At 41.8% G+C, this 71618-nt stretch overlaps 3 protein-coding genes across 8 annotated transcripts; 2 read left to right on the forward strand and 1 right to left on the reverse strand.

Moving 5' to 3' along the window:
- Positions 1-4443: 4443 nt before the first annotated feature.
- LOC115058909 (ras-related protein Rab-1B) lies at positions 4444-12494 on the forward strand. Of its 3 annotated transcripts, XM_029526463.1 has the most exons (6): positions 4444-4717; positions 7401-7473; positions 7573-7668; positions 9287-9382; positions 9803-9934; positions 10442-12493. In XM_029526463.1, exons 1-6 carry the CDS (start codon positions 4704-4706, stop codon positions 10634-10636), a joined length of 606 nt encoding a protein of 201 aa, XP_029382323.1. In that variant the 5' UTR covers positions 4444-4703; the 3' UTR covers positions 10637-12493. The 3 variants fall into 3 exon arrangements, with proteins under 3 accessions (XP_029382323.1, XP_029382324.1, XP_029382322.1); XM_029526462.1 differs by lacking the exon at positions 4444-4717 and having other exon boundaries at positions 7366-7473; positions 10442-12494; XM_029526464.1 differs by lacking the exons at positions 9287-9382; positions 9803-9934 and having other exon boundaries at positions 10442-12494.
- Positions 12495-15472: 2978 nt separating this feature from the next.
- On the reverse strand, positions 15473-34762 carry LOC115058606 (E3 ubiquitin-protein ligase pellino homolog 1-like). 3 transcript variants are annotated; one of them, XM_029526017.1, is made up of 7 exons: positions 34570-34762; positions 23545-23742; positions 22547-22676; positions 21729-21830; positions 20626-20853; positions 16929-17117; positions 15473-16284 (listed from the first exon to the last, which is right to left on the reverse strand). In XM_029526017.1, exons 2-7 carry the CDS (start codon positions 23715-23717, stop codon positions 15685-15687), a joined length of 1422 nt encoding a protein of 473 aa, XP_029381877.1. In that variant the 5' UTR covers positions 23718-23742; positions 34570-34762; the 3' UTR covers positions 15473-15684. The 3 variants fall into 3 exon arrangements, with proteins under 3 accessions (XP_029381877.1, XP_029381878.1, XP_029381879.1); XM_029526018.1 differs by having other exon boundaries at positions 23545-23745; XM_029526019.1 differs by lacking the exon at positions 34570-34762 and adding an exon at positions 34397-34548 and having other exon boundaries at positions 23545-23745.
- A 2679-nt stretch (positions 34763-37441) lies between these two features.
- LOC115059113 (CAAX prenyl protease 2-like) lies at positions 37442-52518 on the forward strand. 2 transcript variants are annotated; one of them, XM_029526707.1, is made up of 8 exons: positions 37442-37766; positions 42156-42258; positions 42387-42470; positions 43456-43534; positions 43713-43880; positions 47299-47370; positions 47464-47526; positions 48191-52518. In XM_029526707.1, exons 1-8 carry the CDS (start codon positions 37597-37599, stop codon positions 48418-48420), a joined length of 969 nt encoding a protein of 322 aa, XP_029382567.1. In that variant the 5' UTR covers positions 37442-37596; the 3' UTR covers positions 48421-52518. The 2 variants fall into 2 exon arrangements, with proteins under 2 accessions (XP_029382567.1, XP_029382568.1); XM_029526708.1 differs by having other exon boundaries at positions 47485-47526.
- Positions 52519-71618: the final 19100 nt, after the last annotated feature.

The following is a 71618-nucleotide window of genomic DNA, read 5'->3' on the forward strand; positions in this document are numbered from 1 at the left end:
ATGTCATAGTGTTGAAGAAATCATGCAGCCCTCACTTGGAGTCCCTTTTCATAAATCATAAACCGTTTTACTCTGTGGGACTTCTCCTTGTTTATCCTGGTCAGTGTGCACATTCCACCTCAGGCCTGTATCACAGAGACATTACAACACCTGGCTGATCATGTAACAAATGTGGAAAAAAAACATCCAAAGTCCCTGCTCATCATCCTATGGGATTGGATGGGAGGAAACCTAAGTCAAGAACTCCCCAAGTACAGGCGGCACATTAAGGGCGAATCCCAATGTTCACCCCACTCACTACCACTAGCCCTCACCCACTACCCCTTCAGCCTTGAAAGGAAACCACAAGGGGTAGGACTTTGTAATTTTCCCTAGGAAGATCTAACAAGCTATGTTAACACGGTAATGTTACCTAGCCGACTCTCATCATGAACAGCCATTGTTGTGGTCACATATTTCTTTATCATACGTTAAACTGTTCTCTATACAAAAACGTGATTACTAAACATTTTTACAACTTTTCCATGCAAAATCATGTGTACATTTGTAGTTTTTTTTTCTCCGACTTCTCCACATCCTCTTGCTCTCTGGAGGTCGCCATTGCTGTTTGATTCAGTATGCAAATGATGATGTACAGCATTCTGGGAAATTTTCCCTTATGGCCCTCCCTCAGCGAGTCAGCATATGAAATCCCTTCATAACCCCTACCCCTTGTTATACCCACTACCCCTATATGAAAAAAGTTATTTACTCCTATCACTCTGTCCCATGCGCTGCATTGGAACTCTCCAATCATTGCATGGCAGGCAGAACTTAAAATCTACAAAGCCTGTAGTGAGGACAGTGAAGAGATAGACTGCTGAGTCAAAGCTGGAGTTACAGGCCTGCTTTGACTGGAATGATCTGAGTGTCGTTGAAGCCATAGCAAGGGGCTTCATCGAAATGACATTGACTGAGGACTTGTGTGTGCAGACCAAAACCCTCTGCACATACAACAACAACAAACCATAGCTTAACACCAAACTGCGGAAATTGCGCAAGCAGGCCAGGAACACACTGATGAGGGAAATCGGAGTAGCTAAGAGGAGCTACTCATCACCCACCGCATTCACAACTCCCAACGGCTGTACTGTACCTGAGCACCCTGCCCCTCCACGGCCTGCACTGAGGATTTGTGAAGAGGATGTGTTTCAACCCTTTCAGAGGAAGAAGATCAGGAAAGCCCCAGGATGTGTCCCCTTCCTGTCTGAGATCCTGCGTTGACCAGTTGGCCCCTCCTACCTAACTGCCAACTCCTACCAACTCCTAGCTGGTCCCCCCCTGAGCCTGGTTCTGCTCGAGGTTTCTGCCTCTTAAAGGAAGTTTTTCCTTGCCACTGTTGCCAAGTGCTTGCTCATCGGGGGATCTGTTGGGTCTCTTTAAATAAATTTATAAAGAGTTTGGTCTAGACCTGCTCTATATGTAAAGTGCCTTGATGTAACTTTGTTATGATTTGGCGCTATACAAATAAATCTGATTTGATTTGATTTAAAACGCTCCACCATCATTCCAGGAACCCTCAAGGACAAACTCACCCAGCTCACCGTGCCGGTCTCCACTTGTCAGTGGATTTACAACTTCCTCACCGACAGGAGACAGCAGGTGAGGCTGGGTAACATTCTGTCCAACACCCGTAGTATCGGCACTGGTGCCCCCTAGGGATGTGTTCTTTCCTACACCAAAGACTATGCCTTGGATAAGCTGTCTGTAGAACTTCTAAAGTTTGCAGACAACACAACGGTCATCGGCCTCATCCAGGACGGCAATGAGTGTGCCTAAAGGCACTAGATGGACTGACTGGTCGTCTGGTGTTGTCACAACCACCTGGAGCTAAATCCACGGAAGACTGTGGACATGACAGTGGATTTCTGGAAGAACCTGCCCACCCTAATCCCTCTCACAACCCTCAACAGTACAGTGTGTAGTGTGGACTAATTCAAGTTCCTGGAGTGGACCTCTCACATAGACTCTGCAAGGAAGAAGGCCCAGCAGAGGTTGTACTCTCTGCGTCAGGTGAGAAAGTTCAACCTGCCTAAGGAGCTGCTTGTCATCTTCTATACCACCATCATCCAGTCTGTTCTCTGCACTTCCATCACTGTCTGATTTGGTTCGGCCACCAAGCAGGACAGGAACAGACTACAACAGACTCTAAGGTCTGCAGAGAAGGGCCCAGTCCCAATACACCCCCTACCCCTAAATTTTGTGCGTTCCCATGAGGGTAGTGGTGTTGCAATTGCTTTTTCCATGTAGGGGTAGTGGGTGTAATGAGTATGACTATGAATCTAGCCCTTCAGATTGAGGGTTTTCTGATGCTGACTTCCCGAGGAAGGGCCAGATTACAGAGCCCTACCCCTTGTAGCTTCCTTTCGAAGGGTAAGGGGTATTGGGTGAGGGCTAGTGGTAGTAAGTAGAACATTAGGATTGGGCCAAGATCATTGAGGCCAACCTGCCTTGCATCCAGGACCTTTGCAGGTCCAGAGTGAGAAACCTGGCAGGTACTATCACTGCAGACCCCTCACACCCTGGACACAATCTGTTCACACTGCTTCCCTCTGGTCAGCACTACAGAGCTCTGTTTGCCAAAACTACCAGACTTAAAAACTGTTTCTTACCCCAGGCTGTCTCCCAAATCTCTCCAAAGGCTGACTGTCAATGTCATTAAACATTTGCACATTGGTGCACTATTGTAAATATTCCACAGCAAATATTTCAAATGTTCTAATTTCTAATTTCAACGTATATATTTATATATTATTTTTTTCTGTCTTTCCCTTGTCCAAGTTTATAACACAAGAGTGAAATTCCTAACATGTTTATACATACTTGGCAATAAAACAATTTCTGATTCTGACTACCTCTTTTATGGTGACACATCGAAATGCCATTGCCATAGCCACCGAGTGTGGTGGATGAATAAGAATTTGATAACTTTTCATCTTAATTGATTCTCAGTGCATGTGAAGTGGTGTTGCAGGAGGAGTTCTTTTATTTATGAGTGGTGCTGGCTTCCTATGTCCAGTAGATGGCGCTCTGCGTAATTAGGGTTGGGTCCTGATGCGTAGTGAATTTGGGGCAGCTTGGATGGTGTATGTCCGTGTTATGAGAACTACAGAAGTAGAGATGTAGGTCTATGTTATTCCCTTGTCACCAGTGGTAGTGAGTGTGTCGCTGCCGGTGAGTGGGTGGCTAATTATCGCCTGCTATGGAGAAATAGTAGGGCAGGGTGCCTATACTTCTGTTGACCACTTTTAGTTTGATAGCATCTAAAGCCAGTCGTCAATGCATGAGTATCTTAATGTTTTTATTCTATAGCCGAATATATAATATAATTTGGGGTCGGTAGGGGTAGGTCACACTAGCCCACCTTGTGGGCTACATTTATACATTCACTTCACTTTACTACAATCGTCAAGGTTTTGAGATGATAATCAGTGAATGTAAAGTAATTTGGATAAAAATTTTAGGAGGAGCACGTCAACCTACGAGGAATGCTCCTTGAGAATGACTTCCTGTGTCCAGTAGGTGACACTCTAAGTCTGATTTAGTATTAATCCATGGACGTGTTCAAGGCAGGACTCTGATCGAATGAACAGCCAATTTGGACCTGATTGGACGATGTATGCTGGAGTTATGAAAAGCTAATTTTTATGACGAAACCTGGCAAAACTTCAAAAACTTGCAATCATGCCAAGCCAAGCAGGTACCCCTTCTGTTTTGATTTAGATCATTTTCATCTTTCTGGTCTTAACGAAAATGTAGCCATTTGGATGAAAACTGTAGGAAGAGTTTGTTAAACTACAGGGCTAGAAATCTCCAAAATCCTTCTTCTTGTACACACACAGGCATGGGGAGAACATGCAAACACCGCACAGAAAAGCCCCTGCTTAATGTGGGTTATCAGCACTAACTACTATGCCACCCTGCTGCCCATCATGATGCATTTGGGTACCAATTTTCATCCATCTCTGTCAATCCTGAACCAAGGGCTCCTGGAGAAATTTGATGATTTCTGCAACCAATGAAATATCGAAATTTCACGTATGACATGCTGTCCGAATTTAATGAGCTTTAGGGCATGTTTAGTTCCCCAAAGGGCCGTCCAAGATGGAGAACCCCCAAATTCCTCGCGTGCTGTGAGTGCTTGGGCCCTAAATACACGGTGTATATACACACATACAGTACCAGTCAAAGGTTTGACTTTCCTATTCATTTGTGAAAGTTTGTCTAAAGTTTTGACTGATAGAGTACGTGATTAGTCGAATGTTGTAACCCAGAACTAATAGTTTCCTGAATAGAAAGTTTTAACTTTATATGTATGGATAAGTATGTACACAATGAACTACAAGACCCAGCACTCTGTTTTGTAAGACACGTCACTTTACGTCACTACCGCGCTTGCGCGACCATCTTGAACCTCTCGCTATCGACGCGCAATAAAGAAGAGAGAAAAGGGAGTTCATTATATTTTAGTTTGACCACAGTGACTTGGCCGCTAGCTCTGAGGCTGTGTGAGACGAGCTGAACACATCAGAACGACCAGGGGACGATAACAGAGACGGCGCTACAGCAGCCATCCAAGTGCCTCGGATACCCGACTTTCAAATTATCTTTCTGCCGGAGCAGGAAGGAAGAGTCGCCGACAGAAAAACATCCAGAGTGACACCATGAATCCTGAATAGTGAGTTTTACATGAAATCGGTCCACCTTAATCCGGTCTACGCTGTGCCCAGGGAGAAACTACTCCTGTGTAACTCTGCTGAAATCTTGTGGGAACGATGCTGGCGGTTGTCTCATTGGGAAACAGCTAACTGACACTCCTGAACAGGGCGCGGGTAGCTCCTTTACTGTGTCGATCTGGTGGACATGTTTTTCACTCGGCATCAGCTGACAGCTAGCTTGTGCTTAGTCGTGTCAACTGGGCAAATAAAACGGTGGATCGGGGCGAAACACTGGTGTAGATTACTTGGCCTGAAAACAGCTGTTTTCGCACAGGGAGGACGTGTGTGACCTGTGGCCTCCACAAACAACCTCACCCTGCTATTGTCAAGCTGCTTCCTTATGGACACAGTTCCATAGGAGATTCAGTGTAGGGTTGGTGCCGAATTAAAACATGGTGCCAGCCGATCATGTACTCTGTTTTAGCAGGTACGGACTTTCTTTTGTCATGCAGCCTGTCAGGGCCAGCGTCAGGTAACACGACAATTACCTGGTGTTTGCCGGCCATGACAGAAGTGGACACTTTTTTTTAAAGTCCCTCTGTCTGCTGTCATTCAGGAACCTGGTCTAACTGGCTCAGCTAACTTCCCACACCCTTCCAACATTCAACTCTCTTGTGTGTTTACAGACACTGAAGGATCTTGTCTCTGGGTAAATAGGCCTTAGTGTACCTTAACATTACACACCATGTCTTGGTGGACATTGTTCATGTGCTGACTGGGGCTTGTTGTCCAATCAAGATGTTTTGTCACGAAAATCGTGTAACTCATCAGATTTTAACGTTCATACACTACTGTTAAAGTGTAGTTGTTGAGACGACCCCCCCTCCTTTAAAAAAACAAAACAAAACAAAAAAAACAGCAACAACTGATCACTTACTTTGACCATGTGCTAATTTGCTCCAAGCATCTTTAATTTGACTAATTTAGCCTTGTTGTTTTAACATTTTCTGACTTAATGTGTTGTGACAACAGTTTTTATTCATCTTACCCAGGTAAGCTGAAGGATTAGATCAATTCTGTGTATGGAAGGGTTCTTTTCTGCTCAGTAATTGGGTGAAAGCTGAAATGAGCAAGGCAGCGCAACACAAAAACACAATTATCTTCCTCAAGTGTGGTGGCTCTAATTCCCTTATGGTCATTTATTTAAACACAAAATAAGCATGAAGCTACAACCAATAATAGCATAAATTTATAATCATTGAAGTCTTTTCCTGAGCTTTTTCTGGAGCTTTCCACAACAAGTGAGTTCATCACAGCTGATAATGAGGACAGTGGGTGCACAGGAAATTCCCAGAAGAAATTCTTACACTCACCGAGTCTGGTGCAGTCTGTGTTAAGTATTTTTCTCAGTCAGCATTGAGCATTTTCTAATGCCTTTATTGTCATTGCTTGAGTAAAAGCACATACAATGAAATTTTGGTGCCTTAAAAAAACAACTGCATGTACACTCTCATGCACGTATTCACAGACACACTGGGCTTAACAGTTAAAACAAATATATCAAATAACTCAAATTGATATATTAAATAAATATATCAAATGTAATAAAAGAAACAAAAGCAAATTTAAAGGGCCTTATGCAATATAACCACATATGTGTATCTATATTATATTAATTTCTTACATATTGCTTATAATCCAGGGGCTGAGGAGCATAGAATGGGGGTTGAGTTCAGTAGTGGATGATCGAATTCATTTAAATAGCACCAAATCATAACAGAGTTACATCAAGGCACTTTGGTCTGGATCCAACAATTTATTTTATTATTTAAAGGGAGATCCAGAAAATCCCTGAGTATTGCCCTCCACTGAATTATAGGCCCTGCTGTAGCAGGGGGAGAGCAAAGAATGTTTCTGTTACAGCAAGAAGAAATGTCTTATCTTTCTCTAAACCTCTGGCAACACCATTAAAGCTCGTCAGTCAACACTTAATGTGTTTTTTTTTTTTTTTTTTTAAATCCTAGTCCAACACACACTATTTTGCTGCTCCATGTACTCACTACTACATGTGAATTCATCTACTACTGAAACAACAATTTTTGCTATTTTGAGTGATTAAAACTGAACAGTTGCTCTAAATAACTCAGGCTTTTCTATTTGAGAGGGGTTTTTTACAGATTTGTTTCTGGAGTAGGATTCAATGAACTCGAGGCCTGTTGCCACAGAAAGGATAGGAAATTGAGTACAGAGAGATGAGTTAACACATTGGTAGGATAATGGGATTAACAGCAGTAACGTGACAAACATGAGAGAAAATATTTATTGTATCAAATGGGAAAAATTGGATATATAGTCAAGTGGGGTGTGAAGTGTCTTTGTTCAAACATTCAACTCTGTATGTTTACAAATGCTGAAGGATCTTGTCTCTGGGTAAATAGGCCTAATGTAGCTTAACATTACACACTGTGTTGAACATGTGCTGACTGTGGCTGGTTATCCTATTGAGATCTTTTGTCATGAAAATCCTTTAACTCCTGAGTAACTCATTAGATTTTAACCCCCCCATACACCACTGTTAATAGCAGGTGTTCTGTTCTAGTCTGATCTATGAGAAAGGTTTGTGTCAGACAAAGTCACATTTTGTTACCTATCGGTTACCTATCAGCTTGTGACATGATTTAAAATGCATTGTTTCTGTTTCAGTGACTATTTGTTCAAGCTTTTGCTCATTGGAGACTCTGGAGTTGGAAAATCCTGTCTTCTTCTGCGCTTTGCAGTAAGTAATCTGTACCAACTGAAATCTTTGGCTGTTCCTCTCACATCTGTCCTAACCCCTTTACTGTCCTTCCCCAATTTTTCTGTCATCCATCATCAGGATGACACCTACACAGAGAGTTACATCAGCACCATTGGAGTGGACTTCAAGATCCGCACCGTTGAGCTTGACGGCAAGACCATCAAACTGCAGATTGTGAGAGCACACACTCACACACTCTGAAATGCTCACCTGAGCCAGGGCTTCCAACCATTGTTTTCAAACCAGATGAGCGTGTGTGCATTATGCATTCAGACTAAGCTGTAATTGGATCCTGTTTTCAGTGAGGGAAGAGACTGTGCCACCTCAAAGTCAGATAGCGCGGAGCATATCAAGATCTGCGTTTAGCACAGTGTACACCTCCTCTTTAGCTGTTTTACACATCAGTCCTCCAGTCCACACACCTGGTGGTAAATGGAGTTACTGCCACAGAAGGTAATTGTATATTTTGTGCTGTCATTTAGCACTGTAAAGAAATACAACAAGTAATCATACAACCATTGAGATCTGTTGGATAGAGATGGGATCTATTGCTGTTTAAATGGAGCTGGATCTTGTGTATTTGTTGCTTTCAAAGAGCCACTGAAAAGACTGGCTCTTTGAAGACAGGTCGCATGTCCACCAATATACTGGTGGGATATCTGAGTTAGAGTTATTATGAAATATTGATTATAATTTCATTTGGCATGTGCTGACTAGATTTTAAAGTCTGGGCTGTCTTCACATGAAGGCAGTGTGGACAACTCAGATGACATCATGTGCTATATTCATATGAAATAAGCACTTCATGTTCTCTGCTTCACTCCCCTCCATTGTGGCTTCTCTCCATCTCACTCAATGGAGTAGCAAGGGAGGTGTTTGTGTATGCATTTGTTTGTTTGTAAAACCCAGCTGTCCCCCAAAAAAGAACAACAGCTGCTCGTAACTGCCACTCAGTTCTGATTGTTCGTGTTAAAGATCCACTCAATATATCCGGTTTGTTTTATGAACATCACACCTCTACTGTTGGACCTGGACTGTTGGTTTAAAGGTAAAGCCAATGTTTGATATCCTTTAACCTTCATTCTATAGGTGGGGGAATCACTGTTTAGCCTCCTGGAGGTGTTGTGGGACTAACTAGACGAAACACATGTGAAAGGAGGTTCCCACCTGATGACCCCAAAGACATCTTAGCTATCACTGCTCACTGGGCTAGTTAGATATTATCTTCAGGGCACAGAGAAAGTTTGTTGTTAGGAAATTAGACACTGAGTCTGCTCTTTATATATATATATATATATATATATATATATATATATTTATTTTTATTTTTATTTTTTTTAAATTATTATTATTTTTTTTTTTTTTTGTGGGTGTCGCACAAGTTTTTTGTGTTTACTCTAAAAAGCACCATATTTCCCTTTAATGCTCTGGTGACACCTGGTCTCCCCAAACGAGCAATAAGTCTACAGGAGGAATTTTTCTGTGTGTGCAGACTCAAACCTGCATGTTTACAAAGTGTTTTTTGTTTTTAGTTATGAGCATAGGTTCTCAGAATATATTTCAGTCTTGTTGAAGCGTATGTGTTAGTGCACGCTCTGTAGAGTTCAGACTGAGCATAGAACTGGGGCCCACTACCTTACACAGGCTCAGAAATGGAGGAACAATAATTTGGATAGAATTTAGCACACATTTGAGACCTCACAGTCAACTCCCAACCTCATCAAAGTTTTTGCTTTTCAATAAAAACCTTAAATGATAAAGTGATAAAACTTTGTGCGTGTGTGTTTCTCAGTGGGACACTGCAGGACAGGAAAGGTTTCGCACCATCACCTCCAGTTACTACAGAGGAGCCCATGGCATCATCGTAGTGTATGATGTGACAGATCAGGTGAGTCAGAGGCTGATCTCAGCAGGGCATTGTTTCCTACATAATCAACCCTTAACACTTGTGTGGTATAGCCCGTGTATTTCACTTTATAGATGCAACATACACCCAACTCCTGATGAACCATAGTGATTTCAACTGTATTCACATCAAACCCTCTAACTTTAAATTATTGCTGACTAGAGATAGACTGATATGGTTTTCTCAGAGCCAATACCGATATTGATTATTAGTAGTCAAAGAGTCCGAGAGCCAATATTAATTTGTAGTAAAAGGGAAGATATTGGCGTCAAAATTTTGAATGTTCATCCATGTTGGAAACACATCTCTGCTTTCCGGACCTTCTCCATTTTCTCCAAGCACATTGTATGCTTGGTCCCAGAGGTGTGTCACCTGTACTGATTTTGGTGTTGTTTCCTGCAGGAGTCCTACAACAACGTGAAGCAGTGGCTTCAAGAAATTGACCGCTATGCCAGTGAGAATGTCAACAAGCTGCTGGTGGGCAACAAGTGCGACTTGACCACCAAAAAAGTTGTGGACTACACAACAGCCAAGGTATATGTGCAGAATGTGGAGGTTTATTGGTGTAAATACTGATCCTAAAAATTAAACTGACTAATTTGATGATAAAGTATAGTTGGCAGTGCAATGAGGGAACCGGAAATATAAACTGAAGTTGTTCATTGTGAGTCTAAAAATATGTGCTCCAGGAGTGTGCACAAAATTGTGCAGACCTTTGTAACACACTCAAATCATAACTTTTAACAGTAAACATTTCATGAGCCTTCAGACTGTACTGATCAGGCTCAATATTGCATAAAGATTTAATCTGATCTTTATAATTTCTACATTTCAATATCCATCATTGAAAAATGCTGAGGACATAGTTTTCCAAGGTCCATGTTTTATATTAAAAATCAGACTGGAAGGAACATTAAATTGGTGGGGAGTGTGGCTAAGACTGATTACAGTCTGCCTTAATAATGTTTAAATATCAGGTCGTCCAGTGGCTCATATGTCGGACCAGAAACTGTTGTGTGATGCTCCTTTCTTCTCTGTCAGGAGTTTGCCGACTCTTTGGCCATCCCCTTCCTGGAAACGAGCGCCAAGAATGCTACCAATGTTGAGCAGGCTTTCATGACCATGGCTGCAGAGATTAAGAAGCGCATGGGTCCTGGGGCCACAGCTGGCAGCGACAAACCCAACTTAAAAATTGATAGCACCCCTGTTAGGCAGTCTGGAGGGGGCTGCTGTTAAAGGGACCCAGGCCTCTACCACCCTGACCATTACCTCTACCAGCTTCACTCTGACATCTCTTTCTTCTCCTTCTGCTACCACCACCACCACCATCATCATCATCATCATCATCACCACCACCACCAACACCACAACTACTCTGGCATTACATCCTGTAACTGAACCCTCTGACCAGTCAGTTGTCTTGGCAAAGAGAGGATCAAACTGTCTCACTGTATCATTGAGGTTAGTGCACAACTAGAGAGGAAGAAGAGGGGATATTCATGGGGATCTGTGTTTATTTTGAGTGTAAGATGAAACTTATTCTTACAAACACACGGATGCTGCATGTTGAGGTGTGCACTGTAATGCTGCATTTATAGTTGGAGATGTCCATGCTTCTCACTCTGACTCATCTCTGCCATTTCTTGATCAAGATTCAGGAGAAGCCTTTTGGGTGAGCCTCCTCTTCTTCAGTTCCCATTCATACTTACAGGTGTTTTCCAACAGAGCAGCAGCAAATGTGATGGATAGGCTCCAAAGAGCTGTACAGATAGCTCTGTAGGTTCTGTTAGTGTCTTGCCTCTGTATATTCATGATGGGCTCTCTGCTCAGTTTCCTGGCTGTCTCCAGTCTTTCACTTGTTTTTGTCTGCATGTACTGTCTTAGCACACCTTTAAATTCTGCTTCAAAGGAAGCAGGTGTGTCCTTGATGAGTCTCAGAAGTGGAGATGTCAGACAGCACCCTAAAAATGAGGACTTCGGTTCTTGAGAAGAAGGTGGATCAGTGAATCTCATGAAGAACTGGACTTTCTTAGCTTATGCTGGACATCAGGTGGTCTGAAGAGGAGTGTCAAGTTAGAGCGGGGGACAGAAGAGAGGCAGAAAAACTGTATCATGTGAATTCATTTGTTTATTTTTCTTGAGGAAAAACAAATGTGACAAGATGCTGCAACATCTAGCAGCATGACCTTTAGAATGACACTAAATATCACAGGGCAAGTGATAACAGTGGTGGGTGTGATGAGTTAAACCCTCTGACAAAGCAGCAATTAGGAATAGTCTGCGTTGATGTTACAATGACTGTTTTATTACTGTTACAGTTTGCCTGTTTTTTGTTGTCCACCAACGCCTCACAGGTATGCTCAGTTGTGCTGAAGGACAGGTCACTGTTTTTGATTGTTTACTTGAGTGAAGTGAAAGTTGATTTGTGATGTCCGATTAAGGGTGGAAGCATTTCAACCTGTTGATGGAAACAGCTGTGGACAAGCACTTGCAATGTTTGCTCTGAAAACTGTCTGGCACCCAAGATATACTTTGGCTTGGTCTGTCTGAATGGATCGCACAGTGGGATTTTTTTTCCAAGACTGGCAGTGGTTGAGGAAAACTGGGGCCTTATCTACCTGAGAAACAGCTTCTTTCTGTATGTTAGAGAGTTACAGGCATAGCTGTTGTGGTGGAGTGTAACCTGTGCTGTCTATGCTGGAGCTTGTTCGCAACTGGGAATGGCTTTGATTGTGTATGCTGATTTGGTGGCGTCTGGAAGTTCAGGGACTGACTGGTGCTGGTTTGCTGACCGGATATGACCTCCCTGCTCTCCCTTACAGCCAGCTGTCTAATAAGGACCTCTGCCCAGGGCCAGGGTTGCTATCCTTCTCTTTTCAAGAAAAACTGGTCAGTATTTCACACCACGCTTTCAAATATATTTGCAGTTTCTGCACGTTGCTCATTTAAGTGTGGTCAGAAGCATCTGATCAGAGCAGAAGCAAAGCTGTGATGCCACTGATCTCTGATTGTGTCAGAGCCGTGTCAGTCTACAGATATTTTGTGTGTGTGTGTGTGTGCGTGCGCGCGTGTGTGTGTGTGTGCGCGTGCACACGGGTGGGTGGGTGTGTGGGGTGTGGGGGGGGGGGCGTGGGTGGGTGCGTGGCATATTGGTGTGTGTTATATCTTCCACCTTTTCAGACAAATGTTGGCCTTCCAACTTCACTAGATGCAAATAAATTCACGCATACACACTGGAATGACTGCCTGTCCTTTTTTTTCTTTTTTTCCTTTAATTCAAGTCTTGATGTTCTGCTGATTTTACTGTGCTCATTACAAACCATTGCGTTCTTGGGTATGGGGGAGTGTTAGGGGACACCTGGCGGGTGGGGTGGGATAGGATGGGATGTGGTTGGGCTTGACTTTTGTCTTCAGTATTTTTTTTTTTTTCTGTGTGTGCGTTAATGTCATTTGCACCTATTCATCACTGATGATGGCTTCATAAAGACACTTACCAACTGTTAATAAAGAGCACTGGGTGAGAACTTCCTGTTGTTCACCCTCTGTCTTCTTCCTTTTTGGCTTGTTCTACTTGGTGCTGTCAAAGTTTGATCATGTTTTTTGTAAATATATATATATATATATATATATATATATATATATATATATATATATATATATATATATATATATATATATATATATATATATATATATATATATATATAAAAAAAAAATCTATAATAAAATGATAAAAAACATCAACATCAACATGAGAGCTGATGTGATATTTTTACTGAATGAAATCTGCACATCTTACCTGTTGTTATGCGAATATCGTAGACTGGAGGTAGATGTAAAGTATAAAGAATTTAAAAGCTTCTTCTTATCCTTGTCTGGGTCGTGAAGGGTGCTGGAGCCAATCACAGCTCACATTGGGCGAGGTGCATCCTGGACAGGACCCCATTCCATCACAGGGCCAACATACAGAGGCAGACAGAGATGACCACTCGCACGCAGACCTACGGACAATTTGGTGTCACCAATCACCAATCATTAAACCAATAATGCATGTTTTTGGACTGTGAGAGGAAACCTACACGAGCACAGGGCGAACATACAAACACAGCAGCGAAAGGCCCCAGGCCTGGGAATCGAACCCGTAACTTTCTTGTTACATATTATTTCAGTAGTAATCTTCATTTGACTGGTTAGAATATGAAAAAAAAGTTCCCTGTCTAGTTATAGAATTATTTCAGAAAAATCTGAGATCAGCTGTGACCCTGCTATGGTCTCCTCAGTTTGACTTATCAAATCAAATCAGATTTATTTGTATAGCGCCAAATCATAACAAAGTTACATCAAGGCACTTTACATATAGAGCAAGTGTAGACCAAACTCTTTGTAAAATCACCTACAATTCCTACTGAAGAACTTTTACAAACAAGTGTTCAGTCAAGCATCATTCTGGAAATGAAATATGAACCAACAAAGGAGCCAAACTCTGCAGTTCCTCTGCACACCACTACAATCTGGATTCAGCAGTGAGTCTCACATGTGAAAATGGCCAGCTCTACAGCAGAAATAAATGTTTGCACCTTGATCATTGATTTTATTGATGACCACCCTTCATATTATTTTGTGCCATTTGTTATGTGTGTGTGTGTGTGTGTGTGTGTGTGTATATATTGGTTTATTTTTGGCCCTTATTTTTGTCACGTCATGGATCAGCAGTATGTCAGACGTGAAAAAGGACAGGGTTATGACCAGAAGAACACCATCCCCAGGGGCAAGTATTGGTGAGTAACTGATGAGCTAAGGTTTAAGGTCTCAAACTTAGTCAAATAATTATCAATAACTCTTTTAGCATGTGTAAAATCCCAGTGCACCACTGAAAAAGCCTGAAATTTAAACTGGAAGTGAAAAATTGAGCAAATAGACAATAGATACATTGAATTTAATTTCATTCTGGCCAGTAATTGTTTAGATGCCCTGATGGATTTGTCCTTCCCTTTTTACTCATTATCTCAGGAATGGTGGCTGAAAATCTGTCCTTTTCTTAACAAGGAAACATAGTGGTGTTCTCTTTTAGGGCCAACATGGATCCTCCTCATTGTCCTCTTTGTCCCCAGCACCACCTACCTACCGATGTTTACCATGTACCTACACATACATGGTAAACATCCTTGATTTGTCCCTCCACCTCTCCCTTTCACCGTTTTCGTAACCACATACAAGGACATAATCTGTAAGTGCTTCAGTACTTCACTGTGCCAGGTGGAAATCTTATGTGCGTATGTGTGTATCTGCCCTCTGCAGTCAGATATTACAGGATGAGATACAAGTGTTCTGCTCAAAGCCACTAAAAATACAATGTTTTTTCTTGATCTGGCTGCTCCAAATATATTTCAAAGTGAGTCCAAAGAAAGTGAAAGCTAAATCTGTGTTTGTGTAAAATTCTCAGATGTTAAATAGAAAATGTGCAGCCTTTCTGATTCTCTATCTCTGCATACTCTCTCCTGGTGGGAGGCATGGGGCTTCTGGTGACCTTGAGTTATTTTTAGTACAATGGGGGCACTGCATACCTGGAGTAGTGCCAAAAGAGACACACTGTGGAGTGTGTAGCTTACTATTACATGTTGTATACGCTGCACAGAGGAATACTGTCTCACAGGGAAAAACCTTAATGCTGGGCCAGCAAAATTCAAACCTGCAGTTTATGGAGACACATGCAGAAGCACTTCTGTAGTGCTGGGGCTCAGGCTGGTATTGAATCAGGCAGTTGGTCTATAAGTGCTGGTCGTTTCAACGAATGGTGAAACAATTGTGTGGTTAGCTTAGATGATCCTCAGGTTTCCAGTCTACATGGCCATGTGGTTTCTTGCCCCTTGATTTTTGGTGATACTGTCACATTCCCACTCCCAACAATGTTAACATCAGATCTATGAAACTGAAAAAAGCAAGAGTCAAAATTATCCTTTGATGATCATCCAAATATAAACCTACAATAGAAGTGAACATATGAAAAGTAGCCCAGACACTGAAAGAGGACAAGACAAGACCTGAACACATGTTCATTTCAACACAGTTTATTTACATCTTCTCCATACACCTCATAGTCCGTGTGAAGCCTTGGCATCTGCTATTGCATGTTGCTTTAAGATCATAACGTCAACAATCCTCTCTCTGTACTTGGAGTCAGTTCTTTCTGTTTCAACTAACACTCAAGCCTTCAGACTTCTACTGAGCAGGTCCTCTGTCCAACCCACCATGACTTTGCTCCAAGTGCCTCCCAGATCTGGGCTTCAGTCGAGAGGGCCCTGGAAGATTAGTTTGATATGGCCCTGCTCCCCTGTTAACCAGGTACCACAGAAGGGGCAGGCAGCATGGAAGGCATGGGTGCCATGGGGTAATGGGATCTGGCTCCACCCCACCACTGTCTTTTCTGAACATACATGGCCACAGGGGCAGAAAGCATGAGTGGGCGGCCCGGCATCCAGGTACAATCCTCCCTCACAGCCCAGCCACAGTGGCACATAAGGGCCCACTCGCCGACACATGGGGCACTCTCTCTCCCCAGTGCTGGCTGGCACTGTACCCCCTGGGCCAGCAGGACCTTTCTCTTTGCGGTAGCCCCAGTTGTGGTAGCCATGCACATGCCCACAGTTGACATAGACCCAGGGTTGCTTCTTATCAACAATCTCACGCTGGGCCAGGCTGGGGAAAGCCAGAGTATTGAAGCCCACGGGACACTGTGGTCGGGCAGCATTCAGCTCCTGGCGAAGTGATTCCAGTTGTTTGAGAGTTGGGGTGTGACGTAGTCCGGCAGGGGTTCTCCACAGCAGAGTAGCCCCACACAAATCAATCAGGGAACCATCCTGTAGAGTATTGGACTCATTTTCAACCTTTAGAAAAGTATAAAAAAGGTGAAAATATCAGGGGAAGGATAAAAAGGGAAGGAACATCAGTTTCATTTTTTTTAGAGGAATGCATTGACCCAACCTTTTCTCTCCAGAAACCCATCTAGCCCATATTGCATATCTGAGGGCAAGTTTATTTATATACCACAACACTGACAATGCACTGTTTTCTGACCCCTCTGATGAAGTAGATTGAATAGCAGTACACATATGTCTTGTACCTGTTTCCAGTTCTGTTTACCTGTTCCTTTGACAGGGAAAAATTCTCTACTTCTGTGGCCATTGTCTATCCAGTCTTTGGATGACATACATTGGAAATCAGATTTAATTCTGTTGTGAAACATCTCTTATGTTTGTGTTGAAGGCATCAGACAGACGCATCAGGCATCAGGTCAAGACAGAACAGAGTAGTGCATAATACATAATGCTGCCAGGTTCTGTAGAAGTACTTATGGTGAGGTCTTATTTTCTTCTATTTTACATGCCCTTACACTGATGTATTACAGCTTTTTGTCTGTATTCTTTATCTTCATTTTACTGAGATGAACCAGTTTCTAAGAGACTGAGATTACTGTAGGGAGCCTTATTGATACAAACATGGGAAGACCATCAACCCTACTTTAACTCACCAGTTTTCCTCTCTGTTGAGCTGAGCGGGTCTCCCTCAGGGCAAAGACGTTTCCACAAACTGAGATTTCCCTCCAGACTCCAGGAGCTGGCTCAGACACAAACTCCCCTGCTGGATGCATCACCAGCACCCCATTGGTGGTCAGACCATCCATTAAGCCATCGGATGTCCTCCATTTGGCAGCCCGCTCCTAAGAGACCACCCCCCACACAAAGGTACAGACACACAGGTGCAGTAGTTAGGGGGATGATGGGGAGGTATGAAGGGACAGAGGTGACTGGCAAGAAAAACAGCCAATTATGCATTTGCTCTGCTGCTATATTTAGCTCGGTACAGACTCACAAATGTACTGGCTAATGCACAGAGATGCACCCATGCATAAGAATAAAGCTGCTGCTGAGAGAGAAAAATGAGGCATTATAGCTCCAATGGAATGAAACAGCAGATTTCTGGCATGTTAAGCTTTAATTTTTTACAAAAATTTTTTCAAGGCCTGGATACTGTAAAATGCAGCCCAGAGAGTGGAGGAAAGAATAAATGTTATGTAGTCCAGTTTCAAGTTAGCCAACTGGCAGTTCAGGCTGTATTAACTAGTATGCTTACATGACTATTTATAATTTGGCTCACTCTTTCCCACAAATCCAGAGAGCCATAGCGACTTTTACAAAGCTTTGCTTTTATAGCATCTTTCAGGTCACTGTTTTGGTCCATCAATCTTGTTAGAAACAGTGACTGTTGTGAGGTCTGAAGAAAGGAGGGGGGGGACCCCACACCCCTCAAACTTCAAAATAGACTGTTGCCTCCAACAGAGATTTTCCAGATCTCTGGTAAGTGCCATCATGGACCCTTAACTGAACCTGGCATCCGAAAACCCTGCTTTCCCAAAAACAATAGATTGCGGTCAGTGCCACAAATCAGCATGAACCTGCCTAACACCACAGAGAGGTACCACTTCTCTGCCCTCCACTTGGGTTGACCTTGATAACATTATCAGGCAACGGACATAAATTGCCGCTCTGGAATACATCCAAATCTACAAGGACATAAAGGTTGATATAATAAGAAATAGGATATTCTGATCAAGTAAGAGACTACAAAAACGCCGAACTGACTTCCCTGCAAGAAGAGGACTTCATAGCTGTTTGCACCGTTTTTCTACGAGCTATTTGGCAAAGATAGAACTTACACCGGACAATGAACTATTCCAATCATGCAGCCACAGCACCACCTGATGGCGAACCATCGGAAGCAATGGCGTGTTGCCATAACACCGTAACCTACGTACTTGGATTCCACTCATAAATGTCTGAGAAAGAGAAAGGAAAGACACTGCACTTCAACACAAAGGTTTGTTTGTTTGTTTTTTTTTTTTACTCAGATTCGGGTGTTAAGTAGATTAACAGCAAGCCGCACTTGAGACAACATTGCCACTGAAGAGGGACGAGGCAGACCGACTCTCAGAGCTCTCCTCCCTCAGACAGACTCTCCCTAAATGATCTGCCATTCATTCGCCCAAATCCTCAAGAATCATCAGTCGCTTGATTAGCATTGCCCTATTATGTCATTCCATTTATATATTCGAGCTCCCCTGTTCCATGTAGTTCTGCTTTGATCTGCACCTCAATATAATGCACGTTTTTGACGTATCCCTTGCTAGTTAATAAAAAACCAAAAAGAAAATTTAAGCCTTTGTTACACTCTTACAGTAATTCTTACAGTAATTTCTTTTTAGTCAATCCACAGTAGATAAAATCCCTCCCAGACTGAGACTGACGAGAGGCAATAACATACACAATTATAGGCACAACAGTGACTGTTGATAAATGGCAGACATATTGGTTGATGCAGGTGCATCAAGGTTGCAGGTGCGTGGGAAACATCAAGGAACAGAAACAGCAAAAATAACCAAAGAAACTGTGTGTAAGTGGGCAGGAAACCCTAGGGCCTAGGCAATATCTGGTGAACATGCAGACCATTGAAAATGTCTGAGGACATCTTGTGGCCAAAAGGAGATGGCGAAGGATGACCAAAGGTTGACAGCAGGAGCCAAAGAGGAAGTTGTTTTCAGTGTAAAAGATTAGAAACTACCTGGATTAACCTTTGCTACCCTATTTTCAATTCTCAGCTGAAGTGGTAAAAAAAACATAGCACTAAACATTTAAAATGGGCAATCTGGAGATTTAAACATTAACATATGTGTACAACATGCTCTGACTGCATATTAACTAGTAACACAAATGATTTGTTTTTCTTCACATTGACACCTTATCAAACATTAAGAGTACAAGTGCGTGAATCAGAAGCCTTTTGAATGTTAACTCAAAGATTTGAGTCAGACGAACTGAGATAATTTATTCCTTTGTTTAATCTCCATAGCAGATAACTTCCTGCCAAGATGGCTCCAAAGACACAGTGCAGAGTCTTCACTGAGGTGAAGAAGAACTGTACAAATCTGAGGGAATCGTTTAACTGCAATTTCCCAGTCTGGGATAAATAAAGTATCTATCTATCTATCTAACTGAACAACATCTCTATCAATGAGTCTAGTTTCTTTCTCCAGTTTTACAAAGAGCACTTTTGTCAGAAGAGCTGGATTCAGGTTATTGCAAAGGAATTTAAAGCATTTATTAAGTAGAATTAGAGATGATGAACCTATCAGATCTGTGTGTATGTGCATGAGTTGTCATGGGTCCCCATGAATCTTGCATTAGATAAAGTCATGATGTCATAGTAGTTTCTCTTGCCCCACCCTGGCAGCTTTAGCAGTGGTTGCAAAACAGTCACATCCAAAGGAGAGATGGCTAACTGAGGAGTGAAAAATATAGGTTATTTACCATTATTAAGCTCACAATAAATCTTTTATATTTCTCATTAAAATTTTGATTTGACTTTTGTAGCTGCTTCTAAAAACTCTTTAATTTATTGTGTAGTTTTAAAGATTTTGTGCCGTGTGACATATTTAAAAATAGGACAGAAGAACCAACGATAAATCATGAGCCATTCCCAACTGACAATGGGCAAGGACATTGCCCAACCTGGACAGGCCTTTAGTCTGACGTATAGACACAAACAACCACACAGACTCACCTTCTCACCAACAGTCAATTTAGCGTCACCAATAAACTTTTGGACTGTCGTAAGAACCCACACACCCTGGAGGGAACCCACACAGGCAATGGGAAAACCTGGAAGTAAGACTTCTTCGTTCGATCCTATTCCTCCACAGCAGTGCCAACAGCAACAGCTGTTTCCTACCAACTGTGTTGCTGCTGTGTGTATTTGTGACATAAATACAGCATGCATCGCATCATTATCATGGCAAATTACACAGATGAACACAACAATACAACTCAACACATATATCTGAATGAATTTTGGTCAGTCGGATGTTATCGGGATTGGCTTAACCTATGACTATATTTGGTCAAAGCAGCTCTTCCAAGGTATTTAGAGGTAAACAGATAAAATTGGTCATGTTTACAAATGATTACGACTACTCACAAATCCTTCCTCTCCTATGAATGTGTGTGACCTAAGGCCAGGTCACATGCACCAACACATCCTTGCAGCTATGGTGTCACCTGTGGGCGGCACAGTCATGTCCCTGCTGTTGCCCTCACTACGGATGCTATTGTTGCTATGGTGACCTTGTGAATTTAGCAGAGGGAAGCCTGGCATCCAGGGGGCAGAATACTCACCCCGAGGAAGATGTTCTTGGAAGAGTCAAAACCAGCGGCGTAGATGCGAGCTGTGTAGGGAGCGCTGCGCTCACACATGATGCGGCAGGCATAGCGGGAGATGGTGCTCTGAGCTGACTGTCCTCCACCACCAACCCCCTCCCCTGCTGCACCACCACCCTGACTGTTGCCACTGCCCACTGTATCCGTCACCACAAAGTCGATCATGCTCTCTGTGGACCGGCCAATCTACAAGAACCGGGAAGAGCAATTTAGTGCTGGTTGCACTTCTTGTATGGAGAAGACCCTCATGAAAACTGTGTGTTTTGTGGACCAAATATGTCAAACTAGAGGCTTATAATTCCAGAGCAAGTATTTAATAGGTGAACCACAGCTGAGGCAGACATACAGACCTGTCCAAGCTCTAGACAGAGATGTCTGACAAATCTGCTCACAGATTAGATTTTCTACCTCAGAGTGTCAGCTCAGGGCTGATGGGTTCAGTTAATGCTCAAAATGCAGGAAGTAGAATATGACTGCTGGCCAAATTTTAAAGGTCCATACTTGAACTTGAACGAAACGGCTAGCTCTAGTGATGATAGCCTAGTCAGCCATCAGATCTGAGCCAAGGAGCTTTGGAGCCTCTATTTATGAAGTGATATATTTACATTGTGACAACTATCAAGACATTAAGTTCTTGGGAAGACAACTTATGAGTACAATTTAAGTTTTTTCATGGTCAACAAAATAAAATAATCATTGAATTGAAATGCATATATACTTGGCAGCATCACTGTGTTGAGTCAGGATTTTAGCATATCATTCTAGGCCTACTGGGCAGTTCTTTTGTCCCACCTCATGCTCTTGCATTCCAATAATATTCAAAATATTGGATCTCATTAAAAGAGATCTCAGAAATTTAAATCTGTTCTTACAGAAAGATGATTTATCAATTAACAGGCACAAACAGTCATGTAGATGACAGATGTAATAGATGTTATAGAGGTAACAGATATTCCAGACATAACAGATATTATAGATATCAGAAATTATAGACAATGGATGGTTGTGTGTGTGTGTGAGAGAAAGAGAAAGAGAGAGAGAGACAGCCTGCAGACACTGACCTGAAACATATCTGTGTTGGTGTCATGACTATACTCCACGATGACAGAGTGGCTTCGTGACAGTGTATAGGAGATGCTGTGCTGGCTTTTGTTGCTGAGTGCCTGCCAAGGGATCAAAAACATTATCCGGGTCATATGACAAGGATAGCTGGGGCTGTCCCCCAAGGAAGAACAGCACAGAGGACACTTCCTGTCCTAGTTGTCAATGATGCTAGATACAACCCTAGCGTCATTGACACACATCATTTATAAAACATATTGTTATGATGGAGAAAGCTCATCTAATGTCAACATATCATACATTTTTAAGAATATTTAATTTTAAATAAATGTTAAATTCTAAGCATTGATGCTTTGTTGAGCAGTGATAAAACAATCAGAGTTAAGATTCATAATCAATGTTGAAAGACTGATTTGGTATTTGAACATTTTGGTATTAAATCCATCAATAGCTAATATTTACTGTTCATTTGAATTGATTTGTATGTTTCTTTTCTTCAGTTTCATAAAGTTGGGCTAAGTTAACTGACTGACATTTAACTGACAAATGTCTGATTAAAATATGACAAATGTCATGAACACATTTTGTCTCAAAATATATGAAAAATATTTTCCATCACTTAATATGGGTTTGGAGAAATTTCATCCTAAATTTTGAAGCCACATCTACTTTAGTTTAACTTTCCCAAATTACTGTGATTTAATTTTTTAAGAAAAAACTTTATAAGAATTAAGTTGCAAGACAGATATACTTCATTGTCAATTTTTCTCGTATTGTGGACGTTCTGTGCTATAAAACCAGGACTATGACTGCTCACCTTTGACACCAAAGGTGTTGAGACATTATGGATAACATCCGGTTTGACCCCATTGGCTTTGGGTCTCTTGTAAAGTGCCAGACGACTTCTTCTGCGACCCTTGTCCCCATTTGCCAGTGACCCATTGTGCCTGTAAAAGACCAAAATCTTTTCGTATGTCATTGTACATATACATTCCTCCTCGATATTGATATTTTAGTGATGTTGTTTTAACACCTGTATAAAACCTGACAAGGTCTTTTTCCTGAGATAAAAGTGTAAATAAGCCTTTGGTTTGCTAGGCCAAGAAAACCATAACAGCCCATCTACTTGGCTAATCACTAGCATTTCAAGACTTTTTTCAAGCTATAAAGCTTACGTAAAGAAATTTAGTAATCAGACTGCTTAAATTAGCATGTGGACATGGGTTGTCCCATGCCCACATGCTAATTTAACCAGGACATGAGTTGGGTTGGAAGTAAATGAGTTCTTCAAATCTTTTGTATGTTTTGAGGTAGGTGACCAGACTCCAGCTTGGTGCACAGGCAGACAATTGGCTTTCTGAGACGTTTTGGGGGCTCTTAAGTTAAAATAGTGTCCAAAAATTACAAAATATTGTATTGTGCATCTGTTCAGTTGTGTATTTCAGGTGACTGGGAATGGTCCCTTTCCAGAAACTAAATGAACACATGAGGACTTTTGTAATCATGCAACATGAGACTATCAGCTTGCATGAATCTAACGCTTCACTCACATTCAGATCTAAAATTGTGCTGTGAAAACCTACAGATTTAATTCCCAAAGAAAGAGATGAAAGGTAAAAGGAAAAGACACACACATATACCCGAGAGCCAGAGAAATACAACAGGAGTCTAAATTTTTCATTCAGACTTCATGTGTTTGCCACAGATACCAACTACTAGATACTAATACTACCGGATAAATGGGGTCCTGTAACACACACGTCATGCATGCATGCATACAGTACAAAGACAATGTACAATAGCAGATACACTCACCCCAAGACGATAAGCTCGCCATACTTGATGGGCTCCTTGTCCTCAGTGAAAACCCCGTTGTGGGGTTGTGAGCTTGTGCTCAGTGGAGGTGAGGACTGGTTCTTGTTACAGGTTGGGCGCAGCTCCAGAGATGGGGGGGGACACAGCGCCTCTGAGCTTCCCTCCAAAACCATGCCCACCGGCCACAACTGGGGCTTGCTGCTGGGGAGGGGAGAGTGGAAGAGAAACAGAAAATCTTTGTTAATAAATAAAGAATTCATAAATGTTACTTTAATGCAATGAAATGACATGAAACAAAACAGTTTTGGGATGTGCAGCAGGATTGACATGACCTATGTGCTAACATTTAGCAAACCTTATACCTTATATGTTAATGAGGTGTGAATTGTCTTCATGTTTTCCATAAAGGTCTATCTGGGTCAAATACACAGATTAAAAAGTGGCTAAGAAGTCTCATTCATGTGACTAGGAGCAATGTCTGGAAAGCCATAGTTGTGAGGTCCTAGTTTTTTCCCCCATTTTATTTTGTAGTTTTGTGATGTCATGTCGTTGTTTATTTTGCTTCCTGTTTCCTCCCTCCTGTGATTGCTGGCTCCGCCCTAATGTAATTTACCCCGTGTCCCATTCCTCCCTGTGCATTTATACCCGGTGTCTTTCCAATGTCTTCGTCAGATTGTCTGCAGCTTTCTGGTGTTAGTGGCCCTGTGTGTTTATTTGCAGTGTTCATCCTCTTTGTACCTCTGCCTGTATTTACAATCTCCTGGTTTTGACCCTCGCCTGTTTTTTGACTCCTGATCCTGCCTTGTGTCTTCGTACTGCTGCCTGAGCTGATTGCCTGCTTGTGTATCGAACCTGGACTGTCAATAAACCACCTCTCGCTACTCATTGCCTCTGATCTGCTTTGTGGGTCCCAGTTTGTCTGTCTGGTCCTCACAATAGTGTTTCCTCTAGTTGTCTGGTCTCTGCTGTCTCATTCCTGCTTTACAGCTACATTCTAATTCATCAGCTGAATAAAACCCAAGATCAAACATCCTCATTTGTTATATTTGACTCAGATCAAAGTTTTTCACTTGTGTTTTGGGGTTTAGTGCCCCGGCCCGTAGTTTATTATCGAGTTTCTTTTTTGAGCCTCTTTACTCCTGACCAAGCTTAAAATATCCTGATTGAGCCGTGGAAAGTCTCTTCCACCCATAACTTGATATCCAAAGTAGAGTTGAAAGGGCATTGATTGGCCCAGGCATTAAATCAAATCAAATCAGATTTATTTGCATAGCCCCAAATCATAACAAAGTTATATCAAGGCACTTTACATATAGAGCAGGTCTAGACCAAACTCTTTATAAAATTATTTAAAGAGACCCAACAGATCCCCCGATGAGCTAGCACTTGGCTACAGTGGCAAAATGACACTTCCTTTAAGAGGCAGAAACCTCAGGCAGAACCAGGCTCGGGGGGGGGGGCAGCCATCTGCCTCGACCGGTTGGGTTGAGAATGGGAGAGAGAGAGCGAGAGAGAGAGAGATGGAGAAAGAGAGAAAGAATGAGAGAGGCGTGGGTGGGAGGGGGGTGTAGGCAGCATGAAGTTCATGGAGATGAGCTGTAGTATGGAGGTGACACAGTATTATTATCATAAAATGATTTATTATTATAAAGCTGTCTGTCACCAGCATCGGCAGAACTATGGAAATTCATACTGTGCTTCCTGGTGACAGGTCTAAGTGGAAACATAAAGATTAAAAAGCATCTGATCTAAACACCACAACTCATAAAATTGAAAGAGCAGCAGTTCCATCTGTGTTAAGCTATGTCTTTTATGATAGACAGCTGTGTGTTTAAAGACAAAACCCAGAAGAATTGACTGATACCTCAGTTTTGTGATGGGTTCCTGGGATGACAAGCAATTTCTGACTCAAAGATATAAAATAATTGATATCAGTCAAGCTAATAATAAATGTGTCTAAAAAACATATGAATACCCATTCCTGCAAAAAGGTATTTGCGATGCATGTGGCGACTGCTCGCACCCATAAGGCCTCTATTCGGACAATGGACTGTTCAAAGTTTAGTGTACATACACAATCAAATGTATATGTGCTGTTATATAAATTCTGATGTGTGCCATTATTACGTTCAACCAGTGGTAATTGTGATTAATTGATGTAGTTGTATGAAGGCTAATGGGTGTGTAAATATTTTGTTGTGCTTATGTACAATGACAATAAAGGCACTCAACTCAACTCAACAAATGTGTGTTTGTGTGGCATGTGAACTTTGCATATTCTTCCACAAGGTTGTGATATGTTCTGGATAAAAATACTAACCTTGAGTCAAGTTTTTATTTTTAAATATGGAAGGTCACAATTTTGAGGGTCATCAATTCAAAGACGAAATATGGTTCAAACCAAACAAACATGATAATTTACAGCCCTTCGTCATCATCACCATTTATGGCCCTTCAGCTTTACAATTACATTTACATTAGTATCCAATAGTTATAAAATAAAATTCAGGACTATCTGGCTGAATGTGTGTTGCTGCAGCAGCAGAGAAAGCCTATCTTCGGCCCTTGTGACGTTGGCTCTTCTGATAATTGTCATCCTTGGCTGAAGTGCTTTCTAGTTGCTGACATTGGGCCTTTATGGAGGAGCGAGACCATCCTAACAGGACTGGATGGACATAAGTGATCAGGCCTCAGCCACAAAGACAAACTGATACCTGCATCTCTGAATACTTGCAATTCAATCAACCCAGGTTGATGAGTTACATTTCACGATTGAGTGATTTGGAGCCCAGAAAGAAGGAGCAGTGGAAATGAGGAGGCCTTTCCTCTTCACAGGCTCACACAGCGAAGTATATAACCATCAATTGATAAACCGCCACAGCCAAGGTTCTTAACGGAGCCCAGAAAGTGTGTGGCTTTCACCTTAACAGCAGCCACCCAACCAAAGAGAGGGGTGAAACAGCCTCATAGTCACTGCCTAGAAATTTTTTATGAGCAACTCTGACAAATGAAACAAAGGGCCTTGCATTAAAACACCCTGGCCTCAACATACAGCTGTAGAAATCCATAAAACACCAATAAAATGTCCAGACAAGCTTTCTATCCTTTTTAGCACTAAATGAACATTGCGCTAAAAAGAGTGGGATGATTTCTACCACTGACTCATTGTGTGGATATTTTGACATTCATTTTACACAAGTCAAACAAAGCTCAACCCTGTCTCTGCACTCAGGTTTGAAGCCAGCTCTTAATACTCAGGCCTATTATTAATCAAAAGTAGGCGAGACCACCCACACTGTGGAAAGCTATTGGTGCAAAAGCATGACAAAGACCTACAAGCTTTGTTCTCCCTTTAAGCAGATTAGATAATCATTCTGGGAGTGTAAATGTAACAATAATCAAAACACTGTCCAATGTTTAGACTTGCTGTACTTCCTTCCTGTTTGATTTTTCTGTCAGTGTTAAGATGAGAAGAAAACCTCACCATAATCAGATGATGGATGGCAGGAAGCAGATCCTGGCAGCCAGTAGCCATTTCATTACCCTGGCTCTATGCTGCCCTGGCTGGATATTGAGTAGTGAAAGTAATTCAGAAGAAGAGGCAGAGAGGACTCAGGGGAGGCTACATGGAGAGAGGTAAATGGTTGAGAAAAGGAGGGTCAGAACCAGGAGAAAAAGAAGATAGGGAAAGGGATAACACTGATGTTTCTGGGAAACTTCCTGCATCATGTTGGTCCTAACAGTGGCTCTGTAGACTAGGGTCTATATTCTTAAGTGGCATTTATACCATCTTGACCTTGTTCTTAATCGTTCTCAAAAGTAATTTCACCTCAAGGTTCATCACAAAGCTAAACAAACTTGATTACAGAGCAACTGATTGTTAAGAAAGAGACCATGTGCGGTGGTCAAGATTAGAGGTTTTTCCTCAGAGATAAAATAGAAAATCGTCATCATTTATTAGAGTCTAAAAGAAATCCTGTGCATCTCACATATTGGATCCTTATTGTCAAATCCAAACCATACTGGAGGGATAAAAAAAAAGAATGAAAAACAATGAATGCTATACACAAGTTCTGTAAAAGTGTATTTTACACCATGAATGAAAGAGGAATCAGGGGAATCATCATCCCTCCTACGGAATAGACAATAGCTTCATAGATTTTTCATTATAATTGTGGACTCACTCCTCTTTCCTCAGTCTCCATACTGCAATTAATGGAACTGAGAAAATAATCACTAGTACAACGCATAAAAACTAAAGAAACAGGCCTGCCAAGGATGATGAAGATGGGAGGAGGAGGAAAAGGAAATGGGAGTCAGATTTAGAGGATGTATCTGTGAGGATGATGAAGGGAGGAGGGAAACGAAGAAGAGGAGAACATGGTGGAATGTGTGTATGTGTTTTTGGGAGATTGTGTCTGCAGGCGCATGTGCAGAAGTGGCAGGCTTGGCAGGGTGATAGATTGCCTGTTTTGTGCCACGCATTTTCTAATCAAGATGAGAGAAAGAGAGCGAGAGAGAGAGAGCAAAGGAGGGAGGAGTGAAACAAAGAAAAGCTGTTGGTCTGTCTTACAATGCAAGACAAAGGAAGCAGATGATAATAAAACAGAAGAAAAGAATTGAGTTCAGAGTGAAATGGCTGCAGGAGCTTCTTGGAATGTCTGAGCATACTGACCTTGTCCATTACAGTATAATATAAGGAAATTTATTTTAAAATTTTTTAAAAAACAATTAAATTCTGAAATATTACAAAGTGGTCTTACTGTTTTACCTATCATTGTGTATTAAACCTTGTTGTCATTCATTTACTAAATTCAGTTTCTCGTGTTTGAAGATCTGTGACTAAAGTTATTATGATACCTCCTGTTCTGCTGTTAGCCCAACCTCATTTCATTGCTTTGTTTACACTGGAGTAAGTGACAAACCGCTGTTGGCAGCAGCATCACTGAAAGCTGCACATCGAATCAAAGAATCTGATTAGAATGGCTAAGAATTGATCCCAAGCATAACTATAGGTGCAAAAAAAAAAAATAAAAAAAAAAAAATCACTCCATCTATTATTCTTGTGATCTCTAACCATGATGCCAAAAACCAGTGTTATAGCCAAAATCAAACCAGACAAAGCTGTAGATCTCTGTGCACTGCTGAGATAAAGTCTGAGAACAGGACCACAACAATTAGGACAATTAAAAGGACCATAAATAAAAAGTTGAGAAGAACCAAAAGAAGAACCTGAAGCAGTTTCTCTACCTCTTTACACACTACATTACAGCATCTGACCACCTGTAGCTGGGATACTAAACAATATCATGCTAGAAGTCGCTCATGCTAAAGCTTACTTGCTAAGCTTGCTTTGGGCCAGTCAGAAGCTCTGTTAGCCTGGTTTGTTGCAAACCAGATAAGGTGAGACATAAAGCAAGCAAGCAGCTGTATGCCTGCTGAACAAAATTCAATAAAAGTGTTTGATGAAACTGTTGATGAGACTTTGTTTGGTATTAATTAATCATACAGTGTTTCTTAGCATTAACTTCAGGGAGTCAAATGCACTGTCTGTAAAACTGTACATAGTATTGATGATTTGGACAATGCAGTGTCCCATTTTCCTACTGCATCCTGTTGTTCTTCATCCTCTCACTGCCCACTCCAGGGGAAGGGCAAGTGAGTGTGGAGTGTGTGGGAGACAGAGGGTGAGAAAGGAAGGGGAGAAGGAGTCAAGTTTGTCTCTTCAAGAATAAATGAACAGAGCTACATATATTACGGTTAACAAATGTAGCTAATAATGGTTTCACTGTGTGTTCAGAGTCACTGGATGTGTAATTTTAATCAGATTGTAACTGTAGGTTGGTTGTGTATGTTCCCATCTTTGAAAACATCGGAGAGCCTGAGAGCATGTCTGCTCCATGTTACGTAACATTTCATATTGTACAAATCCGAAAGGGCCAGTGTTAACAACTTCCATCTTACCCTCCCCCTGCCAAAACCAGCCTCCACTCTTTTATTTTCCTCCTCACAACTGGTTTCATTCATGTTTTTGCTTTAAGTCACATTTGCTGTTTTTTTTAAGGCTTTCACTTAAACCAGTCACATCTAATGAATTAACATTAGTTCAAATTCAATGTTATTCTTGTTATTTTATAGTCATTTTTGAGCCACTTGATGCATGGTATTTCTGAATCACTTAGTGCTGTATTTCTTATTAATTTGAAGAGAGGCATCTATGGTTGCCTAGTTACAGTGTATCAATGAAAATTGGAGACACACAAATGCATGGAATAAACATGCCAGTTTGTTGTGATATAACTGTTGTAGTAGTATCTCTGTATTACACTTCCAAACACAAAGGCAGATACCTCCTATAGTTCCGCCTTACCCTCCCAAATAAATACATATCTTTCAAGCTGCAAAGTCACAGTTTCATAAACTGACTGAACCCATGGACATCACTAAAGGCTGGGTTTCCTCCTTTGCGTTCCTCCTTTCCTCCAGGCCTTTACTGCAGCTGTCTTCAGTTCTTGCTTTCTACCTTACGTTTTGTCCTAAGCAAGTGCTTGATTGGGGTTGAGATCTGGTGATCGACTTGGGCATTGTAGAATATTCCACTTCTTTGTCTTAAAAACCTCCTGGGTCACTTTGGCAGTATGCTTTGGGTCATTATCCATCTGTACCGTGAAATGCCATTCAATCAACTGTGCTGCATTTGGCGGAATCTGAGCATAAAGTATATCCCTACACTTCTTGCCTTTCTATTTTTGAGGCTGATTAATGGTTTGCACCTTGTGGTGATCCCTCTGTATTTGCTCTCACGAAGTCTTCTCTTTATGGTAGACTTAGATATTGATACAACTTCCTGGAGAGTGTTCTTCACTTGGGTGGTTGACTGTTGTCTTGGATATCCAGGCCTTTTTGAGTTCCTGAGCTCACCAGTGCGCTCCGTTTTTTCAGAATGTTCCAAACTGTTGATTTGGCCACTCCTCTCTCTATCTATCTATCTATCTATCTATCTATCTATCTCTTTTTTCAGCCTGAGAGTGGTCTGCTTCACTTCCATTGAGAGCTCCTTTGACTGCATGTTGTGGGTTCACAGCAACAGCTTCCAAATGCAAATGCTACACCTGGAATCAACTCCTGCTTCATTGATGATTACATAGCAAAATAATTACTCACACCTGTCCATGAAACAGCTTTTGAGTCAATTACTTTTGGGCCCTTGAAAAAGAGGCAGCTACATTTTAAAGAGCTGTAATTACTAAACCCTTCCTCCAACTTGAATCTGAATACCCTCAAATTCAAACTGGGAGTCTGCACTTTAAGCCCATATTGATTATATAAACAACTTGTTGTTGGACTTGTTTCACTGTCCAAATATTTCTGGGCCTAACCACATTTGTTATATATTTTCTCAGATGTCTGGAAGCTCCCACCTAATGCAACTATTTTGACTTTGCAATACAGAGCTGCCATTACTACCTGGGCGATAAAATGATAACGATAATTATTGTGAAATAACTTTTCCTCGATAGAAATATGATATGGTCAGGAGAACTCATTCCATCTATGTTTTGACAGACAACACGAACAGTCAATGATAATTAGAATAGCGCCGTGCCGATCACGCAGCTTGAATAGAGTTACAGCCATGCCAGGCTAGGTTGACACACACATAGATGATGTAGCTGGCTTAAACGAAAGCACACGTGCTTATGTTTTGGCCACCAGTGTGTTAGGAGTGGAAGCGAAATTAGTGTTATGGCAGAAAACGAGCGACAGTCTCTCCGAAGAAGACACCCCCAGGCTCAAAAGACGAGCACGTTGTTGAGAAGAAAAGTCAGAGGAATTCGGTAGCGTGAGGATAGTTTGGCTATTTATTTATCTAGTAGTTAGTTAGTTAGTTAGTTGACAAAAAACCAAAAAGGTTTTAGTCCAGTTTTAGCAAAAAAAAAAGCAAAAATTGAAGAAAAGGTATGTATGGAGAACAGAGAGCACATAATTTTCATGAGAAGAACACAATTCCAATTGCTAGCTTGGGGGTGGGTTAGGGTTAGGGTTATCATCCTTTAGAGTTGTATTGCAGCCAATGGCACTGGGAACATTTCATGGGTAGAAGGAAGAACGGGTTGATTAATTTCAAACATATTTTGGAAACAAACATAACACGATCTGTAAAAAACAAAGAAAAACCTAAAACAAACCTGAAGTTAAGAGAGGATGGCTTCTACAACTGGATAATAATGTGAAACACACCTCAAAATCCATGATAGAAATTTTGTTCTTTACTCTCAAAATGAAACAATAGTCCCCATGTTTCAGATGGTGTTGAGACAGGCAATCTGACACCATGTGCAGTTGTAATGACCGAAATTATATTCTTATACTTAATATTTATAAAAGGGACAATTAGTTGGATTATTGTTGGCCTGCAACTCACAGGATTACGGAAAAGATGTCTAAATGATGACAATGACCCAACAATTAGTCTTTGGTGCTGAGATCCTACAACTCAAAACTCAGCTGAGAGCTCAGAGGCACACATATGGTTCCATTGTGCTTGTTGCTATGCAACATTAAGTATGAAAACAGCTTGTGAGTTGCTGAGCAGAGCATCATGGTCGAGGATTGTGATAACTCACAATAAGTCAGAATTTTTGAATCAGACTATTCCTGAAACTAAAGAACATGGGTAAAAATACACAGGCTCATGTCACCTTCCCATGAAATTCTTGCCACTTGTTCAGTAAATTCAAAAGAATTGATTAGATTTGCTATTGCGCGGCAAAATCATAAAACAAAATAAAATAAATCTTATCTTTGTCTGATTTTATTTTTAATGAGGAGGAGAGGATATTCTTTGTACCCTTAACAAACTCCCTTTCCTACTTTTTCTACCATTAAAGTGACTTCAAATCGAACCAGAACTCAAAGAACTACTTCACAACAACTATGACTATTTTTGTTTTATTTCATATCTCTCCTTTCTGTTCCTGCAGGCTCACCTCCTCTCAGTTTGACCTAAGTCTCCATGAGAGCCTGACAGGTGGGTTGTTACTGTGTTATCTCATCTTGCTGACACACACACGCACACACACACACACACACACACACCAAAAACTGTGGCTTTGCAGATTGTGATCGTCTCCTTATTTTAACTCTTCTTTTTGCAGTTTCATAATTTCGCAATCTCTTCATGTCAGACACGTCCATGCTGTGCTTGTGTTTCACATAGTTTCTATCTCTTACATATATTAATTTAATTAGTAATTGCTCCGACCTATAATTTCTACAGCCACATAAAGAGAAAGCACCAGTTCTTCTGATACCTACCACTTTCAAGTCAATTTGAAGTACTAAGATATTTCTGCCGTTCTGTAAGAAGGAAATTTGAGGCAGTGGAGAAGCTTGCTAGCACTTGTGCTACATAGCTACACCTGTTGGTCAGGTATGCTATCACAGTTGTTTCTTAATGCTTATCTTAAAAACGTACCAAGTTCAGCTTCTGCCATTACTACTAATGTTGACAGCTTGCACCATTATAACAAAAACGAATCAAATTGGTCATATTACTACTACATTTACTGTTATCATTGCTTCATACTATAATTCTGATACTGTAATGGCTGCTGCAACAACAATTAATATTATATGTGTTTGGATGTTTTGTGTAACTACAGTACATTAGTAGACAGGGAAACACTTGGGCAAGAAAAACTAATTGTGAATATTACTTTGTTGGTAATAGGGTATGTTTGAAGTTAATAAACACAGGAATATCGCCAAGATAGCCTATCCTTGATGACATTAGCTAAGATTGGCAAGACTGGCAATTTGTCAAACAAATAGCAAAAATATTCACAATCTGACCCATATATAGTACGGTTTTAAGATGGGTGTTAAACTATACCAGAGGGTAACATCCTTCATCTGCTTAGATGTGACAGTCTATGGGCCAGAGCCGAGATAAGGAGAAAGGCCTATGTTGAACCAGAAGTTTCTTTATGTTATCCAAGAAGTTCAAGTGCATTGAACTGAACACTATTTCACTGAAAATGAATGTAACTTTCAATATAATGTTATTTGTTTTTCAAACAGGATTGATTTCCATCTCTGTAAATATTTTAAAGTGAGACTGTTCTAATTGTAACATTGCTTAGACACCTCATAGATAGACATCAGCACAGAGGTGGATGTGGGACCACACTGACTGTCAACTAGTTTTATGTATTTTAAGGCCACATATCTGTAAGCAACACCAGCCTTGGTGACTTCAGCAACACTGAGGGTCTACAGTGCGCTCCAGGCCCAGTGTCTTGTCACTTTGCTGTCATTTCATGGCACATTACTCAGCAATCAAGAAAACAGTTTGATCATGAAAAAACACTACCCTCCCTAAGCTGTCCCTCTTTCTGTGACGCTCCTGGAATACTCTCGAAGCTGGGGAGGGTTACATGAAAACGTTGATGCGCCAGAATTGTTCATATCTGGTCAAGGAGGATTCAAACATGGCCTCTCTCTCATCGTATTATTCCTGCCCTGTCTGCGGATTGCAGCGGATTGCGTTTTCCAAGGGCCAAGCTGTTTGGACCGATACGCATTTCTCCTCCTCCCTGTTAAGACACCATGATGAAATAACGTGAACGCATTTTGCCGTAAACAGGTAATGAGAACAGGAAGAGAACGCGTCCACACAAAACATCTGTTTTCTTCCTCTTACCGGGAAATAAACATGAGTGTCTGGGTTCGTACACAGGGGGCGAGCGCGCGCGCGCACGCACACACACACACACACACACACACACAGAAGTAAACAATAAAAGGCTCACAGCCACTAATAAGAACACAATCTGTTCACATCACTTACCAATCAATCCACCTGATAAAATGACGTCAAACTGAATCAAGGTGACAAAGTCAACATCCACTAATGAGGAGTGAGTGTAACCTCCATCCCTGGAGGAGCAGCGGTGTAGACAACAGGCCAGCTGGCGCCTCCCGCCACCTGCTCTCATCACACATACACACACAGGCTCGTACCCGCTGATGTTTGCCAATGGAGGTCCGGGAGCGGCTCGACTCTGCTGTATTTCCTCTTCTTGGATGTGGGCTTGTGCAGGGGTTCTGTTAGTCACCGTACGGCCTGGGAAGCGTGAAGACGGGGAGCAAGAGAGGAGAAAAAGAAGATGAAGTAAAGGAGGAGGAGGGCATCTGAAGCATCGTCTCCCCTCCGTTCACGTTACACCGGAGACTGAGACACGTTCATTCCCCTCGTCTATAAAAGCAGACAGCCCGAGGACACGCCCCCTCACCCCCACACTTCCGTCCACACCTCACCTCGCAACGCTTACATTTTCAAATCTCGAAGCTATACTGTCACCGCGAAGAACACATTGTCAAGGAAATTCGATTCAGCAGATGCCATTCGCTGAAACCGCTTGTTAAAATATCCAATTATGTTGTCTTTAAGGGATGCTCGTAAATTCTGGTTCCAGATTTGCTGCATTCTAGAACTTGTCCATTTAAGCCTAGACTCATACAGCGCTGCACAGCCCTGACATCACAATCACCTGTTCCTTCCATGAACAACCAATAAGATTCATTCTCCTGTGGCTGACTCCAGAAAATAAAGACCAGCTTCTGATTCTGATCCAGGTTTTTTCAGCAGGTTCATCTAACTAATGAACCTGGCCATATTATAAGGTTTGAAACATAAATACAATCAGCATAAGTAATAAGCTAATTTTAGGCTAAAAAGCCACTACACCATGATCACATGACTTCAACATCACCACTGCTCAATTTCACCTCGATTAACCAAGTTGTGAAGTTGTTACATTTTGTCCTCTCATCCAACCAAAACCCTAAGATCTCAGCATAGGGGAGGAGGACAAAGAAACCAAAATATAGTTTTAAGGATTCATCCTGCTGCACTCTAAGGCTAAAACCAGGAAATAATGGAAATTAATTTTAGAATTTCCAGTTATAACCTTAAAGAAAAGCACATAAGAGGAGAAGGATCCACCCCAAACCAGTAATCAGAATCAAATCAAAGTAATTTTTCATTTTAATTATGTTACTTTAACCTGAATATGAATGCAACATATTGTAACACAAGACGAAGTTTGTCTCAATAGCTAGCTTTACATTAATGCATGGGTTAACAGCACCACACATTTATTATAATATTAGACAAAATATTGATATTGGAGAAATATGAACAGCCAATTCCTTTTACCAAAACAGAATGCCGTAGAAGGCTAATTGAGACAAACAAAATGTTGACAAAATGCAGATACATTTTTATGAAATGAAATTACACAACAAAATTCTCTACCCTCTGTTATGGTAGGCAGGTCACTGTGTGTGGTCAGGACTCAATCACATGGTAGTCACTCCTTATAGCATTTCTGCCTTGCCTATTTTATTTGTATTTTATCACTGTGCAATTACATCACTTTGTTCAAATTCAGTTGAAATTTTTGAAAGGTAGCATTTCAGTTTTAATGTTAAGCATTTTTGTAAAAGTGTTATTGGCATTTATAAATAACTGAAATTAATGTTACCAGCAAATATTTTATTTTGAGCAATCAGGACTGTTCACGTCTCCACAAGCAGTTAACAATCCTTGATTTAAATTTACCTGTACACTATTACAGGTCAAACGCAACCATGTTGTCAAAAGTATTTTTCTAGTCAAAATTCATGCAAATTCTTTTGCCTCAGATGCAAAGGTGACACATCATGCACTTTAAAAGAACTAGAAAGGCTCTTTACTACTGAATATATTGACACATTTTCACATGGTTCCACATTTATCACCCTGAAATCAGTGTGCAGTTTTAAAGAAATTTTGGCATGAAAACTTGAGATGTATTTGCTTATTTACCCAAAAATTAAGCATTTGCATTTGAATTTGATTCATGTACTCAAGCAGAATGATTTGCTGGTTGTGCTTAAAAAGAAATTTTCGGAGAAGTCGATGTGTAAATGCAAACAAGAGTTATTCTGGTCAAATATAATTAGGGTTATTAAAATTTTAATGGAAGGGGATTCAGTAACTGCATTGATCTGCAAATACCAGGGGTGTCAAAATTTGTTAATCCAGGTTAGCATTTGCATGATTAATTTTATTCCATTTTTTTATGCAATGAATCTAAATTAATACACAGCGGCTATAAGATTAACAGCCTTAATATAGATAGATAGATATTTCAATTACAACACTAATAACTCTTATAACCAGGATAGATCTTTTTTGCATTTACACATTGACCTTTTGGAAAATAGCTTTTTAAGCACAACCATCAAAGGTTAGGGTTACCAACAACATATATTAAATCTTAAAGTCAAATTGTTAAAATAGCAGTGGTATTGACTATGTCATGGTTCTGATTGATGAACATAGCCATCGTGTTCTTGTTAGTTTTTACTTCTTTGTTATGTAAAAATTAGTAATGACTAGTAAAAAAAAAACAGTTTAATGGTCGTAAAATACGTAATAAAGGAATAGTCTCAATATCTGAGTGAGTGAGTGAGATTTGTGGTGTAACGTTGAAAAGATAAACTATATTTTCAGATGAATTTTTCTGTTATATTGAAATAGTTTCACTTAAATTTTAATATTATTATAGTGACAGGGCTGGAGGTAGTCCTTGGAGAGAGGGCCCTGAGGTGAGGAGACTCTTTAAAGGAATGTGGGAGTGATTTGCCATTTTGCTTTCAGGAAATAACAGAAAAACCTGAAATCTGTTGTGACTCTCAAAGAGCGAAGCTGACAAATAACAGAAGTACACTGTGAGCGCCACAAGATGGCGGCAAAGACACGAGCCGTCAGACCACTGAAAAGGAGCATTAGAACAAGAAGGAGAAACGGAAACCTCTTTATGACGTAGAAATACAGTGCCGGGGAAGCTAGCACTCCAACTAGCCACGTTAGCTTACATTTCGAAAGTGGACTATTGACAGTTTCCCAGCTCATGTTGGCGTGTGTTTGATCTGGGTGGATGGTCCAGCCACCGTCCGCTGCCCAGTAATTGTGTAGTATAGACTAAACTGGCGGTCATCATGGCAAAGCAGAAGGATTTCTCACTAAACCTTGTGTCAGACGAGATGACACTCAGCAATGGCGACTTTGTAGCTCCAGAGGGCTTATGCTGGCTGTCGGTGGTGTCCTGCCTGCTGCTTGCTTGCTCTTATGTCGGCAGCCTGTACGTGTGGAGGAGTGACCTGCCGAGGTGAGCCAAGGCAGCTGTTTATCGGTTTAGTGAGCATGGTGTGCATATAATGCACCCTACTGACGTTGTGTCTGTCAGCCAAACGTGTGGTTTATTGCTGTTAGGTTTGTTGCTCGACACTCGCTGGGCTGTGACCTAAAAGTCGGTAATCTCGCGTGTGAGTCATGAACGACACAGCTTCCCTCCGAGCATGTGTTGCTCACTGTGACAGACATCAGCGCCGCTTCGTGGTCGCAGAAACTAGTCGCCTTTGGATGCAGCCCAGTCCGGCCCCGCCTGTGGGACCAGGATGGAACCTTCACTGCTCCACCGGAGTCCTAATACCTGCCGATTGGGTCAATAGGACCCTGCCAGGGATTCAGTCAACTTATCAATGTCATTATATGCAGTGTGATCATAAACATAACATGATCAATGATCATAATGTGACTGACACGTCTCTTTAAATCCAGCTCTCCATGTGATGCGTGTGCCACTATTAATATTTTTGGAATCTTAGTCCACACACACACACACACACACATATGGATTAATTTAGATTACAAAAATCATATCACAATAAAGCACTCATGAAAAAACGGCAATATATAAATACTTGTTTTTTTTAAGCTAAAGAGCAGATGTGGTGTACAGACTGCAATATGTATATTAAAAAAAACCCATAGAAACCAAGTCATATTTAGAAACCACTGTTTTGCTTTCTTTTTTCTAAACAAACATCCAATAGCCAATACCGCTGCTATTCTAACCATTTGGCTTTAAAATTTAATATATGTTGTTGATAACCCTAACCCTTGATGGTTGTACTTAAAAAGCAATTTTCCAAGAGGTCAATGTGTAAATACAAACAAGACTTGTCCTGGTCGTTACAGTTACCTTAAAATATTTTGATATATATATATTAAGTTTGTAAAACTTTTTTTCCACTTCTTGTAAACGAACAAATATCCACATTGACTGACTAACTTACAGTATTTAATTTTTTATCGTAGAGGAGAGCTGGCCACTTCTTATCAAAAGAAATAAAATTAAATCAGATTTATTTATATAGCACCAAGATTGTGAAGTTGTCAAAGTTGGGTAGAGTGGGGAGAGATGAGAGCAGGAGGAGGGGATATTCAATACAACTGCAGGCAGGGACATATGATGCTGCATGAAGTTCATAGAAATGATGCTGGATGGAGCTCATGAAGACATGAGAGCAGCAGGCATTGCAGGAATATGGAGTAGTGATGATTCAGCACCTTCAGGATGAGGACAGGGAGAGAGAGGAGAGGAGCTGGGAGAGACAGAGACTTTGGGAAACGTGGTTAATATATAAAGTACACATGCTTAGAACTGGGGGAAAACTGGGATTTTGGAGAAGCATAGTTATTGATATGTCGGCGCATGCAGAGGGGAAGGAGAGAGGGAGAGAGGTGCTCAGTGCTTCCCTCAGCAGTCTAGGCCTGTAGCGGCATAGCCAAAGACTAAATGAACTTTAACTTTTTAACTCTCAGCTCTGTCATACAAAAAAGTTTTAAACCTGATCTTGAAAATTGCTAAAGAGTCCTCCCCCTGGACTGATACTGAGAGTTGGTTCCATAGAAGAGGAGCCTGATAACTGAAAGATCTGCCCATTGACTCTTGGAGACTCTAGGAACCTAATAAACCTCCATCTAGAGAGCGGAGTGGCCTACTACTCCTACAGTAAGGAACTATGAGCTCTCTGAGATATGATGGAGCTTGGTCATTAAGAGCTTTATACGTTAAAAGAAGGATTTTAAATTCTACTCTGTATTTTACAATGAAGAGCAGCTAACACAGGAGAGATGTGATCTCTTTTCCTAGTTCCTGTTAATATTCGTGCAGCAGCGTTCTGAATCAACTGAAGGCCTTTTAGAGATTTGTTTGGACATCCAGATAGTAATGAGTTACAGTAGTCCAGCCTAGAAGTAACATAGACTAGTTTTTCTGCTAGATTTTCTCTCTTGAGACAGGATGTTTCTGATATTCCTAATGTTTCATAGGTGGAAGAAAACTGCCCCACTGATTTGTTTTATGTGAGGGACAAAGGACATGTCCTGGTTAAAGGTTGCTCCAAGGCTACTTACAGTGGAGTTGGAAGCCAAAGTACTGTAATTTCCGGATGATAAGACGCTACTTTTTTCACACGCTTTGAACCCTGCAGCTTAAACAACTCTGTGGCTAATTTATGGATTTTTACGGGTAACAAGCTTCATGCTCCCAATACATTTATTGTCATATCAGACCAATGAAATTACCGAACAGGTCACAGTGGACCAATGAAATAGTTTGAATTAAATTAAACGCACCCACACTAAATTCTTAATATAATTCATTTATTTTGCGCTTCATGCAAACACCCTTATCATGGAAAACACACAGCTTTCCAATTAAACAGGATCGATCTGGCGAAAAGGTGAAATCTTTGTGTAACAGATTTCCTGTCATATACCATTTCCTCCCATATTTCCTACACCTGTGGCTTATAAAGAAGTGCAGCCTATATATTCTCTTAAAATTTTGTGGGTGCGGCTCATATTCAGGTGCCCTCTATAGTCTGGAAATCAGGGTAATGCCATCCAGACTGATTAGATGATTAGATAGTGTGTTTCTGAGGTGTTTAGGGCCAAGTACAATAACTTAAATAAGTTTTGTCTGAATTTAGAAGTAGAAAATTATGGGTCATCCAGACTTTTGTGTCTTCAAGACATGTCTGCAGTTTGACTATATGACTAACTTCATTTGGCTTCATTGATAAATACAGCTGAGTATTGTCTGCGTAGCAATGCAATTTGATGCTGTGTTTCCTGATAATGTTGCCTAAAGGAAGCAGATACAGAGTGAAGATGACTGGTCCAAGTACCAAACCCTGTGGAACTCCATAATTGGCTATAATGCGTGAAGAAGAGCTATGTTAACATGAACAAACTGATGTCTATCTGATAAGTAGGATTTGAACCACCTTAGTGCAGTTCCTTTAATCCCAATTTCATGTTCCAGTCTCTTTAAAAAAATATCATGATCTATGGTGTCAAATGCAGCACTGAGATCTAACAGAAGTATGAAGGTTGATCCATTGTCTGAGACCATTTGAATATCATTGGAGACTTTAACCAGTGCTGTTTCCAGTGCTGTGATGGGCTCTAAATCCTGACTGAAACCTTTGCAGCCAACCACTCCTATGCAGATTGGTTTGCTACTGCTTTTTCAATTATTTTAGAAATTAACGGAAGATTTGATATGGGTCTATAATTGGCCATTTGTATCAAGATTGGGCTTTTTAAGTTGGGGTTTGATGACTGCAGTCTTAAGTGTCTGAGGTGCATAACCCAAAGATAAGGTCAAATTAATCAGATCTAGAATGAACGGCTCGATTAAGTAAAAAATCTCTTTAAAGAGGCTAGTTGGTACGGGGTCTAATAGACAGGTGGATGATCTGGATGATGAAACCATAGAAGCTAGCTCTGAGATTTAGAGGTGAGAATAACTCCAGATTTAAAATAGGCATTGCAGTTGATTCAGGAGTTGCTGTATTCAGTAGAAGATAATTGTCTAATGTAGGTAAGAGCTAATGAATCATTTCTCTGATTGTTACTATTTTATTATTTTATCTGTAAAAATCTTATGTACGATGTTACTTGGAGTGGCGAGAGATTTATGAGCCAGCAGTGCTCACCACTAGTGATCGCCCATCACGACTGAGCACCCTTCCAATTGACAGTCCTGCATACTAATGTTCGACTTTGCTCTGTACTGCCGGCTGCCATCTTGGACAGTAACTTACAACAACTCTGCTTGAACTACCTTCATTAGGGCACTACTCAATATGCACTGCCAGAGCTGCCTTTTTTCTGGATTTTGAGACGAGATCTGGATTTTAATCAAATATGTTTTCTGTACCTCCAAAGCACTACACTTAACCTGCACAGCTTCAAGCTGTTACCCGACAACCCATGAGCAGTCATAATAATGATTAATATTGAATGAGAGAATTTTAAAGCAAACTTTACAGTCATGACATGATGACAATAGTTGTTTCTCTTGGCTACTTTCATCATGTGCAACAGAGCATTGATATGTTTGTGACTTCAAAACAATGCTAAATTATTTGATATGATTTGAGACTCCTTGATTTTCATCCACTATTCTGGAATGGTAAATGATACCAGGAAGTTGCAGTTCCAGGGAGAGATCTGGTCAGTTTGACAGCTATGTAAGAAGCTGTGAATGGAGGGAGGATAAACATTCAACAGTTTGACAGTTTTAAACAGAACTTGGTGTAACGTTGGGGGTTTGGGCTGGTAAAATCCTTGACTTCTCAGCTGTTTTCATCCTATTCTTCATGGGTGTTGACAATTAATGTCTGCATTACTCCACTCTCAGGGATCACCCCACTGTGATAAAGCGACGCTTCACCAGTGTCTTGATCGTGTCGGGCCTGTCTCCACTCTTTGTGTGGGCATGGAGAGAGTTCACCGGTGTTAGGGTGAGTCAGTGATCCATCATCTATCAGTTACAACACTTGAGAACTGCTGTTTCTGACACATTGCCTTCTCTGTTCTGTTATTAAACAGATACTGACTTCTCTCTACTTTTTGCGTGTGTGTGTTTCAGACTGGCCCATCATTACTTGCTCTCATGGGGATCCGGTTTGAGGGCCTCACCCCTGCCATCATACTTCCACTGGTGCTCACCATGGTAAGAAACTTGATAATGATCATAGTCAACTGGCTGGATGGGGGGGATCAAAGATGTTAGTTAGATGAGAGAGGGTTGCTGTGCTTAGATGTGCTGCAGCAACATGGCAGCAAAAGAAACTGCTTCAGTTAGTTTCAGTTAGTGTCAAAAGCCGCAGAGTCAAAACTTGTTACATCAGTACACATGTTATGCACTTGTTAATATTGTTATTTATTTCAGTCTGAGCTCTGTTTTGGGGATATAATCATACTTGTAGTTTTGGGTCCCCAGTTGTCATACCTGGGGACTTAAACAGGAAGTAAAGTACTACTATCGATTCAGTGTGTTAGCTGTGGGGAACATCATTTATAGCAACATAGCTGTCTAAGGAAAACTTAAAATCTTCACGATTATGGAGACAGAGTGCAGATTTTTTCCCAAATGAAACTGTGGATTTTTATTCATCCAAAAGTGTCCCACTGACTTTAAATGCAGTGTGTGTACTGCCTCCATGTTCGTCATTGACAACCACTGGTTCTGCTCCTACTGTTATTGGTGAAGGAGCTGAATCATCGGCCCAACTATGATAACTTACTTCCTGTTTTTAGGTTCCCTGTCTCCTCCACCTCTTGGAGCATCTTTATCCCTCTCTCCCTGTGAGCCAGAACTGGATCAGGTTCTGTTAAGTTGCCTTTACTAAGTCCAGTACAGATTGGTCCACAGTTCAGAGAGTACAATAGCAGGAGATTCCAATAAAAAAAAAACCCAAACAACTGTAGTTTGTTAAATCATAACATAAAATTGCCTTGAGTTTGGCTCAAAAATATAAAACACCTCAAACACATGAAATACACATTCTGACCCGTGAGAAAGAGAAGGACACACAAAATCTTATGCTCCCTATTGTGCTTTAGATTAGAACAGAAGATAAATATCCCTTTATCAAATATGTTTGGTGCAAGTTTCTCTCATTCTTTCCCACTCTCTATCCCTCTATCTGCTGCAGGTTCTGTTTCTTGGGCCCATCATGCAGCTGGCCATGGACTGTCCATGGAGCTTAATGGATGGAATCAGGGTTGTGTTTGGTGAGACTTTCAACATTTGAAACTTGTCCAACCACTCCACCTTGTTACTTTTGCATTTACACCCAGTGTTAAAGCAAATTTCCAGAAAAATCTATTTCTGTGTGAAACATGAATTTCCAGAGGTGTAAACAGCAGAGGGAATAAGTGCCAGCTCTGCTCTGCATTTGTCCTCCTGCAGACCCTTGTTTCTGGATGTTGTGTCTCAGTGACATGCGCTGGTTGAGGAATCAGGTGGTGGCTCCATTAACAGAGGAGCTGGTGTTCAGGGCTTGCATGCTGCCCATGCTGATCCCCTGTGCTGGTCCTTCTCTCGCCATCGTCACCTGCCCTCTCTTCTTTGGAGTGGGTGAGTACTAATTCCTCTACTCTGTAGGACTGCCCCACCCAAAAAACTAGTCAAAATGCTGAGTGTGACTTACCACACACATCTATAATTTTGACAAACCAACATTTGTCTTCAAACAACTCTCTGGTTGTGGAGAGGTGATATTTTCCTGACCACCTGATGAAATTCAAATTTCAGAAAGTGTTCTCTAAAGTCTTACAGACTAAGATCTTTTCCTAATGTTTCAGGCTGCTTCTTTTTTTTTTTTTTTTTAATGAATTTTATACTGTAACTGGAAAAAAAAATAGCAGAAGAGTCCTGTTGTCCTGGGACTGGGGCCTTCCTTTTTTCCGCATAATGACGATACAAACAGCCCATTTTAACCATACTGTACACTTAAAATATGTTTAAAAGATATAGTTAATAAAAAAAACCCCACCCCACCCCATAATCTATCCACAAAAAAGACTCCGGGCAACAAAGAACAAAACAACTTCAAGAACCATCCCATAGGTTTTCATCATTATACATCATCATGGCCCCCCAGCAAGAGAAAATCTGTAAGCAGAAGCCGATCATATGAAAATTACAATGATATAACTGAGAGTCTGTGGCGGTTTCCAATCTCCTGTTTCTAGCTCATCTGTATGTATGTATGTGTACGTGTCAGTTAGCATGTGTTTACAATGTCTTAGACAGTTTACTATTTCATGGAAAAAAATTGTTCACTTTGAATTTGATGGCAGCAACGGATCTCAAAAAAGTTTGAGGAGGCAACAAAAGGCTGGAAAAGTGCTTGGAACAAAAAAACTAAAAATAATAATAACAGGAGCATTTCAAAAGTAATTAGGTTAATCGATAACAGGTCAGTTATATGACTGGGTATAAAGTTGCATTTTAGAGAGGCAGAGCCTCTAGTAAAGATGGGCAGAGGTTCACCTCTGTAGCAAACTGTGTCTAAAAATTGTTCAACAATTGTTCACCAATTTCAGAAAAATGTTCCTCAGTGTAAAATTAAGAAATCTTTCAAGAGCCCACCATCTACAGTGTCTGTGCACCAAGGACAAGGCTGAAAGTCATAACTAGATGCTATGCTCTTTGGGCCCTGAGGTGGCACTGAATTAAAAACAGCCATGACTCTGCTGAACATCACTGCATGGGCTCAGGAACACTTCTGGAAATCACTGTCTGTGAACACAGGTTGTTGTGCAGTCCACAAATACAAGTTAATGCTTTTTCATGAAAAGAAGAAGCCATATGTGAACACAATCCATAAACGGCATCTTCCCTGGGTCAAAGCTCATTTAAAATGGTCTGAGGCAAAATGGAAAACTTTTGTGGTAAGGTGAATCAAAATGTTTAACTTCTTTTGGGAAACCATGGGCGTTGTGTCCTGTGGACAAAAGAGGAGAGGGACTATCCAGCTTATTATTAGCAGAGAGTGCTAAAGCCTGTATATCTGATGGAATGGGGTTGCATTAGTGCCTATGGCATGGGCAGCTTATTTGTCTGGAAAGGCACCATCAATGTTGAAAAGTACATACAAGTATTGGAAAGAGATATGCTCACATCTAAACATCTCTTTTAGGGAAGGCCTTGCATATATCAGCAAGACAATGCTAAACCACATACTGCAACTCTTACAGCAGCTTGGCTTTGCAGGAGAAGAGTCCGGGTGCTGAACTGGCCTGCCTGCAGTCCAGACCTTTCACCATATAGAAAACTTTTGGTGCATCGTGAAACGACAGTTGTTAAAAGAAGAGGGGATGCAATACAATGGTAAACAATGCCCTGTTCCAACTTTTTTGAGATGTGTTGCTGCCATCAATTTCAAAATGAGGTAATATTTTCCATTAAATTGTAAATATCTCAGTGTCAACATCTGATATGTTGTTTATGTTCTATTGGGAGTAAAATATGGGTTTACGCGATTTTCAAAACATTGCAAAACATTTTACACAGCATCCAAAATTTTTTGGAGTTGTGATTGTATCTGAGTACGTCACTATGTGAGTATCAGTCTCAGATATTACTATTAATAGGTAGGAAGGAAGTAAAAAGAGCATATTTGTTGTATTCTATACACTACAGACAAAACATTTCCCAAATTCCCTTTGGAAATATTGCTAGTTAGTGCATTTACTTTCAGAAAATGACATGCTCAAAATTACACAAAAAACTATGCAGTGTTTTCAGACCTCAAATACCTTCAAATACTCAAAAATAAGTCCATATTCATTTTCAAAAAACCACTAATGTGTAAACTTGGGAAGACATTTGGTGGAAAACCCTGATTTTCAGTAACAGCTTTCATGCATCTGGGCATGCTCTCCACCAGTCTTTCACAATGCTGTTTCTTCCTATTGATCACATTCCAGACATTTTCAATAGTGCTGGCCATGATGAGTTTCTGATGTGGTGGTCCTCCATCCACACCTTGGTTGGCCTAGCTTGGCGGCATGGAGCAATGTCGTGCTGAAAAAACAATCCTCAGAGTTGGGGAATATTACGAGAGCAGAAGGAAGGAAGGATAACTGCCAGATGTGTTGTGCAAAGCTAAAAATCTGACTCATCAGATAAGATGACCTTCCTCCAGTCTACTACAGTCCAGTCCTTATAGTCTTTTGCATACCTCAGCCAGCCTTTTCCCTGCTGCTCATTGTTGAAGGGCTTTTTTGTAGCTTTACTCAACTTTAGCTCTGCAGAAGCCTGTTTTGAACCCTTCTTGCCATGCATTTCACCCCAGTGGCCATTTGTCATTATTTATGTAGGCCACTTGCTGAGCGACATTCAAATGAGTTGACGTTCATCCTGGTCTTTGGGGAGTTGTTTTCTTCCTCTGCCAGTCTGCAGCTTTGTCATTCCCAATGTCTGCTACTTGACCTTGTTCTTTTGAACCTCTGAAATTTGGAAGGATGGAAGCAACCTGATGCAAACTGTAACGCTATGCCAGTGAAGCCAGATGTGAACCTTTCTTTTTTCCCTTTTCAACTCTTTTGGCATAGTCAAGTTATTTTTTGATTCCAATTACTTTTGATGTGCTCCTAGCACTATTTTTGCTATCCAGCAGGTCCTATTGCAAGAGAATAGTGATCACCACAGCAATGGTTTTTATCCTTTTGCTTATAAAATAAGATTTTGCTCAAATGACCACTTAATCAGTACCACATTAATTGGAATGACGTATGTATGTACTTGAATTGAACAGAGACTGGAATGGTATGGCTGATATACATGTCAAGATTTCAGAAAGATTTAGCAGTGCAGTTTTTTTCAAAGCTGTATATACACAAACATATATGTATACATGACAGTAATACTCTTGAATTGAAAATGTTTCTAATTAGTTTGTGAAACAGAATTTAATAGCGATAGAGGAGCTCCTGCATGTGTATGAACAGTTTATTTATTCAACCATCTTTCTATGTCCGGCTTTTAGCTCATTTCCACCATGTGATTGAGCTGCTGCGCTTCAGACAGGGGACGCTGTCGGGGATCTTCCTCTCTGCAGGTGAGGACAAGTATCACATTATCTGAAGAGATACAGGAGTAGAAGAGGAATCTTCTGCTGCTGCTTCTGATGATGTTTTATTTTGTCTAACAGTGTTCCAGTTCTCGTACACAGCTGTGTTTGGGGCCTACACAGCCTTCATCTTCATCAGGACAGGTGAGCAGTTTCCATCTTCATCAACTCACAACTAAATTATAATTTATTATCATATAATGGGTGTTGCAGCCTGTTCACGGCCATTTGATACCAATATCAATGCTTTTACACTGCATAGATATTGCATTGCACTTTAATCAGAGAAGACCTTTGTGGGACTTAAAATACATCTATTATGTGTCAGTCAACATCTCTTTAAAATGTGGCTTACAACATTAATGTTTTGTGTTTACATAAAGGAAATTTACACTGGAAACTGGAATATTCACATTTCTTTACAGTGGGCCAAAATGTGTATATTGAGCACTTTTTGGAATTGCTATCAGGTATTCTTTGTCTTTTATTTTGAAAAGGAAGAAGACATGAAATGATGCATCTTTGGCTTTTATTCTTATTTTAAAATGATAACTAATTAAGGTTTCATCAGTGGGTGGATGAGGTTCACTGCCACTTTTCCTTATTGTGGCAGCAGCTTGTTGGTTTTTATACAGGACATGGTTTATGTTTGTTGTTTGTTGGACTCATACCCAGTCCAGGCTTACAAATGTTACTCCTGTATTTTGGTTGTTTGTTCGTTTTACGTCTTCCAGGAATAGACTATAATGCACACAACTGTAAAGTGGTCAACACAGGGTTAACGTGTCCTCTTCTCTGTGTGTCTCAGGTCACCTGATGGGCCCTGTCCTCTGCCATTCCTTCTGTAACTACATGGGTTTCCCCACCATCAGCACAGCTCTGGAGCACCCACAGCGCCTCACCATCCTCTCCTCCTACGTGCTGGGGGTCCTCCTCTTTCTCCTTTTCCTCTTCCCCTTCACTGACCCCTCCTATTATGGTCTCCCTACACCAGTTTGCACCCTCACCTCCTCTCCCAGCTCTCTCTGCCTTTCCTGAACTATGCCCCCTGCCCCAAGCATAGACCTGTTTTTTTGCCAAGTCAGAGACCAGGCCAGGTCAGGTTTGGACTATCAGTGCTAACAGCGATGTAAGCTACATTGCAATGGCGAGGTGAGGAGTCATTCTCTCTGTTCTATGGACCGTTGATGGAGACATGTACATGACACTCATACACAGTATGAGACTGTTCAGCCTCTGTACCTGCAGGCCTTTGCTGCCACCCAGAAATGTGACTGTGGTGTATTACACTGGAGGACTGGTCCTCCCCAGACCCTCTTACACTGGTAGACTACATCAGGTGGTGAGGGAGCATCACAATGCACCACTCTGCTAGAGTTTTGTACTCTGTCTTCTTTAAGGTTAATTGTGATTTATTTTAATGCTGGTTTTAGTTTCGTAACTTGAAGCTATCAGTCACAAACTGGCTGTTATAACACCATATGAACAGTCAATATTTCAGGTGAGCTCATCTGTGGTGAGTTTGTATCCTCGCTGGATTTCCCATTATGTCGTTTTTTGTGCTAAGCTTTAGGTTAGTTTCAAATGTGCTTTATTTTCCTTAGTGTACTGAGTTAATGTTTAGAGATGAAGCTCCCCATCTCAGGCTGGGTTTCAGCTTCAGGTTTTACACAAGTTGTTGTGCTCATTTGAATCCGATGACAATGTCATGGATTTCCACATGTTGTTGTTGGAGCTTGAACCACAAACCCAGAATGTCCTCTGGCGTCAGCATGGAGTCTTGGTCAGTAGTAGATGCTCTGGAGCAGGGTTGTGGGTGTGATATTGGGGGTGGTATTTAACTTAAACATCTTGTATGTGAGTGCAGTAGCTCCAAAGATGGACCTGCCTTGATGGTTTGTGTTGACTCTTCAGGGTGAAGCTCAGTCTGGGATACTGATTGGGATGTGGTCACACAACATTTAAGAGTCAGTATGTGCAGGCTTCTCTGAGACCCTGAAGTCACTGGTACACTGTGTGACCTGGGTTAGGGTTTTTGTGATGTAAACCCCAGCAGTCATTGAGATTGGTTTGTTCATCTCAAAGTGATTTCACATCTGCTTGCTGAGGACAGATCTTCTTTCAGTAAAGCTGTAGTGCACTGTGCTGTGTTAAATCTTTTAGTTGCTTTGGGCTAGACCACAGGAAGAACCACATTCCAGGTCTAACACTACATATCAATGGAGGCATGTCATGCAATCTCAGCTGAATCTCTGGCCCCACCTTCCACAGGTGCTGGAGTGCAATTCATTCAGCTTAAAACAAGTCTTTGATAAAATAGGAGAGTTGAGTTTTTTGGCCTTCGTGTCATTAGGTGGCATGCTTTCAGACCTACTGAACTCTGTTTTTTAGTGTATTTTGCGCTACTGGTCCATCTCTGCTAACTGTTCCACAGATCACGCAGGTCTGTGTTATGGCTACTGGTCCACCAGGTAAGTTCCTCATTGCACGGTGGAGGATAATCTTCATGAGAAGGTCCAGTTTTTTTCATGTTGTGTTCAGACAGGAAATGCATTCAGATACATTCAAGAGTCTGGTCTAAATACCACCTGTCATCCATTGTCATCATAACCAGCAACACAACTCACAACCGCTGAGTTCTCTTTCTGCTTTTCACCCAGATGTAATGTTTGTCCAGGCACACTCTGTATATTTGTATGGCGATTTTGTGGTGCTGTAGACAGGAGGTGACAGGCCACCATCTGCCCCCTGCTAAAGTTATATAGAACTATAGGTTGGTGACTGTCTGGAGAATATGCATACTGTGAACAGGAAGTGGACTGCTTTGGTCTTTAGCAATAAATTCTTTGTTCTATGACAGTGAACAGGAATAGTATAGTCTTTGGATGAAAGAGGGCTACACGATGTATCAGTTGTTGTGAGATGAGATTGCTGACAGCAATGTCAATGTCAAGGAATGGTGCAGTAAATACCTGAAGCTGTTGACAGGGGTCAGCAGAGCACTTCCATCTAATGCACTTTTCCTGTTGCTCCTCCACTGTCATGTAGGAAGAACCTACAACTTGCTGCTCTGGCCACTACCTTTAAATATAAATTTTGTATTTTCTTTGTCTGAATTGCTTTGTGAACATTTTTACCATTGTGGCTGCAGCCACAGCGAGAGCGACAGGAAAGTCAGTGAGACAGAGAGGGGATGGCCTGTAGCAAAGAGACATGGCATGACATCTGATTTGAACCAGGACCACTGTTGTTAGGATTTAGTCTTTGGGGTATGTGGTCTAGCAAGTGAGCTGACTTCCCACTTCACCCTCAGTCACCTCTTCATTGTCATGTTCATCACCTTTAAAAGCTGCAACTCACCTTTCATGATTGAAACTAGGATCTCTCCTCTTTTCTTCCTCTCTACTAAGACAACAATCAGAGATGGCTATTATGTATGTCAATGTACAGTGTTGAATATCAAGACTAAGATAAGTTGTTCCCAATTAAAATATACTTTTGTTTTCAAAAAACAAAAAACAAAAAACCTTAAATCCTCTATGTGTAGATTTTCCAGTAAAATAATAACAGTGCTTGGATTTTCCTTGGTCTAAGTCCCCTGTTTCAAAGGGTTAAGGCGCTGAGCTTTCTGATAAGGCAGCCACACTGATTAGAGCTCAATTAGGCCCATATCCACTTATTTCTGAGGTTGATACTGGAATTCTTAAATAATTTTTTGAACATTCATCTGTAAGGACATAACTGTTATGCGTATCAACAACTATTTACTCACCAGCATAGCTGAGATTGAAGTTCGGCATCAAACTTCACCTTTTACTCACCAACATCTGCCTCCAAAGGTGGAAACAGACACCACCAGATGTTAAGTCTTTACTCATCTTTTCTTCCAACGAAGTTAACATAGTAACAGCTAGACTGGGCCAGTCTCTTTGCTCTCTAGAGAAACTCACTGTCCTGATGACACACTCAGAGGATGTAGTGTAGCCTCCGGTGTTTTAAAGAGAATGATGCTGAAACTTTAGTCAGGTGACCATCACCCCACCTCCTGCTGCCAGGAAAACATCATCAGCACCAGAGAGAACTCACAGAGAATAAGGTCAAATCTCAATACCAATATCTTACTGCAAAATCAGTTATTTAAACAAAGTGCTGCCTTTCAGGGGACTCTCCGCACTGCCTCAGAAACTGCTGCTAGGTGAGGGGGGGCAGACTCAGGCATTTTCAAATAATACACATAGTGGCTTTAATTTAATTTAATTTAATTCTATTATAATAATGTATGGATAAATGTGAAATATCCCACAACACCAGCTTCTGTTAATTAGCTGAACCAAATGGGTAATATCTTCTCTGAGGATCATTTTCTAAAGGAAAACAATTATTTTCAGAGAATAACATAAAATTACTATAAAATGGCTACCTGTCTAGGGTGTACCCCACCCTTGGCCAGTGTGAGCTGGTATTGGCTCCAGCCCCCGCCCCCCGCCCCCCGGCCACCTTGACCCAGAAATAGATAAGTGGCAGAAGAAGGGCCTATCCCTGTCTAATTTAGCTCAAGATGTTTACCAATAAATAGAGGAGCCCATGTCTCTTTATTTTTGTCATAGTGTCCTAAACGGAATGTGAGATCGTGAAGTTCAAGTGAACTTTTCAGATGTCACTGACGCTGAATTCTCCTTGGTGCCTGGGGATCCTGAGTGTTTCCTGTTGTTCACTGAACCTCAGCCGGGACATTTGCATTGAGCCTGCACTGCTGTAAGAATAGAAACAATGTCTTCAGCCAACAATCACACATCAGTGTTTGCTGTTATAATAATATCCAGAGAGCAGCGTCGACAGACTGTCGTCTATTTTTGCTAAGCTTTAGTAGTGCCTGTATTTTAATACACAAATTTCAGAGGAAAAGTCATTTCAGATGAACGTCTTCAGGATGTGTGAAACTCAACTCTACTTATGTTTATACTGAGCACTATATTTTGTAATCAGATCTATTTTGGTGTCAGGAACGAGTGTACAGATATGTGCATGTATTTTATTGCTCACTTGTTGTAACACTTGTTCATTTAGACTTCAACAGTTGTGTTTTAAGACAATCTTTTACAAAACTTTGGAATCACTTCAAAAATGTATTTGTAAATAAATAATGTAATTTTATAAATTTCAGTGTTTGTCCTATATTTTCTGCTGTATAGAGTGAGTTAACCATTCAGCTTTCTTATCCTCGAGTTATGTACTTTAAGCTAAATGTATAAAAAACGGAAAAACTTGCTTTGATGCCCATGCATGTATAAAAACATGCCATTTTACTGCTTTCAGAAGAAACTAACAGACAATCCTTCATGAATAGCTTTAATGTGCACATTGTAGATGCTCCTCTTCATCTTTCATCTCCTCCTGGTCAGTGTTTTATGAACTGAATGTCATGAACGGAAGCTCTTCTAACTGAACTGAGAATCAGTGACCTCTATTCAGATTGTGTTGCAGCAAAAATGCTCCAAAGGGGACCATATTCACCTGCGCACTCACTGGAAAGGCATGGCATGAAAGCGCTCTCACCTGCTCCTGATTGATTATAAGATGCAACTGGTAGGAAAACAGCTTTGATTGCGGATGTGTTGAAGTCATACTTCTCTGTTAGCTTGGTAGCAAGCAGCAATTGCCAGAAGCAAATATAATATTGGTAAAAGTAGGTAAGCTAGTGATATTATGCCGTAGGCATCAACAATGAAAATAAACATGTAACTTTATGTTGCATTAAGTTTGTAACTCAAGGAGGACAGGAAATCAGATCTCTAAAAAAAAAAAAAAAAACTAACTAAAAACAAAAAAAAAAAAAAGTACTGCCTGACAGTTTAATGTCAGGCAGTACTTTTCTGCATCCCAAATGGATCAGACCACCAGCAAAGCTAAGTATGGGGTGAGCTACACAATCAGAGACACACAGCACCACACAACTGTAAACCTTCTATTTTGCCATAAGCTGCTGACTATAACCACAAACTGTTAGCACACACGTTATTTATGTTCAACCATGTCATTTACATTATAGTTTTCACTTTCTCTCCTCATATGCTGAGAGGGTCCGCCTGTCACTCCTGAGAAGAAATGATGATAAAAGTCTAATACTTGTCTCCCTGAATTCACAGCCACTTTGCAACAAACAGCCTTGACTTAAAACCAACCAGTCTGCCAACCCGAACAACCCACAGTCCTCTGACTCCATCTGAACCATAGGAGTGTTTCCTGTTATTGTTCTTCCTGAAAAGGTGAAATATCAATAAAGATGCTCAAACACTCGGATTCCTCTTGAACAATCTAAAATATCTAAAGTCTTTACACAAGCCTCTGTTTTTTTCGTTCATAGTGATCAACAATTTAAATTAAGTCCCTTTTAGGCTTGTTTTTTACCTCATTATTTTATGTTATCTACCTTCATCACATCTATCACACACTCCCCTGCAAAACCAGATGTCCTGACACCACAAGAGTTCGGAACCAAGGGTTCTAAATGTCTTTTGTTTCCCAAATGTATAAGCTGTGTCTTGTGGGTAATAGCAGGTCAGAAACAATTTTAACATATGGCTTTATGGATGTACTGCTTGGCTCCACCAAGATAGTTTCCCTATAGTCAGATGTCCAGACTCTAGGGATCTCTAGGGCAACTACAGGGGGCTTTATAGTAGTTATATTGGAAAAAAACAAGCCCCTCTAACTTTATCCCTTTATCTTATCCTCTCTTGACTTGCCTGTTCTTTGTTAATATATATACAAAAACTTTATTATCCAAAATCGCCTTTGGTTTTAGCATACAATGTACCATAAAAAGAAAAGTAAACAAACAGACAAACTTGTGCACAACAGCACAAAAGCTCTTCCTCCTCCACTGCTTCCCTCTAGCATCATCTTTCGCCTCCATCACTCTGAAAAAAAAAATCAAAGGTAAATTTTAAATGGGTAAGATCAAAGCAGAACAGAGCTTTGGAAAGACAGGGAAGGAGAGAGGAGAGAGTGATTACGAGCTTAATTTGACTTCACACCGTGTGGAAAGGGCAGACATTCATCTGCTATGATCTTGTCTCCAGCAACGTTGCTTCATTTGTAGAACTGAATAAAAATGAAGACCTGATGATCTGAAACCTCTCTGTAACAGGGTGTTGTGAAAGAACGGAGAGAGAAAATTGAATGAATGAAGTGAGCTTTTGACTTTTTGTGTATATTTTCCTGTTTTTTTGACTAGAGGTTTTTGAAGGTGTGGGCAGAATAATTAGTAGATATTGACTGTTTTCTCTGTGATCCAATTTTAGAGGGATTCTAACTGCAACAACCATGAGCTCAAGTGCTTCTGACGGACAAAATCAAACCTGCTCTGAAGGCATGATGTTATTGGAAGCTGTTGGTGGTGGTTTCTCTGTCCCACTGTGTTTCCTCTGGAATGAAACACCCCAGCTGTGAGATAACTTCTGTTATCTCTTCTCTCTCCACACAACAGCAGTGGCTCTGTGGATGGTGTCGCACTTGTCTCCAAGTTCAATAAATAGCCAAGCTGTTAGCCACTTGGCAGCTTATTATCAATATTGAGCGACTATCCGAAGGGTCCAAAAAAATATAGTCGCAGAGAGGCTAAGAAAGGGAAAGGCGATTACCTGCCAGACACGATGGTGGTGAGGAATCACGGCTCCGAGACATATTACCTTTTGCACATTTATTGCTGCTTAAACACAAACATCGGGACGATCACTTCCAAAGCATCTTGTATGAGCACCAAAATGTCAAAGCAAGTAAAAGGCGATATGAAGCAAAGAAAAGTGATGTGATGGCGCTGTGACATCGGTCAGCAAAAGTAGAACTTCCCCCCCTCACCCTCTCATTCCAAAAAACCCGCCAGGAGAAGACCAGCTGATAATAGTATTGCTGACGTAACACCTACACCATGTGACAAATCCCCGTATGTGACAAGTCATTCAGAAACCCATGCATCCTCAATAAACACCACAAGCCCGTGACATTGCTGGCACCTACATTCCGGCCCCATAATTATTACAATTAACACAGTAATAATTACAAACACACACACAAAAAAATCATACAATTTCACCTTGTGCGTTTTTTTTTTTTTTTCTTTTTTAAGAGTCCATAGTCCATTATAAAGTTCATCGTAGCTCTTGATTTCAGTTCTCTTGAAGGAAGTCAAGTCACGTCCATGACAGAAGTCAGTAATAATTGTCCAGAGTGAATCACTCATGTCAGGTCTGGGTCAACAAGTCAAACAGTCCTTAGGCCTGAGCAGACTCCTGAAGCAGACAGATCTTGGTCACAGGTCTGCAGAGAGTACTAGTCTGGGTCTTAATTTGAACCTGCCGCACTAGTCCTCTTCTGTCTGGAAGTGTCTCAGTGATCCTTCCAATGACCCAGGAATTCCTAGGTGCAGAATCGTCCACTATTAGTACGATGTCCCCAGGAATGAAGTTCCTCTTGACCTTTGTCCACTTCTGCCGTTCCTGTAACTGTGGCAAATACTCCTTTATCCACCTTTTCCAAAACAAATCAGAAATGTATTGGACTTGTCTCCATCTGCGACGTGTATAACTGTCCTCCATGTGAAACAGTCCAGATGGTAGACACGGTTGTTTTTTGAGAAGCAGCAAATGATTAGGTGTAAGTGCTTCCAAGTCGTTTAGGTCTGTGGATTCCTTGGTAAGAGGTCTGCTATTGAGGATGGATTCAACCTCACACAGGACAGTATGGAGTCCCTCCTCGTCCAAACTCTGTGCTCTCAAAGTGGAGTTAAGAACTCCTCTGATGGAACGAATTAACCTCTCCCATGCGCCGCCATGATGTGATCCGGTAGGAGGATTAAAGGTCCATTTAATTCCTTTCTGTGAGAGTGTATCATTGATCTGTTCCAGGTTCCATCCTTCTATAGCTCGTTTCAACTCCCGCTCAGCACCAACAAAATTAGTGCCATTGTCCGAGCGGAGCTCCTTAACTTGTCCTCTCCTTGCCATGAAGCGTCGTAAAGCATTAATAAAGGAACTTGTGTCCAAAGATGAAGCCACTTCAATGTGCACTGCTCTTATCACCAAACAGGTGAAGATGACTCCATATCTTTTGACAAGACTCCTTCCCCGCTTGATGTCAAAAGGTCCAAAATAATCCACACCGACATAACTGAAAGGTGGTGCATCAGGTGAAACTCTGTCAGCAGGCAAGTCTGCCATCTGCTGGTGACCGATGTTACCATGAAGCCTGCGACAAACCACACATCTGGACAAGATTTTTCTTATGGCTACACTGGCAGAAGGAATCCAATAGCGTTGACGTAGCTTTGACAGCACATGGTTCCTGCCACCATGTCCAACTGCTTTATGAATGTGGCGTATAATGAGGTCAGAGATGTGAAGATCTTTGGCTATTATAGCTGGATGTTTAGACTCTTCAGGCATAGCTGCCTTACTCAGACGACCTCCAACTCTCAAAACACCATCATCCAGTATCGGGTCGAGCTTGTATATGTGGCTGTTTGTTTTCACGCTCTCTCCCTTTTGTAAGCAGGAAAACTCTTCTGGGTACTTCTGCCTTTGACAGAACTTGATTATTTCCAGTTCACTGTTTTTGATCTCTTCCAATGAGAGGTAACCATGACACATCTTGATGTCCTTGTGTTGCCCTTCTCTTGATGCAGACTGAGCAGTAGCTTCCTTCCTCTTCCTGATGTTCAAAAGCAAAGCCTTAAGCCTCAGTATCCAAGCCATGACTCTCAGGAGACGAGTCCATGATGAGCTGCGATCTATCAAGCATGTCACAGCGTTATCTTTCTCTTGCTCCACAGAAATAATAGCAGAGACTTTGACTTCTGGGTCTCCAGCTGTAAACTTTCCCAAGCCATCTGGATACAAAGGCCAAGCTTCCTCAGGTTGCAGAAGGAATGAAGGACCACACATCCACATTTCATCCTTTAAAAAGGATTCCACTCTCACACCTCTGGAGGCGAGGTCCGCAGGATTGCAGGTAGTAGACACATACCTCCATTGCGATGGATTAGACATCCTAAGAATTTCTGAGACTCTGTTAGCTACAAAGACTCGAAATCTTGAAGTTTCGTTTTTGATGTATTTCAGAACTGAGGTACTATCCGACCAGAAAACAGAGTCTTGTAGTTCCATCCTCAGCTCCTTTCTCCACAGCTTGTCCATTCGAGCCGCCACAACAGCTGCTGTTAGCTCCATACGTGGGATTGTCACAGTCTTTAAAGGTGCCACCCTGGATTTTCCCATTATAAAGGCTCTATGTACAAGACCTTGGTGATTGTGCAACAGCAGGTAGGTGACAGTCCCGTATCCCTCTTCGCTTGCATCCGCAAAGTGATGTAACTGGGCGGAGGTTATTTCTCCAAAGTTGGGAGGTTTTAAGCATCTGCTAGTCCTGAAGCCATCCAGTGTTTGTAGCTCTTTAACCCAATCTCTCCATTCCTGAGCTGCAGATGCAGGTATAGCGTCATCCCAGCCCAGCCCTTTGCGGCAGAGGTCCTGCAGTATCCTTTTAGCAGTGAAAATCACAGGAGACAAGATTCCAAGAGGATCATAAAACGAACCAACAGTAGAGAGGATTCCTCTGCGGGTCAGCGGCTTCTCTGGAATGGTTATACTGAATCCAAAGGTATCAGATTGTGCACACCATCGCACTCCCAGAGCCCTCTCCACTGGAAGGATATCCTGATCCAAATCCAGATCCTTGACCTCCTTTGCTCTTTCCTCCTCTGGTATTGCTGCCAGAACACTGCGGCTATTACTTATCCACTTGGTCAAGTTAAAGCCTCCCTTAGCACATATTTTCCTCAGGTCCTCATACAAGCAAATGGCTTCCTGTTCTGTGGTCACCGAGACAAGAAGGTCATCAACATAAAAACTGTGCATGATGGTTTCAAATACATGCTGACTGAAGAATTCCTTGTTATCCTCGGCGCACCTACGGAGTGCAAAATTAGCAATGCTTGGGGAAGATGTAGCCCCAAACAGATGGACAACCATCCTGTACTCCATCATCGGCTGGCTAAGATCTCCATTGGGCCACCAAAGAAATCTTAACAGGTCTGCATCTTCCTCTGGCACTCGAACCTGATGAAACATCGCTTCAATATCAGACATCAGAACAATAGGTTCCTTCCTGAACCTAGTTAAAACCCCAATTAGCATGCTTGTGAGGTCCGGTCCTTGCAGGAGATGTGCATTGAGTGAGGTTTCTTTGAATGATGCTCCACAATCAAAAACTACACGCATCTTCCTTTTTTGAGGATGGTATACCCCATGATGCGGAATATACCAAACCTTGCCATCACTGCGCTCCAAATCTATGTCTGGCACTCTCTCTGCAAATCCACTCTCTATGAGGTTATCCATGAATTCAACATAGTCTTTGTGGAATGATGGCTCCCTGGCAAACCTTCTCTTCAAGTTGAGAATACGTTGCTCTGCAATTATGCGGTTATTAGGCATGCTTAAGTTTCTGTCTTTCAGAGGAAGAGCGATGCTGTAATGTCCATCAACCAGTTTTGCAGATCTATCAGCCATCTCAAGAAACTTGCAGTCATCCTTTGACATCCCCACCAATTCCTCTTGGTTGTTCTCCGGGAAATCCACCTTAAACTGCTTACTCCAGAGTTCATCAAGTGTGACAGCTGATATTCTGTTAATGGAAACTGTTGACTGACATCCAGGACTATTATCATCTCCACCAAGTGGTCCATTTACTGTCCAACCCAGCACTGTCTTTACAGCATACGGCCCTCCATCCATGCTCCTAATGACCTCCAGGGGCTCCAAAGCATTAGGAACATTTGTGCCAATCAGAATCTCCACATCTGCATCAATTTCTGGCAAGCAAACATGTTTCAAGTGAGGCCATTTGTCCAAGTCTTGCTGGCGTGGGATGTTACTTCTATCGACAGGCATCTTTGGTTGTACAAAGAGCTTTGGTATTTCATAATACACGTCACTGTCCAATCCAGCAACTTCCAAATGAGAAGTAACACCACTGTCAACCACCTTTTCTTGTCCCATGGTGCGCAGAAGAATTTTTGTTTTCCTCCCAGGGAGACCCAGCCTGTCCATCAGACCCACTGTGCAGAAAGATGCTGTACTCCCTGGATCCAAGAAGGCGTATGTTTCTACTGTCCATTGTCCTTTAGCTGATTTAACTCTGACAGGTACAATAGCGAGCTTACAATCTTGATCACCGGCCCCAGTGAGACCACTGGTTTGCACTTCTACCATACCGCTGCTTGATGGATTTTCTGAAATGTTCCCATCCTTTTCCATTTCCACTTCATTTTCCCTCTGATGTATATGCAACATGCTGGGGTGTCGTGCACCACATATTTTACAAGAAAGACGCTTCCTGCACTCTTTGCTCATGTGCCCAGTGCACAAGCAGCCAAAGCAAACTCCATTAGTTTTCAGGAAATTCATCTTTTCACTGTGGGCTTTCCTCTCCAATAGAGTACACGACTCCATCCTGTGTCCATAGCTTTTACAGTAAAGACAAGATTTCTCAGGTCCATCCCTTTTGTTATCTGATTGAGTCCCTTTTTTGAATGTTACAACATTTGTGGCGAAACTGCTCCCTCTAGGCTTTGAACGAGGTATGGATTTTGTTCGGCCACTTTCCTTTATTGTGACGATTGGAGCATCCTGTATGTCTCCAAATACAGGATCCATTGTGATTTTTACCTGTCGTTCAATGAAGTGGACAATATCAGCAAACATAGCTCTGCGTCCGCACTTTTCTTGGATGTCACATGCTGCTGTACGCCACTTGTCCCTCAGCTTGTACGGTAGCCTTTTGATGATGTTAAGCATATTTGCTGATGTATTTAAATCACACAGATTGTATACATCCTTCATGGCATTACAACACCCACGTAAAAACAGACTGTACGCTTGCAAAGCTTTTGCATCTTCTGATTTAATCGATGGCCATGCAAAGATTTTATCCATGTAAGCAGATGCAATTACATGATCATTTCCAAAATGTTCATGGAGCAAAGTTTTCGCTGTGGCATATCCATTTCCATCAGTCATGTGTTGACAGCTTCTGACCAGTTGTTGAGGCTGTCCTCTGGTGTATTGCTCCAGGTAATAAAAACAGTCTCTCTCATTGTTGGCCTTTTGTTCAATTGTTTGTTCAAATGACTGTATGAAGGTGTGATATTGCAGAGGGTTTCCATCAAATATCTGAATATCCCTTTTTGGCAGTGATGCTAGACATTGCTGCTGCACCAGCATTGATGTTATTTCATTTTGTTTCTCCATCACAGACATGATGTAGTTGTCGCTGCTGATGTTCTGAAAAAAGGGTACATTTTCAGCCTTGAGATGAGACATTGGTGGTACTGCATCATTTGGAGTTGTGCTCTGAAATTTTGTTGGCACCGAAGACCCCTGCTGGAGAGTTTTAACTGCAACCTGTTGCTTTGACTTTACACCACCAAAGTTTGGATTCAAAGTTTCTGCTTCAGGTTGTCCTCCTCCATCCTTTCCATCTTTACATGGTAAAAAGGGCTCTGCATGAATATTAATTCCCTTTTCAAAATAAGACTCCATGCCGTCCAGTTTGCTAGAAGCAGCACTCCTCACGCTTGATCCAGACTTTCTCAACACATTTACTTTTGCCACAGATGCAGCTATCTCTGCTTCGAGTTGGAGTTGTTCCTTTCTTTTCCTTATTTGCTCTTCCTGCTCTTCAAGAGCGTGTTTTTCCTTGAGCAAGCTTTGGCGAGCCAGCAAAGCAGCAACATCGGCCTCAGCTCTGAGACGTGCGGATGAAGTGGATGACACATTAGACCTTGTGCTGTGTTTAACGCTGTCATGATTTGAAATACTGTCAAATGGTGCTATTTCATCCTGATCATCATTTTGAGGGCATAACAACCATTTTCCTTCTTCCACATCCTGCTGTGCTTCATCTTCCACAGACAATTCCTGATTGGACAGGTGAGTTTCCAATAGAGGTACTTGGGTTATTTTAAACCATGCTTCCACCTCCTTAATGCATCCATCTTTGTGCTTATTGACCTTTGAAAACCATTGATTTTGTCTTTCTTGTTCCTCAGTGGGAATAAATGGCATCAGAGATTCATGTAAAGCAGTAGCGCACTCAGATTGTTGCATTAAATCATTCAGTTGTGATTTGACCGGAAACACATTTTTCTTATCCCTCATGAGCTCCTTGAGAGATGAAATCAAGCGTTTTATTTCATCCACTTTCTTTTTGCGCTCCTTTTGAATTGATTCAATTTTATTCACCATGGCCTTTTCCGTGAGAATTCTTTTTCGTTTCTCCTCAGATTTACCGACGCTTGTTCCAGTATGTGTAGCGCTCATTTTGCATGCACACAAAAATCACAATGAGAATCCAAACCAAAGCCAGCAATATCAAAAACCACAATAGTTGCGCAACATCAGTTCATGAAATCCAGCGCCGCAATAAATCACACAGTGAGGCAGCAATCCAAGCTTCCAACAAAGCGTCAAAACTTCACTCAACAGCAACAAGCAAGACTCCGGGACAACACGCCAACTTCCATTCGGTATCAACCAGCTCAAACTGTTTCCAAAAGCCAACATAACAGCCGAACTAAGTCAGTTTTACATACCGCTGGTGATCCGCGTTGTTGCCCGGCTGCTGCACTGTGAGGCGTCCTCAGGTGAGCTCCAGCTCAAAGCGCTTTGTCTCGAACGTTTTTGCTGACAATATTGAGCGACTATCCGAAGGGTCCAAAAAAATATAGTCGCAGAGAGGCTAAGAAAGGGAAAGGCGATTACCTGCCAGACACGATGGTGGTGAGGAATCACGGCTCCGAGACATATTACCTTTTGCACATTTATTGCTGCTTAAACACAAACATCGGGACGATCACTTCCAAAGCATCTTGTATGAGCACCAAAATGTCAAAGCAAGTAAAAGGCGATATGAAGCAAAGAAAAGTGATGTGATGGCGCTGTGACATCGGTCAGCAAAAGTAGAACTTCCCCCCCTCACCCTCTCATTCCAAAAAACCCGCCAGGAGAAGACCAGCTGATAATAGTATTGCTGACGTAACACCTACACCATGTGACAAATCCCCGTATGTGACAAGTCATTCAGAAACCCATGCATCCTCAATAAACACCACAAGCCCGTGACATTGCTGGCACCTACAATCAATATTTGGTTAACTTACATTGCCCTTCCTGGCCCTCTCTTTCATTGTTTCATTATATACAATAGTGAAAACAAATATACTCACAGTCTCTGTTACACACCTGAGAACATACCAGTACCATCTCACCACACATTAGGCCTGTATCTGGGACACCGCAGGACTCACTCAGCACTCTGATGTGAGAATGTAAGTGAAAACGGTGAAAGGAGAAAGAAGATAGCGTTTTTTCACCTCCCAGGACACTAGTGTGTCCCAGAGTCACTACAGAAGGCACACAGAATTCATATGAGTTTTGTTTATATGCAGGCAGGCATGACTCTTTCCTTAGCATCCTGATTTCATAGCTGTGGGTGTGATAAAAAAGCATGAGGGCAGACAAGGAATGTAGACCTGATTTATCCCAGACAGGGACGAGCCAATGACAAATTTGTTTGCATTCTGATGAGAAAATCCATGTCAGTACCAGACTGGGAGCAGTGGGAAACGTCCAGTGTAATAATTAATGCTGAACTTCACACAGCTTTGTGCCATCTGGGTTTGTTACAAAAGCAAGTAATAGGCTGCCTCTTCACCGTCATTACAGCCACACTTCTCTTAGCATGTTCCTGGTGTTAATTGGGATAAGACATTCATGTGGGACATGATTGTGATTGTGAATCCAACTGTGTAACATGATGAGTTGGTTCCGCCTGGGAAACCTGCATGTATATCATATCTTCATTGAGCCAGAACCCATAAGCCAAGCTTGAAAGTCTGCAGTTCCTCTAGGATCACTTGAGTCTGGATCCAGCAGTGAGTTGGTACCCATAGTAGTGATGTGTCATTTGTGGACGATTCGTTCATTTTGAACTAATGTTTTGTATGAATCGAGTGAGTGAGTTGATTCACGAATGGGTCTTTCTGCCGCATATTCTCAGTGTAGCAATGACTGATTCGTTCATGACTCATAACTATGGGTCTTCGGGTCTTTTGCTCATTATTCACGTAGTTACAGCATTAACATGAATATACTTATTACTGGTGAGGAGAGCTATCTGAAGTTAGCTATGTTGCTATGGGAAGGATGTTTAATTTGCCTTTATGTTTGACTGAATTCATGCACTATGGGTCTTCATTGACCAGGTAGGCTGAAGTGAATAGTAGTTTCCAGCCAACTCCACAACCACCGCAAATCAAACAATTGATATGTGAAGTTCCAGTCTGATCTCAGCTCTGGCCACACTACAGAAACTGCGTTGGTCAGGGTCACCAATGACCTAGTGATGGCGGCTGATGCTAGCTCTCCATCAATTCTCATCCTTCTTGACCTCTCCACAGCATTGAACACAGTTCAATGAGAACATCAGTTCAATCAGATCCATCAAATCAAAATCAAATCAAATCAGATTTATTTGTATAGCGCCAAATCATAACAGTTACATGTTACATGTTAACAGTTACATCAAGGCAGTTTACATATAGAGCAGGTCTAAACCAAACTCTTAATAAATTTATTTAAAGAGACCCAACAGATCCCCTGATGAGCAAGCACTTGGTGACAGTGGCAAGGAAAAACTTCCTTTAAGAGGCAGAAACCTCAAGCAGAACCAGGCTCAGGGGGGGCGGCCATCTGCCTCGACCGGTTGGGTTGAGAGTGGGAGAGAGAGAGAGAGAGAGAGAGAGAGAGAGAGAGAGAGTGAGATAGGCATTGGAGGGCGGGGGTGTAGGCAGGAACCTGTTGCTGCATGAAGTTCATGGAGTTGAGCTGTAGTACAGAATTCATGAAATATGGGACCAGCAGGTGTTGCAGGAACATGGGATGGTGATGAGTCACCACCTGCAGGATGAGGACAGGGAGAGAGAGGAGAGGAACTGGGAGAGACAGAGACTTTGGCAGAACATGGTTAGTCAATGCAGTATAAATGCTTAGAACTGGGTGAAACTGTGTTTTTTAGGAACGATGGTTCTTATCAGGGCATGCAAGGAGGGAGGGAGAGAGAAAGAGGGAGAGAGAGAGAGAGAGAAGCTCAGTCCTTCCCCCAGCAGCGTAGGCCTATAGCAGCATACCTAAAGAGTAGAGGACTTTAACTTTTTAACTATCAGCTCTGTCATACAGGAAAGTTTTAAGCCTGGTCTTGAAAATTACTAAAGAGTCCGCCCCCCCGGACTGATACTGGGAGTTGGTTCCATAGAAGAGGAGCCTGATAACTGAACGATCTGCCTCCAGATTGACTCTTGGAGACTCTAGGAACCACAAGTAAACCTCCATCTAGAGAGCGGAGTGGCCTGCTAGGACAGTAAGGAACTATGAGCTCTCTGAGATATGATGGAGCTTGGCCATTAAGAGCTTTATATGTTAAAAGAAAGATTTTGAATTCTACTCTATATTTTACTGGCAGCCAATGAAGAGCAGCTAACACAGGAGAGATGTGATCTCTTTTCCTGGTTCCTGTTAATATTCGTGCAGCAGCGTTCTGAATTAACTGAAGGCCTTTTAGAGATTTGTTTGGACATCCAGATAGTAATGAGTTACAGTAGTCCAGCCTAGAAGTTACAAATGCATAGACTAGTTTTTCTGCATCATCCTGAGAAAGGATGTTTCTGATTTTCCTAATCTTTCTCAGGTGGAAGAAAGCTGCCTGACTAACTTGTTTTATGTGAGGGACAAAGGACATGTCCTGGTCAAAAATTACTCCAAGGTTTCTTACAGTGGAGCTGGAAGCCAAACTAATGCCGTCCAGACTGATGAGATGATTAGATAGTATTTTTCTGAGGTGCTTAGGACCGAGTACAATAACTTCTGTTTTGTCAGAGTTGAGAAGTAAAAAATTTCCAGTCATCCAGACTTTTATGTCTTCAAGACATGCCTGCAGTCTGACTATCTGACTGACATTTGGCTTCATTGATAGGTACAGCTGAGTATCGTCTGCATAGCAGTAGAAGTTGATGCTGTGTTTCCTGATAATGTTGCCTAGAGGAAGCCTGGAGGAAGCCTGGCCTAGTTCTCATCCTATCTCACAGACCAAACTGAGTATATGTCCCTGGGAGGACACAGACACTGTCACCTGTGGTGTCCCTCAAGGGTTGGTCCTTGGCCCCACCCTTTTCACTTTATACATGCTCCCCCTTGGCCATGTCATCAGGAGACATGTGATAGCTTTCAATTTCTATGCTGATGAAACTCAACTTTATATCAGAACATGCATGCCACCCGTTTCCTGCTGAGAACCATGGCATCAGATTTAGAGGTGCTGATCCTCATCCCAGCCGCTTCACACTCAGCTGAGAACTTGTCCAGTGAGCACTAGAGGTCACAGACCAATGGAGCTAATAAGACCACATCATCCGCAAAAAGCAGAGCTGTAACCCCCAGCTCCCCGAACTGCAGCCCTCCTCCCCCACGACTACGCCTCAATATCCTGTCCATGAAAATCACAAACAGGATTGGTGACAAAGGGCAACCCTGGTGGAGGCCAACCCCCACCTGAAACAAGTCTGACTTATTGGTGAGTACTCAGCCACAGCTCTCACTTTGGGAATACAGAGATTGGATGGCCCTCAAGAGAGACCCCCTCACCCCATTCTCCCGCAGCACCTCCCACAACATATCCTGGGGAACCACAAAACACATGTCGACTGGATAGGCATACTCCCAGCCCCCCCCCAGGATACGTGCAAGAGTAAAGATCTGGTCCGTTGTTCCACGACCAGGACGGAATCCGCATTGTTCCTCTTTAATCTGAGGTTAAACAATCGGCCCTGACCCTCCTTTCCAGCACCTTGGAGTAGACTTTCCCAGGGAGGCTGAGGAGTGTGACGCTCCGGTGATTGGCACACATCCTCTGGTCCCCTTTTTTAAACAAGGGAACCACCATCCTGGTCTGCCACTCATTTGGTACTGTTCCAGATTTCCCCGCAATATTGAAAAGGTGTGTCAACCATGACAGCCCCTCAACACCCAGAGCCTTCAACATTTCTGGATGGATCTCATCAATCCCCGGGGCTTTGCCACTGTGGAGTTGTTCAACTACCTCAGTGATCTCCTCCCGGAAGATCAACACTGAGCCTCCATCATCCTCCAGCTCTGCCTCCACCCCAGAGGACGTGCAAGTTGGATTCAGGAGTTCCTCAAAGTGCTCTTTCCACCTTCCGGCTACTTCCTCAGTCGAGGTCAACAGTGAACAAACCTTACCATAGATGGCTTGGATTTTCCCCCACTTTCCCCTCCTGAGATGGTTTTCCAGAAACACCTTGGTGCTTGGTTCTCCATGCGTTCTCCAAACTCCTCCCACATCTGCTGCTTTGCCTCCCTCACCGCTGAGGCCGCAGCCCTTTGGGCCCGTCGGTACCCTGCAACTGCCTCAGGAGTCCCCCGGGCTAACATATCCCATGAAGGCCTCCTTATTCAGTCGGATGGCTTCCCTGACCACTGGTGTCCACCACGGTGTCCAAGGGTCACCGACCCTTGAGGCACCTAAAACCTTGAGGCTGCAGCTCGACCCTCAGGTTCAATGTCCCCAACCTCCACAGAGATGCTGGAAAAGCTCAGCCGGAGGTGGGAGTTGAAGGTCTGCTGGACAGAGGCCTCCTCGAGGCATTCCCAGTTCCCCCGCACTACATGTTTGGGCTTGCCAGGTCTGTCCTGAGTTTTCCCCGTCCACCTAACCCAACTGATCACCACCAGTTGACAGCTCCGCCCCTCTCTTCACCCGAGTGTCCAACACATGCGACCTCAGATCAGATGACATGATCACAAAATCGATCATTGACCTTCGGCCTAGGGTGCTCTGGTACCATGTACACTTATGAGCATCCTTATGCGTGAACATGGTGTTCGTTATTGACATTCCATGGGTAGCACAGAAGTCCAACAACAATTCACCGTTCAGGTTCAAATCAGGAAGGCCGTTCCTCCCAATCACGCCCCTCCAGGTGTCTCCATCATTGCCCACTTGCGCCTTGAAGCCCCCCAATAGGACTATGGAGTCCCCCACTGGAGCCACATACAGACCAGATTCAGGGTCTCCAAGAAGGCAGGATACTCTGAACTGCTGTTTGGTGCATATGCAAAAACAACAGTCAGAGTTTTCCAACCCTCTCGTCCACCGGGGAAAAAGTAGTGGTGCGCAGCCGGGGGCTTGTGAGTATCCCCACACCTGCCTGGTGCCTCACCCCATGAGCAACTCCAGAGAAGAATAGAGTCCAACCCCTCTCCAGGAGTAGGGATTTGTGTAAGGCTTTAGGTAGAAGAAGCTTGTGTAGAAGTAAGCCCCACCAGATCCAACTGGTAGCTGGTAGTGCGGGAGCACAAGGTGATATTCCATGTCCCCAGAGCCAGCCTCTGTTGCCCAGGTCTGGGTCGTCGAGGCCGCCTGCCTTCACTGCCACCCAACTGGCAGCGTACCTGACCCCATCGGTTGTCCCCGCAAGTGGTGGGCCCATGGGGTGAAGAAAATGCCACGTAACTTTTTCAGGTTAATCCCCGGCCGGGCTCCGTGGCGTGCCCGACCACCAGGCGCTCGCTGACGGGCCCTCCTTCCAGGCCTGGCTTCAGAAGGGGGCCCTGGGTTTCCTCCGGGCAGGGTCACAATTTCCTTCCCTCTGTGTTTCATTGGATCATTGAACCACTCTTTGTCTCTCCCCTCACCTGGGACCACTTTGCCACTTTATTATTGTTATTATTAGCCATCATAGAATGAGAATTAATTTTAATGTTAGGCAGAGGCTTTTTCAGTCATTACTGAAATTACTGAATAATGAATGATTAACCCTAACCCTCCACATTGGTTCAAATGAATGAAATGAATGTATAACTTGAAAAAAGATATACATCATACATTACACTGAGTGAGACCTGAGTCAGCAGGAAGATCCGAACTTCCCATCACTACTCTACAGGCTCCCGTGAAGTCAATGAGAATGGCATGAGTTTGTGGGAGAGTTTCTGGTCCTTTTTTTAATCCACTTCAGGACACAACTTCAGCAGCTCAGTCCCAACGTGGCAACATCTTGCAAGCAGCATTTAGCAATGTGCTGTACCAACTGGTTGCAGTACTAACTGTGTGTGGTACTACTAACAGTAAAAACTGGTCATTTATGTAGTGCAAAAATAGATATAGGTATAAATATAGCTATATGTATAACACTTTCAAGAGATTTAGAAAAGTGCATTTAAAACTAGGTTTTATTCAATATTCAGAATTCTGTTTTGAACGTTATGCAAATTAGCAGATGTTTTATCAAATAATGTCTTATTGGCACATTCAGAGACAAATTGTGGCAATATCTCTTGGTTAAAATTTTTGCCCTATTGGCCTGATACTCACCTGTAATACAAAAGGGGTTTGGCCATTTTGGGGGGTTTTGTCCCAGATAGAGAATTTCGCACAGTTTCCATGCTATTCCTTGGGATCATATTAGTCTAGAACAGTTGAGATAGTCTCTCCTACATGAAATGCATACATGTCTGAGCCAACTCCTAGACTACAGTCAAACCAGTTACATCATATCAGAGAGGGGTTGGGCCAGCTCAGCATAACCACAGATCCATTGTCTACAGTAACCTGTGCACCCTAAGAAGCTCATAATTAGTTTTTTAGTTACGGTCTTAAGTATAGATAATAGAACTTGAATTCGTTCTTTATCAATTTTCTTGTCGTTATGTGAAATTTCATGTCCTAAATAATGCATTTACTGTTGTACTAGCTGAAGCTTTCGGAGTCATGCTTTATGTCCTTGTGAGGCCAAATACTTCAGCCGTACATTTGTATCAGTAATCCAATTTTCTTCTGTTGTGGAGCAGATTAGCAAATCATCCACATATTGGATTAAGGGGCTTTCTTTTGGCAAACAGAATCCAGCCAAATTTTCTTGCAATGCAGCTGTATAAATTGTTGATGAGGAGACATATCCTTGTGGACACCTTGTCCATTTGTATTTTTTCCCTTTGAAAGCAAAGGTGAACCAGTCTTGGGCTTCCTCATCAACTGGTACACTAAAAAAAAGTGTTAGTCAAGTCTATAACACTGAACCATTTTTCATCGCCAGGAACAGCAGATAAAATTGTGACTGGATTAGGTGACTCATACAATACAGACTCATTTACTACATGCAAATCACAAACAGATCTCCATAATGTGTCCAGCCTTTTTATAGGACAAAGTGGGGTATTGCAAGGAGAAGTAGGAGCTGGTACAATAATTCCTTCATTTAACAGTTGTTCAATAACAGGCGTCATGCCTTCTTCTGCGTCTGGTCTTAAAGGATATTGCCGCTTATTTGGTCTACTTTGTGATTTGGGACTACTATTACTGGACTCACATCTTAAAGTAGTCCTATATCGTATTTATTTTTTGCCCATAAATGATCAGGGACTCCATCCAAAGCTGGGTGAGATTTTTCTGTTCCTTGACGCTACTATACCATCCTGAACCATTAATGATGGACTTATTTCTGTCAGCTGAACTGTTTTGTAAACCGCTAACATGCAGTGATAAGGATGAATAGTAATTCCCTCATCAATGTCAGGACTGGTCAGACATAACTCTCTTACTATTAAATCAATATCATATTCTGTTAAATCTGAGGCCTTTGCAAGGATGACACATGGAATCCCAGGTTTCCAATACAATGTATCTTGTTTTTCATTTAACTCAATAAGCAAGACTGCAAAATCTTTGGTAAGCGCTATTTTACTACTCTGTAACTGTTGCTGTTATTTTCTAGGCTATTCCACTCTTTCATTCAGGAGTCATCCATACAGCCATGTGCCTCATAAACCATCAATCTATATTTGTCTAAATCTGTAGCGTTTTATTACTGTAAACTTTGATAACCTCACACAAATCAGATGGAATAGAGGAAGGCTCAATTTCCCCAAAATAAAGGGCTGCACCATGTCATTGATCCTGTTCGTGATTTTCATGGACAGGATTCTAGGCGCAGTCGATTGGGCCTCAGGATCGGGCCTCAGGATCGCATCGCTGCTTTTTGCAGATGATGTGATGCTGTTGGTTTGTGACCTTCAGCTCTCACTGGACAGGTTTGCAGCTAAGTGTGAAGCGGCTGGGATGAGGATCAGCACCTCGGAGGCCATGATTCTCAGCAAGAAACCAATGGACAGTCTACTCCAAGTGAAGGAGTTTAAGTATACTGGGGTCTTGTTCATGAATCGAGGGACTTTGGAACATGAGATTGGCTGGAGAATAGGAGCAGTGGGAGCGGTACTGCAGTTGCTGTATCGCTGTGATGAAAAGAGAGCTGAGCCGGAAAGCGCAGCTCTCAATCTTCAGGTGTATCTTCGTTCCTACCCTCATGAGATCATTACCAAAAGAACGAGATCGCAAGTACAAGCGTCCAAAGTGAGTTTCCCCAGAAGGGTGGCTGACTTCTCCCTTAGGGATAGGGTGAGGAACTCAGTCATCTGAAATGGGCTCAGAGTAGAGACGCTGGTCCTTTGCGTCAAGAGGAGCCAGTTGAGGTGGTTCGGGCATCTGGTGAGGATGCCACCTGGGTGCCTCCCTCAGGAGGTGTTCCAGGCACGTCCAGCTGGGAGGAGGCCCGAGGCAGACCGAGGACCAGGTGGAGAGAGTATATCTCCACATTCTCATTCTCAAAATAAGAATTTAATCCTTATGATACATACATACATGATGACTGTGTTCATCTTGATTAGCTTTATTTGGCTTTTGGAAAAACTTTGATAAATTTTGATCAATCAAAAATGAAGACACAGACCAAAATACACATCTAGAGTATTTCACATCACCAAATTTTACAAAAACATTTATTTAATGACTAAACTAAACTAAAACTAAAATTAGTTTCTGAATCCTGATAATTAAGGAACAAAGGTCAGGGGGAGGACAGGGAGTCCACTGAGGTGTACACATAAAGACAGCTAAGACGCTGACATGAGCACAGATTTTTGTTCTTTAAGCTCAATAGCTGTGCAGTCACTTTACTAAAGGCGTGGAGTTCGGCCGTGGAGACTTAATTTCTGTTACTGTTGCCTTGAAGCATATGCCATATCAGGTGCAGGGCTCCGGTGGTTCCCTTG

Source organism: Echeneis naucrates, chromosome 18 (assembly GCF_900963305.1).
Source record: "Echeneis naucrates chromosome 18, fEcheNa1.1, whole genome shotgun sequence".
In the NCBI taxonomy this organism is placed as follows: Eukaryota; Metazoa; Chordata; class Actinopteri; order Carangiformes; family Echeneidae; genus Echeneis; species Echeneis naucrates.

What these genes read in the sequence shown, in the direction of transcription:
- LOC115058909 (XM_029526462.1), top strand. Translation starts at nt 7,381, where the DNA reads ATGCATTGTTTCTGTTTCAGTGACTATTTGTTCAAGCTTTTGCTCATT. An exon ending in GTCTTCTTCTGCGCTTTGCA is followed by an intron (nt 7,474 to 7,572) that starts GTAAGTAATCTG and finishes ATCCATCATCAG; the next exon opens with GATGACACCTACACAGAGAG. An exon ending in AGACCATCAAACTGCAGATT is followed by an intron (nt 7,669 to 9,286) that starts GTGAGAGCACAC and finishes TGTGTTTCTCAG; the next exon opens with TGGGACACTGCAGGACAGGA.
- LOC115059113 (XM_029526707.1), top strand. Translation starts at nt 37,597, where the DNA reads ATGGCAAAGCAGAAGGATTTCTCACTAAACCTTGTGTCAGACGAGATG. An exon ending in GAGAGTTCACCGGTGTTAGG is followed by an intron (nt 42,259 to 42,386) that starts GTGAGTCAGTGA and finishes TGTGTGTTTCAG; the next exon opens with ACTGGCCCATCATTACTTGC. An exon ending in GGGGATCTTCCTCTCTGCAG is followed by an intron (nt 47,371 to 47,463) that starts GTGAGGACAAGT and finishes TTTGTCTAACAG; the next exon opens with TGTTCCAGTTCTCGTACACA.
- LOC115058606 (XM_029526017.1), bottom strand. Translation starts at nt 23,717, where the DNA reads ATGGTTTTGGAGGGAAGCTCAGAGGCGCTGTGTCCCCCCCCATCTCTG. An exon ending in CAACACCTTTGGTGTCAAAG is followed by an intron (nt 21,831 to 22,546) that starts GTGAGCAGTCAT and finishes ATCCCTTGGCAG; the next exon opens with GCACTCAGCAACAAAAGCCA. An exon ending in CCAACACAGATATGTTTCAG is followed by an intron (nt 20,854 to 21,728) that starts GTCAGTGTCTGC and finishes CGGTTCTTGTAG; the next exon opens with ATTGGCCGGTCCACAGAGAG.